Here is a 51738-nt window from a genome sequence, read left to right as displayed (position 1 = left end):
CACAGGTTTTCTCTCTCTAGTTGTGTCACGTGGGCTCCTGGGAACATGGGCTCTGTAGTTTTTGTGGCACGTGGGCTCTCTCGTTGAGGCGCAAGAGCTCAGTAGTTGTGACCCGTGGGCTTAGTTGCCCCGCAGCATGTGGGATCTTAGTTCCCTGACCAGGGATCGAACCCACATTCCCTGCATTGGCAGGTGGATTCTTTACCACTAGACCACCAGGGAAGTCCCTCTCTTCAAGTTCTTGATAGCCATGAACAATTAGAAACTCAAATAGATAATACAAATTAAAAATTTTAACATTAAAAAACATAAAAGTTAAAATATTTAAAGAGGGCTTCCCTGGTGGCACAGTGGTTGAGAGTCCGCTTGCCGATGCAGGGGACACGGGTTCGTGCCCTGGTCCGGGAGGATCCCACATGCCACGGAGCGGCTAAGCCCGTGAGCCATGGCCGCTGGGCCTGCGCATCCGGAGCCTGTGCTCCGCAACGGGAGCGGCCACAACAGTGAGAAGCCCGCGTACCGAAAAAAAAAAAAAAAATTGAAGAAATGTCCATTTTCTTTCATTAACAATGGTACAATTGAAATTTCTTGTGATAACATTAATGGGTCTTGAATCCAATCAAACTCTTTTGTGTCAAGCATTTAAAAATAATGACATGGGACTTCCCTGTTGGTGCAGTGGTTATGAGTCTGCCTGCCAATGCAGGGGACATGGGTTCGAGCCCTGGTCCGGGAAGATCCCACATGCCGCGGAGCAACTAAGCCCGGAGCAACTAACCACAACTACTGAGCCCGCGCGCCTAGAGCCCGTGCTCCGCAACAAGAGAAGCCACCGCAGTAAGAAGCCCACGCACCACAATGAAGAGTAGCCCCCGCTCGCCACAACTAGAGGAAGCCCACGCACAGCAACGAAGACCCAACACAGCCATAAATAAATAAATAACAACAACAACAACAAAAATAATGACAGCTCTCATTTAAAGCACATTCCTTCGGGGGTGATATCCACCTGGTATTCACTGTTAATGGCTAGCTGGCTTATGTTCTTTTGTTTTTTTGTTTTTTTTGGCTGCATTGGGTCTTCGTTGCTGCACACAGGCTTTCTCTAGTTGTGGTGAGTAGAGGCTACTCTTCGTTGCGGTGCGTGGGCTTCTCATTGTGGTGGCTTCTCTTGTTGCAGAGCACGGGCTCTAGGCGCGCGGGCTTTGTTGGTTGTGGCATGCAGGCTCATTAGTTGTGGCTCGTGGGCTCTAGAGCGCAGGCTCAGCAGTTGTGGTGCACGGACTTAGTTGCTCTGCGGCATGTGGCATCTTCCCGGACCAGGGCTCGAACATGTGTCCCCTGCGCTGGCAGGCAGATTCTTAACCACTGTGCCACCAGGAGAGCCCCTGGCATCTGTTCTGATTGGTCAATATCTGTTCCATCTCAGATGTTAAATATTTTTAATGTCACCCTGCCCATAAGCATTGTTAAAGCAGTCACCCTGAGGTTAGCTTGGACACCAGCCCAAAATGGACAGAAATATCTGATACTATGTGAAGACAGATTTGGGTCAGCCATCTGGGGCTGCTCTGGCCAGAGCCCTCCAACCAGTGTCCTCGCCCCTCCAGCCCTGACCAGCTGCATCTCGGGTTGCTGCTGCTCCCCCTTGGCCCCTGGAGCTCACTTCCTCTAGCAGGGCCCTGGACGCTTGTCTGTAACGTGCAGCGGTGCACTCTGCAGCTGGCCTCTGAAGTCGATGGCCAGGTGGTAACACATGGCAAGCAGCAAATGCTGCTGATCCTTCTGCCTACTTGTAGAGATCGAAAGGCAGGATGACAGACTCTGTTCTGCTTGGATCATATCTGCAGGAGCTCCCCATGGGCTGTATGCACCTAGAGGTGTTTGGTCTAGCTGGCAGCCCCAAGGGCCATGGGATCTTTATGTTGTATCCAACATGTAACCCAGTTGCAATATACCAGTGTGCTATGACCATGGTGAGGAAACTCTGCAGTAGAGGAAACAAAACATGCAATGATAACACTACTTATTATTTATCAATGGATGGTTTACAGTGCTTTCACAGTGGACCTCATTTAACCCTCATAAGAACCACCAGTAAAGATTATCATCCCATTTTACGGAGTAGGAAATAGGTTCAAAAGGGTGAGTTGCTCAGATTGACATGTTAGGTCCACACTTCCCTGGCTGGGGTGCCTTAAGGATGTACACATTGGTGGGCTAGGTTAAATGATGAGTTACTGGAGTGACAGATTTACTTGAAAGTTTTTGGGTAAGCTGTTTTTTTTTTTTTTTTGGGCTGTGCCACGCAGCTTACAGGATCTCAGTTCCCTGACTACTAAGCCACCAGGGAACTCCCTAGGGAAATTTTTTTTTTTTTTTTGCGGTACGCAGGCCTCTCGCTGCTGTGGCCTCTCCCTTTGCAGAGCACAGGCTCCGGACGCGCAGGCTCAGCGGCCATGGCTCACGGGCCCAGCTGCTCCGTGGCATGTGGGATCCTCCCGGACCAGGGCACAAACCCGTGTCCCCTGCATCGGCAGGCAGACTCTCAACCACTTGCGCCACCAGAGAAACCCCCCCTAGGGAAATTTTAACTGGTAAATTATATAGGTGTTTCTTTGTTTGTTTTTGTCTTGTTTTGTTTTGTTTTGGCTGGCGTTGCACGGGATGTGGGATCTCAGTTCCCCGACCAGGGATTGAACCCATGCCCCCTGTAGTGGAAGCTCGGAGTCCTAACCACTGGACCACCAGGGAATCCCTTAACTGGTAAATAATATAAAATATTTGGAAATTCTGCCAACAATGATTGAGATTCACTGATAGTGGACCAAAGATTTAAGTTGTTTCTTTAAAAAAAAAAAATTATTATTTATTTATTTTGGCTGCTCCACGTCTTAGTTGCCACACACGGGATCTTTGTCGCAGCATGCAGACTTCTTAGTTGCGTCGTGCATGTGGGATCGATCTCCCCGACCAGGGAACGAGCCCGGGCCTCCTGCACTGGGAGCGTGGAGTCTTACCCACTGGCCCACCAGGGAAGTCCCAAGATTTAAGTTGTTTCTGATTCCAGATCCCAATTTATCCCAGGTAGAAAAGTGTTAAGGTTTTATGAGAGTTACGGAGAGAGTCGTGTAAGCACGGGTTTCAGCTGAACATTGGACATGTGGTGATGGGAGCTAGGGAGAGAGCATTCCAGCAAAGGAAAGGAGGCAAGAAAGTGGGGCTGTGTAAGGTGAACAATGGCTGGAGAGATAAGGGCGTGAAGATGCATAACTGGAAATACGATTAGAAAGTGGATTGGCTTCAGGAAGCTTTATCTGGCAGGAAAGTCTATGTGACACTAGCTGTGGTGAGACCAATTGGAAAGCTAGAGGTGGGAAAGCTTGAACCAGAGTAGCCATGGAGAGCTTTCACATGGGAAACCATCACGACTTACCAAAGGATGGTGGGGGAGAGGGGCAGGATCAAAGAGAGGGACGTGGGAAGTTGCTGGCTGAACTTGTAGCCCACCTGAGGTGTTGTCAAAACATCCAGGTAGGGCTTCCCTGGTGGCGCAGTGGTTGCGAGTCCCCCTGCCGACGCAGGGGACACGGGTTCGTGCCCCGGTCCGGGAAGATTCCCACGTGCCTCAGAGTGGCTGGGCCCGTGGGCCATGGCCGCTGGGCCTGCGCGTCCCGAGCCTGTGCTCCGCAACGGGAGGGGCCGCGGCGGTGAGAGGCCCGCGTACCGCAAAAACAAAAAACCAAAAAAAAATCTAGGTAGGGAGTTAGCAAATGGGTGACTGGAGCCCAGGGCTGGGATATGGGTTGCGAGTTATCTGCCTCTAGGTGAAAATGGTTACCTTGATATTGGAAGAGACTGCCATCAGAGAAGGAGCCATCGGAGAGCAGGGGCACACCTGGTCAAAGAAGCCACCTGCGGAAAATTGAAAGGAAGGGCGTGTTCGGCAGTAGCGCATGATGAAGAGGGAGGTTGGAGTTGCTGTGACATAGTGCCTGGCACATAATAGGCACGCAAATACTTGTGAGAAGAATGAAAGAAAAAAAAGACAGTAAGAAAATGATACATTCAGGACAAACCATATGAAAGAAACAGTGGTAGAATCTAGGCATAAGGGTGTTAAACTAGTAAGGACCTACTGTATAACACAGAAAACTCTACTCACTCGTCTGTAATGATCTATATGGGAAAAGAGGATAAAAAAGAGTGGATCTATGTATATGTATAACTGATTCACTTTGCTGTACACCTGAAACTAACACAACGTTGTACATTAACTAGACTCCAATAAAAATTAATTAAAAACTAAAAAGGTGTTAAGGGAATAACCAAGAGATTCTTGCATTTGCTCCAGAAAATGGCAGGGACCTGCTCGGCAGCCTATGGCCACACTGAATACCTGTTATTGATCTTTAGGAGACTTTGCCTCACCCTGCAGGGTGATGTGAGTTAATGTGTGATTTTATATAAAGGGACAAATTTAATGCAAACTCGGGCCTTTCCCATTCAATCTCAAGTTCTAGAGATTAAAAAATGTATAATACCGCAAAATGGCTCCCATAACTGCATTACAGATCACTCCCCCCCCCCCCCCTTAGGGATAAAGAGGACTGCACATGTGGGCTCGCTTCCAAGTCCTTTTTAAAAAAGGTTAATTTAGAAAGACTCTGCTTCCTGAGACTCCCACCCAGATATTTCTTGGTACATTATTTTTTAAAAAATGCTCCAATTTCTCTCGCTTAGAGAAAGGTCTTTCCTCTTCAAATCTTTCAGGTTTTTGTGGGATCTTAGTTCCCCAACCAGGGATCGAACATGTGTCCCCTGCAGTGGGAGCCTAAAGTCTTAACCACTGGACTGCCAGGGAAGTTGCATTAGGTGTTACTCTGGGAGAAGAAGCTGCCAAGGGCCTGATTTCGGTGGGGAGGGACCCACCTGGGCCAGTGCGGTGGACGTCGGTAGGGAGTCCCGGGCCTGGCTCTAGTTATGAAAGGAACTGGAGGCCGAAGTCCAGGAAGGTGTGCAGCGGGAGAGCGGCCCGATCCCTGGGCCCCTCCCCCGCCCGTGATCTCCAGGCGCCCCTGCCCTTTGAGCCCGGGGCGTCTCGGGCGCTGGCACACTCGCCCCGGCCGCTGCGGGGACCAGCGGGGACCAGCGGGGCTGGCGGGATGCTGCGGCTGCTGGCGTCCGGCTGCGCCCGGGGCCCGGGGGGCGGCGGGGGCGCGCGGGGGCTGGTTCTCGGGGGTCGCGTGCGTCCTGCGGCGGGGCTCTGCGATCCCGGCAGCAGCCAGAGCTGCCAGGCCTCCGACGCCCCCCGGAACCAACCTCCCAGCTCCGAGTTCGTGGCCCGGTCGGTGGGCATCTGCTCCATGATGCGGCTGCCCGTGCAGGCCTCCCCCGAGGGGCTGGATGCCGCCTTCATCGGGGTGCCGCTGGACATTGGGACCTCCAACCGGCCCGGGGCAAGGTAAGCCCCGAAGGACTCCGGGACACGTGTTGGGACAGCCTGGCGGCCACTGCGCACACAAAACTCATGGAGAGGCGCTTTCCCTCACCCAGGGTTGAGTTGGAAGCCAGTGGCTGGCTCCAAAGTGCCCCCAATCCTTTGAGAGACAGCTGGTTTCCCTCAAGCAACCCTGAGGGCTCAGCCGTGTCATCCATTGGTAAAGAAAGGGGGTTTAAGGACTGAGCCTTCTCCCTGCCCCCTTCCCTGGCCTAGCTGGATGGTGGCTGTCGGTACCCCGGTTTACAGAAGCAGGGGACATTAAGTTTGAGAACAGAAGCTGGTTGCCCCTCCCCAAACCTCTAGATGTCACGTGACTCAAGAATTTGCTCCAAATAAGACAATTTTTTCTTCTTTTTTTGGTCGCGAAGTCTGTGGGATCTTAGTTCCCCCGCCAGGGATCACCGCATGCCCCCTGCAGTGGAGATGCGGAGTCTTAACCATTAAACCGCCAGGGAAGTCCCCAAAATAAGGCAGTTTTCCTAAGATCAAGTTAGAGGAAGTAAAATCGATTTTTCTAATTATTGAACATCAGCTATTTACGATTCCGCAGCAACAGTTTAGGAAACTGAGGCTCAGGGAGATTAAGAAATTATCTAATGCCATTTAGCAAATTGGTGATTGGTGGGCTTCTAAGTCTGTACCTTTAATCTCTTCACTATATAGGCTAGATCAGTGGTCCTCAACGTGTGTGTGACATTTTCCCCCCAGGGGACATTTGGCAGAGTCTGGAGGCATTTTTGGTTATCACAACGTGGGGGAAGGGCTGCTACTGGCATCTAGTGGGTAAAGACCAGGGTTGCTGCTAAACATCCTGCAATGTATAGGATGACCCCTACCCCCTGCAGCAAAGATTCAGCCAGCCCCAGCACGGAGCCTGGGAAGCCCTGGCCTAGGCAGAGCCTCTAAACCTTTAGGGATGGCTCACAGGCTGATGCTTTCTCCTCCAGATTTGGACCCCGACGGATCCGCGAAGAGTCGGTGCTGCTTCGGACAGCCAACCCTAGCACAGGAGCCCTCCCCTTCCAGTCCCTCATGGTTGCAGACCTAGGCGATGTGAATGTCAATCTTTACAACCTTCAGGACAGCTGCCGCCTAATTCGAGAGGCCTATCAGAACATTGTAGCAGCTGGCTGTATTCCTCTGACCTTGGGTAATGGCATCTGCAAGGGAGAGGGTAGTTCTCTGAGCTCAGGGTCTATTTATCATGAGCTGGAGTACGGTTACTTCTCCAGGGGGAGCCACTGGCAATATGGAGACAGTAGGAAAGGGAACATTTTTAGTTCATTTATTTTAACCCCTGGGGAGAGGATATTTACATTCTTGGACTGATGTGACTGACAGGGATGGACCAGGGTGAAGCAAGTGAGGCACTCACCTTGGTGCCAAATTTAAGGGGTGCCAAAAAGTCAGCAATACATATTACTGATTTCCCTTTTTGCCTCAGGTTCCAGTATGGCTCAGAACAGCACAGTTGCTGATCCTATCTTTATTTAGAGTTTATCATGGGGGACTTCCCTGGTAGCGCAGTGGTTAAGAATCCGCCTGCCAATGCAGGGGACGTGGGTTCGAGCCCTGGTCCGGGAAGATTCCACATGCTGCGGAGCAACTAAGCCCATGTGCCACAACTACTGAGCTCGCGTGCCTAGAGCCCATGCTCTGCAACAAGAGAAGCCACTGCAGTGAGAAGCCTGCGCGCCGCAAGGAAGAGTAGCCCCCGCTCACCGCAGCTAGAGAAAGCCCGTGCATAGCAATGAAGACCCAACACAGCCAAAAATAAAAATTAAAAAAAGGGACTTCCCTGGTGGCGCAGTTCCCTGGGACTACCCAACGCAGCCAAAAATAAAATAAAATGAATTTATAAAAAAGAAAAATAAATAAATAAAATAAAGTACCGTGGGCTTCTCCTTGTGGTGGCTTCTCTTGTTGTGGAGCACGGGCTCTTGGCACATGGGCTCAGTAGTTGCAGCATGCGGGCTCTGAGGCACACGGGCCTCAGTAGTTGTGGCTCTCGGGCCTAGTTGCTCTGTGGCATGTGGGATCTTCCCAGACCGGGGCTCGAACCTGTGTCCCCTGCATTGGCAGGTGGATTCTTAACCACTGCACCACCAGGGAAGTTCCTATCATGGATCCTTTTTTTTTTGCACTGATTTTGATTTTTTAAAATATTACATTAAAATAATATTTATCTTGATTACTTAGTTTTTTTTTTTTTTGGCCACACAGCTTGCAGGATCTTCGTTCGTCCCCTGGCCAGGGATGGGGCCCAGGTCCCCTGCAGTGTAAGCGCAGAGTCCCAATCGCTGGACCACCAGGGAATTCCCCAATTACTGAGTTTTTTTTTTTGGTGTCCCTTCAATTTTGCATCCGGCAAATGCCTCTATCCACCTCACCTTGTCCCAGCCCTTGATGCCAGGCCCGAGGAGGCTGCCAGCAGGGGCTTAGTTGTGACTTCTTAAGTATTCAAGGATGTTGTTTCAATGACTTTATTTGAGAGAACTGCAAGGGGGTCTTTTCCTTTCGTCAGGGTCTATGTCAATCTATAGAGCAGCTTTCCTCTTACCCTCCCCCACCCTGCCCCACTCGCACTGTAGCAGTTCTTTCTCCTCCTGTTCACCAATAGTCAAAATAGTACCTTTTTCTAAATATCCAAATTTATTTTTGCCAAATGAGAGGGCCCAGCCTGCAGAGCATAGTGGTAAGGAGTGGGGTTTCTGGCTGACGTGGTTTGAAATCTCAGCTCCACCTCTCACTAGCTCTTGATGCTTCCTTTCCTTATCTGTAATATGGGAATAAAAATACCACCACCTACCTTCTTATATTGTGTCAGGGGCATATAACAAAAGTGCATATAAAGTGCCCAACTTTGTGACTGGCATGTTTTAAGCTTCCATAAATATAGCTGTTGTTGTTATTAATAATTATCAATGGTAATACTTTTCTAGGCCTGTGCTGTCCATTATGGTAGCCCCTAGCCACATGTGGCTATTTAAATGAATTACAATTAAATAAAATAAAAAATGCAGTTCTTCAGTTGCGTGAGCCACATTTCCATAGCCAGTGGCTAGTGACCACCGTGTCGGCCAGTGCAGATACAGAACACGCGTGTCACTGCAGGAAGTTCAACTGGACAGAGCTGGTCCGAGCATTTTCCCTATAAGCCTTAATTTCCTCTTTTAAATGACAATGTAATGTCAAACATTTAGTGGCCATTTCTCCACCACTGAACAAGATCATGTTTTAGCTGGGGTTATAGTTCTTCCAGTCTAATCGAAAGGGTGGCAGAATTGGGCAGATTAAAGATCATTCTAGGCGATACGTGGTCCTCGAATCTTATCCACGTTCCAGATGTTTTCTTCTTTTTTTGTCTCCTTGAAGGTGGAGATCACACAATCACCTATCCTATATTGCAAGCGATGGCAGAAAAGTAAGTCCCAAAGGCTGGAGCTGGGGAATGAGCTGTTTTCTGCTAGATGGCGTCAGGTGACCTCTGCTGCCTCAGGTTGTTGGGGATGATGGGAAATTCCCCACTGAGTTGCTTCCATGGATCAAAATTAAGGTCAAGCTCCAGGTGTGTCTGTCAGTCACCAGATGGGAGCCAAGACAATTTATTATTAACACCCTGGCCACCCGCCCTTGCCCTAGATCTGCCCTGGTATGCACGCTCAGCATTTGCCTCTGTTTTTGGAAGATGAGCCCCTAGTGAAATACACAACCCCAGTTAACTTCAGTTTCTGTTTTGCTTCAGAGGCCAAATACAAATACTGACAGGCACAATGGTATTGCTTGCTGAGGAGAGGCCCTGTTTTTTCCTGAAAGGGCCCCTTTCCCAGAGGATGAGAAGATGGATTTTTCCAGTAGTGAAAATCTAGCAGGGATTGACTAATTTTGGTTAGTTAGTTTGAGAAATAGACAGATGGGCCAAGGTGGTGAGCTCCAGAATTCGTATAGAGGAAAGCTATGTGGGTGGCATTCTGGTTGGGGGTGGGTGGGTGGGTACAAGGCTTTTCTGGAAGCTGTGTTTGCCTGGCACTGATTTGGATTGTCTGTTTCTTTGGGGCGGCTGGCAGGGTTGATGGGGATTAGAGAGAGAGAGCGGAGTAGAAGCTGCTTCCTGGTTACCGCAGTTGGAGAAAGGGTGGTACTGGTTAGAGCCTTCAGACGAGCTCACCTGAGCCGCCACCCTTTACTTTCATCCTCCCAGCCCTCTCCATCTGTAAGTGAAGAAAATTCTGGGTGATAGGTAGGGAGTGTCAGCTAAAGCACGTGACTATCTTCTGCTTGACTTCTCTGAGCTTATTGTCCTTCTGAGAAGCTAAGTGGTTTGAAGACAGAAACCAGTTGCAAGGCTGGTAACTGATGCCACGTCCCCCCTCCACGGCTATGAATTGTCATCAAGTTTTGGCGGCCTGGAGGGTGGTGGTGTTCAGGCCCCACTGGGAGGCCTGGCTTCTGAGCCGCCCTGTTGTCATCAGGCATGGGCCTATGGGGCTGGTGCACGTGGATGCACACATGGACGTGGCGGACAAGGCCCTGGGTGAGAAGCTCTATCACGGGACGCCCTTCCGCCGTTGCGTGGACGAGGGACTCCTGGACTGTAAGCGCGTGGTACAGATCGGCATCCGGGGCTCTTCCATGACCTTGGATACCTACAGATACAGCCGGAGCCAGGTGACAGGCCGAAGGGCCCTCCCTCTGTCCCCGACCCCAAAGTGCCTTTCTCTCCATTGCCCACTCAGTGGAGGCTATGGATTCAAAGGGACTTTGCTAATCAAGCTCAAAGTGGGGACAGAAGGGTGAGTTTGCGTCATGTGGAGCAGATAGGAGCGGGGATGATAGTTCACGAGGCAGAGGAGGCCTCTCATCGCTGGGGAGGGGGACAAGCAGAAACAAACCAGGCCCTTGGATGCTGCTGGCTTGGAAAAGAGTGGAGGAGGTCCAGACCCAAGGAGATGGGTCTGATATGGGGACGATAGTTCCCTCCTCATGGGTATCGGGGGTCAACTTCGAGGTGCACATAAGCCGAACACGGGGTAGGCCTATAGGAAATGCCCAGTAAATGCTGCCAGGCCCAAGTGTCACCTTGCTGCTCTTCAATTCTTTCTCAGGGCTTCCGGGTGGTCCTGGCTGAAGACTGCTGGATGAAGTCGCTGGTTCCTCTGATGGGAAAAGTGAGGCAGCAGATGGGAGTCAGACCCATTTATATCAGCTTTGATATCGACGGCTTGGACCCTGCCTATGCCCCAGGGACAGGGACACCCGAAATTGCTGGCCTCACCCCTAGTCAGGTGAGGAGGCTCCACCAGTGACACTTCCTGTGGGTGAGGATACTTAGCTCCCCACTTTCCTGGGACCTGAACTGAGTCTTTAGAAATCAGGATGGGCTTTTAAAAGCAGAGCACCTGGGCCTTTATTGTGCTCAGGGCTGATCACAGGTTTGGATTCTCCCTTATTGATGAGTGACTGATTTTGGCAAGGGCCCTCATTTCTTATCTGGGATATAATAGTCCGTTATTTGGTCTTTCCGCCTCTGGTCCACCTGTTCATGGGGACAATATGGTAGTGCCCCCTGTTCAGACACCAAACTTACCTTTTTGGGGTTAAATTTTAAAGGTATGAACAGGGCTTCCCTGGTGGCGCAGTGGTTGGGAGTCCGCCTGCCGATGCAGGGGACACGGGTTCGTGCCCCGGTCTGGGAAGATCCCACATGCCGCGGAGCGGCTGGGCCCGTGAACCATGGCTGCTGAGCCTGCGCGTCCGGAGCCTGTGCTCCACAACGGGAGAGACCACAGCAGTGAGAGGCCCGAGTACCGCAAAAAAAAAAAAAAAAAAAAAAAAAAAAAAGGTATGCACAGTGGGATCAACACCTCCCAGGGTAGTTCAAGAGTTTTAGAAACCCCCAAAGAAAGCTCCCATGGTATGCTGAGCATAGCACGCGGAGGCAGAACTGGAGCGCGGCCCTACCTAGAAGGAAAGCTCCAGGGGCGGACCTTTGTTCTGTTCACTACTCTCCGAGCAGAGGAGAGTGTCTGACATAAGTAGGAGGTACTCACAGATACTGGAGTAAATGAATGAAGACTGCTTGAACTAATCAACTACCTTCTATCCTCTCAGAAAGGAGGATGGTCATAACAGCCTCTCTAAAGCCCTTCCCAGTTCCCGTCAGTTTTCTAGAACACACTCCTCATTCCTTGGCTTCGCATCCTTCCTGCTTTTCACCTGCAGAACGGAAGCAAAGTGACGCTCTTCCTGCCACCCCCCTCACTCATCCTATCTCCGGCCACGTCTGACTACTAGTACTTCTTCCGTCTTGGCGCCTTTGCATGTGTCTTTCCCTCTCCCTGGGCTGCCCTCTCCCTACTCCTCTGCTTGGTCAGTTCCTTGAGCTAAGTGTTTCCACCTTGGGGGAGCCTCCCCCAGCCTCTTCAGGCTGCGACAGGTGCTCAGACTATTCCTGAAGCCCTTCATGCTGGCATTGAAGCGATTGGTTTGTCTCTGTGATCCCACCAGGGTGCCTGGTGGTCAATGAATGTTTATTGAGGGAAAGCGACAGTTCCAAGTCGAAGGGCAGGCCCGTGTTGGGAGAAATCCATGGAGGCCTCTACTGGTTGCTTTCTGTTGTCAATGATTACCTCTCTGGACAACTCAAGCTTCATCTTGGACAGGCTCTGGAGATCATCCGGGGTTGTCAAGGCCTGAACGTGGTGGGTTGTGATCTTGTGGAGGTTTCACCGCCGTACGATCCTTCTGGTGAGTAAGGGAGACAAATGTGATTCGTAGGCAGCGGCTAATTTATTTTTTATTATATTTTTTATTTTTGGCTGCGTTGGGTCTTTGTTGCATGCGGGCTTTCTCTAGTTGTGTCAAGTGGGGGCTACTCTTAATTGCGGTGTGCGGGCTTCTCATTGCAGTGGCTTCTCTTGTTGCGGAGCACTGGCTCTAGGCGCGTGGGCTTCAGTACTTGCAGCACATGGGCTCAGTAGTTGTGGCTCACGGGCTCTAGAGCGCAGGCTCAGTAGTTGTGGCACACGGGCTTAGTTGCTCCGCGGCATGTGGGATCTTCCCGGACCAGGGCTTGAACCCGTGTCTCCTGCCTTGGCAGGCGGATTCTTAACCACTGCGCCACCAGGGAAGTCCCAGCGGCTAGTTTAAATTGTATTAATCTAGTTAATAAGTAGATGGATGGGTCCCTTTATATAACTCGGGAACCGGCTGAGTATGTCCTACAGTGAAGAAAATAAACCTATTACTGTACACCGTACAGATGTGAGCTAATGAACCCTAGCAAAACCCCTGGGAGGCGGCTAAGGATTGTTAGCTGGCCCACCCATCAGCAGAAGAGAGAGAAACCAGCATGCAGTTCAGCGATAGGGCTGCCCAGTGCCATCCGCCTTGGATATTTCATTGAAAAGTGAATTCTCAAGGCATAAATGGTATTTATTAATATTGATAAAGTGGGGGAGTTAGCTGGTTTAGGAGAGAGATTCAAAGCCAATGCCATCCCAATAATTTTAATCTAGAAAAACTTACAGGGTTAGGCCCGTTAGCCTTAGAGGATAGATAGTAAATACGATACACACCAATATGATAGGTTTTCCTTTGGGGGAAATCTGTTCTCAGAGTAAACAGAGAGCCTTCTGAATTTTAAAATACCTTTCCTGAATGATGCTTGATGGAGAGAACGCCGGGGAAAGCATGTCCACGGGGCGGTGGGGAACCGCAGAGGAGCGCGCAAGGCAGGACTCTGGGAAGGGAAGCACAAAGGGACAAAGGCTGAGGAGCCCGAGGGGCTCGGCCTCAGGAGGCGGTCTGTGTGGTGTTCACGTTTGGGTTTTTCACTGCTTTGTAGGAAACACAGCCCTCGTGGCGGCTAACCTGCTGTTTGAGATGCTGTGTGTTCTCCCCAAAGTGACAGTCGCCTGAATGTTGTGCTACGATGTTCAAGATAAAACAAGAGCTTGCCCGGATGACAAATTCTCCAGAAGAACTTATGTGCAAGCAATCTGAGTACTAAAGAGTTTATGCCAACAAAACGTTCTGCTAAAAGTGTCACTGGTGGCTCTACAATAGGGGTTTACAGTAGAACTCTAATCCAAACAGCTAATATTCCTAAGGTGTTTGAATTAACTTAAAAAAAATGCATTTGTGCTTTTTTTTTTTTTTTCCTTTGATGAATGGTGATGGAGGATAAAGGGGAAAGGGATGGAGAATTTAGTTTAAGATTATCTAAAATCTGGAGGAATGAAATGAAAAAACCCTATGAAATAATACTGTAGAAAAACATTCCATATTTCTATAGTATCTTCCTTTAAAATACAGCCCCTACACAGAGGAGCATCTTGGTTTTAGGACCATCGTGAACATAGAAAAAGTTTGAAAGAAAAAAGAACAGGCAGATCCTAATAAAGAAACTTCCCACTCAAAAGCCCAGGAAGGGCTTCCCTGGTGGCACAGTGGTTGAGAGTCCGCCTGCCGATGCAGGGGACACGGGTTCGTGGCCCGGTCCGGGAAGATCCCACATGCCGCGGAGCGGCTGGGCCCGTGAGCCATGGCCGCTGAGCCTGCACGTCCGGAGCCTGTGCTCCGCAACGGGAGAGGCCACAGCAGTGAGAGGCCCCCGTACCGCAAAAAAAGAAAAAAAAAAAAAGCCCAGGAAGATGCAAGAATGTCTTCAAAACCAGGTGACATCAGCTGGCTCTTAGTGGCCTTTCCTTAACCCGCTCCCTCTGAGCCTGTTTTGCATTATCTTCTCTTCAAGCTGACCCACCCTCTATGACAGCAATTCCCCAAATCTGCAGTGGAGGCGTGATGACCTTAAGCACGTGTTGAGTTACATGCGAATTCAGTTTTGTTGATAATGTGTCCATAGTCAAATCATCATCTCGTGACATAAGAGCTACCCATAATCATCACACATTAAAATAGTTTATTTCTGTTTCCAGTCTGTAATATTCTTAAAACAAAATAACATCAGCTTCAGCGCCTGTTCACAATACAAAACAAAAACAACATAAAAAAGACACCATTTGCCAAATAAGTTATTTGTTCCTAAGAGTATCAAAAGTGCAAAATATTCACCTTCTTTTCAGGTCTGTCTCGAAAGCGTCATCATCCTCCTTGACAAACTGAACAGATTCGGCAGCAGACACGCTGCGTTTGTTTCAAGGGACAATGTCAGGTATTTGGACATGACCAACGTTTCAGCCGTAAAGAATATTTTGCATCAGCTTTTCAAGAATTTTACTTGGAAAAAAATGTTTGAGTGTTTGCTCCTAATCCCTTTCCCCAAACAATGCAAATCACTTAAAACACATTCAGATCCCACTTCTTTTTATAGCAGGAAAACATTTACGTACTGAATAAGGAGGGAATCAACCTATTATTTGAAACCACAACCAAGTTTTCACGGTCGATAAGCGAAGGCAGCAAGCCTGTGGTGCCCAATGGGAGTTAGGGCAGGCCTGCTGGCTGACATGTTGCCTAGTTGGAGGTGATGAACTCGGTGTTAGATTGTGCCACCGACACCTGGGCTGATAAAAAAATTTTTAAAAAAATGGGTGCGTATATCTACAAAGGTTTGTTTCAGCCAGTTGTTGTCCTCATCTGCTAAACATGTTGCAGAGTCTGTATCAATCAGAAAAACCTACCTCTGAAAACATCAATGTTGTCAGTTTCAAGACACTCCAAGACTAGGAAGTTAACTTAGAACCAAAATTGGGTCTGTGTGATTACATATGTAAGATAAATGGTAGCATTGGCTGACCAGGGCAGTGGCTCATACATTTGACACAAAAGTAAACAAATTCATGGAAATGACATTCAGGAGGAAAGGCTTAGGTGGTCAAGGGTAAAGGTCAGTTTAAAAGCTTCCCAGTTTCCTCTTGGGGGACATAGATAGCTACCAGCCCCCAAACGGATCTGTAGATGATTTTTTTTGGATTGAAATATTTCCTAGGAACGTTTTCACTATTATCACTTTCCTTTCTTTATACAAATGACAGGTGCAGCTGTCTGAAGGTGCTTTTTATTTTAATGATACAATTTTTTAAAGTGAACGAATCTGGGGTGTTTTTGGTTTTCAGAAATTAAGGTCAGGAATCCCATTAGTACCAGAAATTAAAAAAATAAAAACCTACCACTGAACCAAAACACTACTCGTATAAGCAACTTGGCCATAAGAGATGCAGAAAATAATTTTGAGGACTTGGTGCATCACAGAGCCAAAAATGAATTCCTTGATCAGTTCTACCTAGGCCAGATGCCATGAGATACGGCAATAAGAATAAACACCCACTTTTAGAGGATCATGTGGAAAAATAAAGCCTGGCAGTGATTTATTTTTTTAAATAAAGCTACAGATTCCATGAAAACTAGGGATTTCTGGGCTCAAATAATTTGTTCCTTGCCACTGTAGCTCAATCCAAATGGCTTAGTTTAAAGCAATTACGATTAAAGAAAATATTGACCTATTTTGTCCCATCACTGATTTTGACCCTTCACTTTACAAAAAGGCAACTTGTTTTGACATTTGAACACTTTGAGGTTGTCCAAACTCCACTGGTGGCGTGCTTTAAAAAGAAAAGGTAAGCTCTCTTAACTGGCTGGTAGGGCCCCGCCTGGGGTCCATCGTTCACTGGAGCTCAGCGAGCTGGGGTGCTGATGACAGGTCTGGCCCTGTTACTGGTAAAGCAGTTGTAACTTAAGAGTGAAAACAATTAAGATGAGACATCAAAATATAGGCCAGAAGCTCAAAGTGAGCAAAACGGAAGCCTAGGACGTGTCTTGGCTCACTTGTCACCAAAGAGGACTTGAAGACACAGCACTTTTGGGGTAACAGTATTCAAAATACAATTGCTGAGAAATTTTAAGTTCCTTGATACAAAGATATGTCTGATAGTTTACTAAAGAGACATCACTGTAGGGAAGAGGTTCCTTGAGCCTGACTCACGGCAGGAATAACGTGTCGTCAGTTTTAACATCTACTGGCTTATAGCAGCTTACCTCTACGTTCAGAGAGCAAGATTACAAGTTATGGCTCCTAATATCCACACCCTGAAACTGACAGAGGCAGAAAGGCATCTGAAAACATACAGGTAAATGGCTCAAGGTCATTACAGTACTTCTTGCCACGCGGATCCCTTCCCGGCTACTCTTAGTGTTTGGGAGGGGGCTGATGGGATGCTCAAGAAGGCATTGCTCAGGCACTGCCCAGCCCTCCCTTCTCTTGTCTCCGGAAGAAAACCAAACATACGTGCAGAAACCCCCACGCAGTCCTAACCTTTTAAAACCGTGGCTGACAAGCTGTTGTAGGAGGATACCCCCCAAATATACTTTTAGCCATTTACTACCGAAAAAAACACTAATGTAAGATCGCTTGGAACTAGGCCTCTTTTGAGACACAGGGCCCAGAAGCTGCGGTGGCTTGTCCCACCGTTACAGCATGCGCCGCGGCAGAAGCACGGCCGAGGCGGGGCGGGGGACAGATGGCCCGACCGGCACACCAGGCTCGCGAGGTCCCCCCAGGCTCTGCTGCAGGGTCCAGCCCTGTGCTTGTCCCACAGCACAGAGACAGGACAGGGGAGGTGGGGGGCGAGCGCGGGGCCGGGCGACAAAGGAAGAGGGAGTGAGCAGTCTATTTTAAATAGTGTGGCATTCAAATGAGGCAAAAAGACCCAAAGGAAAGAATTCAGATGTGGGGAATTCAGCGTTTGGTGTTTTTCACTCCTAGGTTAGAACAGGACAAAGGAAAGATTCTTCTAGCCACTGTTCTGGAAGAAGAATCTAAAATCTATACTCTGTCCATTGTGATAGTTTGAGTCCTGAAAATACCGGTTCACAGGGGCCTGTTAAAAAGTCTGAAGAGTTCGAGCCTCTTTTAGAAATTCTCAGTCTAGTTCAGGCCACGACGGGATATAAAACCTCTGTAAGGAGCCTTCCAGCAGCCGTTCCATCCATAAGGACAACTTGCTCAATTTTCCTTTGATGGGCCTGGATCCAAGGCCAGAAGATTTCCCTCGAGATTCACCCAGATGGAGGGAAGAGTCAAGGTCACTGCACGACCCCATGGCTTCCTCCTCTTCGACTGTTTTTTGGGGCTTGAAGAGGCAGAAGTATTTCTTGTGGCCGTTCAGAGCCAGTACGTAGCCTGTGTAGTCGCGTTCCATGAAATGCTTGTCGTATTGGTTTGGGATCGGGGCCACATCTTGAGCAAATTCTAGTAAGTATTCCAGCCATTCTCTGTGTTTATCTAGACTCAGGAAGGAAAAGTGCAGGCAGCTGCTCCTGTAGGGAGGACAGAAGGAGGATTTAGGGTATTTCCCGACACATTTAGTCGCAGGGAACACAAGTACCTCAGTCAGATTTTAAATAATAGGAAAAGGCTTTGTGCTGGGTGGGGCCTGAATACAGAAGAAACGAAGGATTTCTGCGGGACCCTGAGGGCTCCTACAATGGCGGCAAGAGCCCCTCATCCATTCCCTGTCCCTTGCTGGGCGTCACTCACATCACTCTGTATCTGGCTTCAGGAAAAGGCACAAGAGCTAGAGAAGAGAGTTCCCCGAAAGGGCTCAGGGAGGAGCTCAAGCTCTTCTGTTCAGAACCAAGTCAAGGGGAAGAAAGGTCCCCACACGATGGCTTAGAGGTCTGGGTCGGAAAGGTCACAGCCCACATCATACTGCACGGAAAAAGCCCCTCCGCTCCTTCCTTACCCAAGTGTGCAGGCTCTCCCCCTCCTGCTTCCGCAGCCCCTGCCCTCTCTCACGTGAACACAGGAGCTCACCCAGTGAACGTGTAGACCTCCAAAGCGAATTTCTGCAGCAGGCTGGTCTTGGTGGAATTTGACAGGATGAGGACCACGTTCATGTGGCCTGGCCTCAGGCGCACCAAGTTACTGGTGTACGTTACATCTGTGAGCTCGGTCACCTCCACAAAGCCTTTTTTAGGAATCTTGCTGTGGAGAAAAACTGAGGAATTAAGATCTTGTAGGATAAGGGAATGCCACGACTTTCAAAAGGAACCAGTGGAAGAAAATGTTATGTTCTAACCAGACTAGATATGTTATTTACTAGTCTCGAGCCTGGCGCATGGGCTGGGCGGGACTGACCCCCATCTGGTTATCCCGGGACCGTAAAGAGCCTTGCCGGTGCTGCCGTGCAGTTGGTGCAGAAGCGGCTTTAGGACAGGATGAAGGCCGTCAACACAGTTATGGTGACGCACCGTTCTCTGCTTCTGGCTCATCTAGCATCTCCCTGACATGCTTCTTTGCTTGCTTCCCGCCTTCATGAGTAAATCTGGGATTGAGAAACTCGGGGTACTGAGGAGAAGATAACTAGTCCTGCGTCTGAACGCCTAGGCAGTCTCAGTCAGCGCTCGTCAGCTGCGACTCTTGCCTAAATCCACATCTCTCACAAGGGGGGCAGCCAGGGCTCTTAGCTGTACTAGACCCTCGGACGCTGCTCATCAGAGCCCGCGGCGCGCGGGGCTGCTGCTGAGGGCGAGGTGCTGGTGTTTGGTTAGGGCGACCTGCTGGGCTCCTTGGTGAAGCTTGGCTCTGTCCTCCCGGTCTTCTCGTGGGCTTCCTCTTTGTCTGGAGGGCTTGACTCTCGCTCCTCATTTGAGTCACTGAAGTAAGAAAAAGGACTTTTCCAGAAGGTTTGTACGGTCCGGGGCTCACCCTTCAGACACGGCACTGAGCAGACACGGAGGCTCTTACCTGAAAGCCTGGATGATGACGGTGCCAAAAAGGATGAAGAGGGCAGAGAAGACCAGGGACAGAAGGGGCATCATTTCCCGCCTACAATGAAGTTCACAAGCTCTGGTCAGCTCTATGTGGGCTGCTGTGACGTGCCAATGAATGGTTTTAGGTTTCTCCTCTCTGGCTTAGGAAAAAAACCCTAAACAACCCCAAACCAAAAAGCTTTCACATCAACAAACACCTTTTTTTTTTTTGGCTGCGCCGTGCAGCTTGTGGGATCTTAGTTACCCAATCAGGGATCGAACCCGTAACCCCTGCATTGGGAGTGCACAGTCTTAACCACTGGACCGCCAGCGAAGTCTGACACTTTCTAATCTCATACAAGCAGAGGTTTTTTTGGGTGGTGGTGAAAGCAGAGGTTTTTCCCTCACTGTTCTAATGCACAGATCACTTATTCAAAAAGTTTTTGTGTCTCAGGCTTGGTAAATAAATTCTGCAGAAGGAAACAATAAGACGGGTAACAAACGATTTAAGTTGTAAACATGGAGGAACATTCTAATGTCAAGGGTAGTATCAGGTGACTAAAAAGGTCTGTGGAATTATTTCCTTTATTTTGATTGATTGATTTATTTTTTTCCGGCCAGAATAATTCAGATGTGGCCCAGAGGGGAGGAGAAGGGAGGCAAAGCTGACTTCTCAAGATCTCCACTAGGTGTTCTGAAATTTTATTCACCCACAAACACCCATCAAAGGCCTGCTGTTTTTCAGGAGCTGGGTTGGGGGCCAGGAAGCATGAATATGAGTGGGACATGGTCTGTCCTCAGGAGCTCATGGTCTCATTGGCTGGGAGTGGTATAGCCCTCCCTTCTCCGATTAATTCACGGATTCATTTGTGCATCTATTCACTGGACTCCATGTGTGTCAGGCCCTGTGCTGGACACCAGAGGTGCTCTGATGAAGAGGATGGTCCCAGGCTCTGCTAGCTGGAGGGGCAGCCAGGGGTGATCCTTTCTTTCCCCACCAGTGGGAAAGGGTCAATCAGCAAATATAAAAAAAGGGAAGTCACTGAAAGAAAGAAAAAGGGGAACAGTTGTTGAAAATATGTAAACACTCTTCCACCTGCCTATGGAGTCCACACTGAAATCAAAGAAGAGTGGACTCTTCTCAGAAAAAAACAGCGGTCCTGGTAGTTAACAGAGAGAAAGAAATTCAAACTTGGCAGTACTCCTACCAGTTGCTGTGAAATATGCTGTCCCAAGAGTCTGAGATGTAGTCAGAAGCAGAATAGAGCCATCGAAGGAGAAAAATCTGTTGAGGGAGAAAATGGGTGATGGTCAGGCCTGGACCCCTGAGCCCCGGAGGGAGAAGACCCCTGCCTCCAACATGGCACTGTTGCTCTGGGGGCTCAGGAGCCCTGCCCGGTGCCCGCTCTCCTGGCTATGTGCTTACAGGGGCAAGTTCATCGGTCAAGTCGGGGAGCACAGCTTCCGAGGACAGAAGAGCTGGGTCTTTCCGCAGTTGGTCAAGATAACCCAAAAGGATGAATTTATTGCTCTCACTCCCGGTCCAGGGATCCTCCAGGGTTTTATACACCACTCTCCCTGCTGTGTTGCGCCTTTCTAAGATAGACACCTGGGAGAAAAAGAGAGCAAAAACCATGAGAATTCTCAAAAGAATGCGAAGTTACTGTTGCTTGGGTTTTTTTCAGGGAGGATGGAAAAAACGGGTCTAGCGAAGCTCAAACACAGGTATGGATGAGGATACAATATCTGCAAGAGATTTGACATTTTTCTAACAAAAGAAATTAGTTTTGTGGTGACTTTCCAGAGCTTTTGCTAAAGTTAAAGCTCCTTCTTCTCAATAGACTTTGTTCTATAACTTCTGACTTAATGTCATAAAGAAGGAAACCTTTGTTTTTTCGAGAGATTTTTTTCCATAACTACCAAGATGATGAAAAAGAGAAAAATTTCATGCTTCTGCAGAGAGCGATGACGAAGGAGGGAAAAGGAAGGTGAAATCAATTAGGATGAAGTAAAAGAGGCAGAAGCACAGAAGGGAGACGTTTGGAAAGCCTATTACTTGTAGCCTAAGGAGGATTCTACAAACTAGGCACTGTAAGACTAGACCTGCCAAGGGGAAAGACTGGTGAAAGGGGCTGATGCTCTTTAATCTTTACCCAGAGGGAAGATGCTTTCTGTGAAGGTCCAAGGCTGAAAATCTAGGAGGTGAAATCAGCATGGTTAAAGACTAGTTTAGGAGTGCTTTCAAAACAGGCTTCGGACAGCACAGCGAACTATACTCAATATCCTGTGATAAACCGTAATGGAAGAGAATATAAAAAAGAATGTATATATAACTGAATCACTCTGCTGTACAGCAGAAATTAACACAACATTGTAAATCAGCTCTACTTCAATTAAAAAAAAAAAGTCAAGTGGCTTCCAAGCACTCGGAAAACATAAGGCAAAACAAAACAGAACAAACAGGCTTCAGAGATTCCTGGACTTCCTGGAATCTACACTGAAAACGCCTGAGGAAGGAGGACACAGAATTAAGCGTCACGTGCTTGTGAAGAGCTCGAGACCAGGACAGCATCCACGACTCACCGCTGATTTTCCTTGAAACGCGTCGCTGTCTGGCAGTAAGGTGTTGGCAAACTCCTGCTGCCGATTGCTGTAGACGTGCACGAACCTCACTGTGTCCTGTGTGTTTGCCAGAGCAAAGGACAGGAAAGCCTCGAAGGGTTTACTCAGCTTGGTAGCCTCAGCGGTCAGTAAAACCACACAGTACCTGCATGTCAGCAAAAGAGAAGACTTTAATCCCTGAGGCCACGGCTAGAACCTGAATGGCAAGTGAAGGTGAAAGAGAGGAGACGCTCATTTACAAAGTGAACGAGAATGTTTTAGGAATGAAAGCTTCATGGGGGAGCCTCTAATGAGAGAAAATGTCCAAGGCATTAAGGACCTGCTTCTTTCTAGACTGGTGATGCTCTCCCCAAACCAAACTTCACGACATTTAGAGATGCCTTTGAAGGCAATGGTCACTGAACCCTTGATGCAGAAGGGCCTTGCAGAAGGCACCTGTTCTAGTTCTCCCACCGCAGGCAGGGCTGGTTGAGCCTATCTGAGGCCAGGGCCACTGGGCCTCATTCTGAAGGGCTTCCTTTGTAGTGGTGCCAAGGGAAAGTTCATCTAATCATTCATTCATGCATTCATTCTCTCAAATACTACTGAGCCCTCAACAGACGCCAGGTAAGACAGACAACGCTCTTGCCCTCATGGAGCTGATATTCCAGTGTGGAAGGCAGATAACAAATAGATAGACGGACAGATCGTGACAAGTAGGGACAAGGGTCATGAAAAAAAAAAGAAGTGAAGGGGAGAGAGTCAAGGGTGGGCTGGGAGTCACGATCCTTCAGACTGGCTGAGCAGAGGTGTGAAGGAGGTGCCATAAGAGGAAGTGGGGTCTGAGCACTCCAGGTAGAGAGCACCGCAAGTGCAAAGACCCTGAGACTGGGGCACTCGAGCCAACTCACAGTGTTAGGAGGATCGCTGGCTGACATGAACTGACTGAGGGTGGGAGAGTGGAGCGGAGGCAGAGAAGGTTAGGAGGCTAACACGGTGGCCTCGACGAGAGGTGACAGTGACCTGGCGAGGGTGGCGGTGCTAACAAAGGGGAGGAGTGCGTGGACTGGGGATACTTTCTGAAGGCGGTATAACTAACAATCCTTAAAGCCCAGGATCACCTGCCTTACGTTTAATTAAAGTCTTTCTTCTCTTAGTCTATAAAGGAAACTGAAAAGCCTGGAAACACAGGGAATTTTTCCTATTTTAAACAATATTTTAGTTGTATTTTCACAAAACGTGATCAGAATGTTTTCCTTTCATATCCAGACAGATTTCACTCACATCCAGACAGCTTTCACAGATGAAACAGCCCTAAATTTAAAGGCACGGATTCATTAATCTGAAAGAGGTATAATAAGTATTTTCCCTGTATTTCCAGACTTTAGACACTCTGTATGAGTAAGTATGCCTCAGCCTTACTATTCCCATTTAATTATTTTACCATTGCCTCAGTACTCTCACTTCTCTACTGTTTAGTCATTAACCTGGCTCCTCTCCAAGACCCCCAGAGGCTCACCCTGTGTGGAATACTCTGGTAGGAACAGTAACTCTCTCCTACTCCATGCTGCTCTACAGTGACCCAGGCTCTCCTTGACACCCGGCAAAATCTACTCATCCCTCAGGGCTCAGCTAAAGTGTTACCTCTTAAGGGGATCTTCTCTGGCATACCCAATAATTTGGTCCTAAGGTGCCCTGGACTGTTATACCCCTCACTGTCATAGTTGTTCATCAATATCTGTTACATGAAGAATAAATTCTGATTGTCTCAGGGTCGACGTTTAACTGCCTCGTAGTAAAATGCAACATGCCCCTCTGCTGCACTGATGAGCAGGGGCAAAGCCTTCAGTCCTTACTTCCTCTGTCGGTGAGACCGTTTCACAGGGCAGAGTTCATGGAACAACTTCTGGCTGGTGAGCCTGGCTGCCAACAGATACTTGTTTTGGGTGATAAAGTCATCAATGACCTGTTTCTTCATACCTCGGGCCTGGAGAAAAACCAAGAGACAGTGGGTTCTGATTAAGTTTTCTCACTGAAAATGGGCTTTACTTACAGCTTAGTAAACATGTAGCTGAGGGACTTCCCTGGCGGTCCAGTGGTGAAGACTCCGTGTTCCCAATGCAGGGGGCACAGGTTCGATCTCTGGTCAGGGAATTGAGATCCTGCATGCCGTGCAGCACAGCCAAAAAAAAAAAAAAACCAAAAAAAAGAAGTGCCTGATCCTGGCTAAAGTAATAAAACCACGTACGTCAGACTCATTTGAGCAGATAAACATGTGGTGATCTTTTTAAAAAATGCAGGGCTGGGACTTCCCTGGTGGCGCAGTGGTTAAGAATCCGTCTGCCAATGCAGGGAACCAGGTTCTAGCCCTGGTCCGGGAAGATCCCACATGCCGCAGAGCAACTAAGCCCGTGCGTCACAACTACTGAGCCTGCACTCTAGAGCCCATGAGCCACAACTACTGAGCCTGCGTGCCACAACTACTGAAGCCCACGTGCTTAGAGCCCATGCTCTGCAACAAGAGAAGCCACTGCAATGAGAAGTCCGCGCACCGCAACAAAGAGTAAGCCCCTCTCGCCACAACTACAGAAAGCCTGCAGGTGGCAACAAAGATCCAACGCAGACTAAAAAAAAAAAAAGAAAAAAAAAGCAGGGCTGAGAGCAATGACGTAGCTATTTAAGGTCAAAGGAAAAATCAAGTGCTCTTTTCACTGGACAACTTTTATATACTGTTTTATGCTAGCAGATTTAAAAAGTCAATAATTGGGAATTTTTAGGCAAATTTACTTCAAGATTTATAGGAAACTGAACAATTGAAAATAAGCTCCCTGGGACTTCCTGGCAGTCTGATGGTTAAGACTCTGTGCTTCCACTGCAGGGGGCATGGGTTCAATCCCTGGGGAACCAAGGTCCCGCATGCCTCGCTGCGTGTGGCCGAAAAAACAAAAAGAAAGAAACAAAACCCCCCACAAAACTCCAAAGTAACAATGTTACTGAGTATAAAAGGCGGACAACAAAACTGTAATATGACCACTTTGTTATTACTAACTTTCATATATTTCAAAGGACTGAAATTATATATATAGTAGCTTCTCTGACCACAATTAAACAAGAAATCAATATAAGATAGAAACCAGAAAATCCCTTTTTGTTTAGAAATTAAGAAACTCTGAATAATTTATTGACCTAAGAAGAAAGCATATCAGATATAAGAAAATATTTTGAATTTGAAGTGATTAATGAAAATACTATTTATCAAAACTTTGGGACTCAGATAAAGTATCAGTAGTACTTGGAGAGTAATGTTAAAATGAATATAACAGAAAAGAAATTAATAAACTAGACATCCATATCAAGAAGTTACAGCAAAAATACAACCGTAGTGGGCTTCCCTGGTGGCGCAGTGGTTGAGAGTCCGCCTGCCGGTGCAGGGGACATGGGTTCGTGCCCCGGTCTGGGAAGATCCCACATGCCGCGGAGCGGCTGGGCCCATGAGCCATCTCTGCTGAGGCTGCGCGTCCGGAGCCTGTGCTCCGCAACGGGAGGGGTCACGGCAGTGGGAGGCCCGCATACCGCAAAAACAAACAAACAAAAAAAAACAAACCGTAGAGAAAAGGAAATAGTAAAGATGAATATAGAAATCAATAAAACAAAATAAATATATAAGAAGAAGAATTAACCAAAACAAAATTGGTTCTTTGGAAGAGCTAATAAAATTGACAAACCTCTGGTAAAACCAATCATGAAAATAAGAGAGAAGGCACAAATAACCATTATCAAGGATGACGAGGGACTTCTCTGGTGGTCCAGTGGCTAAGGCTCTGCGCTCCCAATGCAGGGGGACCCAGTTTGATCACTGGTCAGGGAACTAGATCCCACATGCCACAACTAAGAGCTTGCATGCCGCTACTAAAGATCCTGCATGCCACAAGGAAGATCCTGCACGTGGCAACGAAGATCCCAAGTGCCGCAACTAAGACCCGGCGCAGCCAAATAAATAAATATTAAAAAAAGAAAAAAAGGGACCTGCTTGCTGGCACAGTGGATAAGACTCCATGCTCCCAATGAGGGTTCGATCCCTGGTCAGGGAACTAGATCCCACATGCGTGCCGAAACTAAGAGTTCACATGCCACAACTAAGGAGCCTGAGTGCTGCAACTAAGGAGCTGGGGAGCCACAACTAAGGAGCTCTGGAGCTGCAACTAAGGAGCCTGCTGCAACTAAGACCTGGAGCAACCAAAAAAGTAAATGTTAAGAAAAAAAAAGGATGACGAGGAGGAATCACTCCCTATGTTGTAGAAACTAAAAATATATACATATACATATATACATACACATATACATTTAAATTTGAAAATTTAGATGAAACAGAAAATTTTCTAGAAAAATAAAACAACATCTGAAAAAGAGAAGAGTTAAATAGTTCTATAACCATTAAAGAAGATGAGTCAATAGTCAAAAATCTCTCCTTAAACACAAACTCAGGCTGAGACAGCTTTACATAGGTGGTTTTGACCAAATTTTCAAGGAGGACAATCTAATCTTATACAAAGTCTTCCCGAGAAGAGAAAAAGGGAGAACACACCCCATCTCGTTTCATGATTCAAATCCTCACATGGGTATCTTGAGAAAGAGAAGTTAGACGTCAATCTCATTTCTGAACATAAATGTGAAAGTCCTAAACAAAATGTTAGCAAACTGAATACAGCAATATACTGAAAGCAAAATATAAATAATGATCCTGTTGGATTTATCTCATGAATGCAAGTTAGGTTTAACACTAGAAAATGATTAATATGATTTAGCACATTACAGAACATGAAAGAAGAAAACTCTGGATAATCATAATGGATGTGTAAAAAGTATTTGATAAAAATCAACACCATTCATATCAGAAAAATTAAATTGGTCTAGTGTTGGCAAGGATATGGAGCAATGGAACATTCACACATGATTGGTGGAAATGTACTTAGGAAAACACATTAGCTAGTAAAGTTAAAGATATATATATATATTTAATCATTAAAAAAAACAAAGCCATATATGTTAACATAAATAACTTTTTTTAAACATTAAAAAAAACCCCAATGATTTCCAAAACCAAAAAATGTTAGTGAGAAGATTAACACTGCTTTACATTTTTACAAATCTTTTTAATGTCTGGTTTCATAGAAGAGATAGGTGGATTCTCACATCTGCTTCTATATACAATTGGGGGTCATATATTGTTTTGGTTGAAAATCCAGCCTCACACAGATATATGGTTAGAAAAGGGAGGTTTATTTTAATAGCTTTTCAGATAACTATGGATATCCTTCTTTGCCACTACACCGAAACTGGAAAAATGGTAGTTTCTTAAAGGTTAGTTGCTATGTGGATTCAATGAACTTTTTTTTTTTTTTTTTTGGCTGCACTGCATGGGGGATCTTAGTTCCCCAACCAGGGATCGAACCTTTGCCCCTGCGGTGGAAGCGCAGAGTCCTAACCACTGGACCGCGGGGGAATTCCCATCAATGAACTTTTAGTACTCTGTTAAATTAAAATTCACTGATCAAAAATAAAGAAGGTAAAATTCACTGATCGCCTTGCACTTAGAATGGATCTTTTACTCATGCATGGTCATTCGAAAAATATTGGTTCACTGATCTCCCAGACGCTGACAAAAGTGGCTAGTTCAAAGCTCCTGAGTTAGGCAGCCACACAGACATCTGTCCCCAGGACACCCTCTCATCTTGACCTGCAGCAGAGCTTTCTGCACACTTCCTATTTTGTCACAGAGAACACTGAAGATACCAGAAAGACGTGGACTTGAGTGTCAATTTACCTATTAATAAAATTCATACTTCTTACTGCTTCATCAAGGCTATTCAGTGAAATGGGAGTCGATCCTCTGTGTTGTTACGGTGAGTGCTTAGGCGTGAAGAACACACGGCCACCGGCAGCCTGGTGCCCGGGTCTTGGTGTGTGCACTTGGTGGTTATGCACTGGAAAGTTTACCCACCATTGCTTTTGCACCATCGGGGCAAGTGTCAACACAGAGAAAAGACAAATTATGTCTTAGTGGTTCCTGTGAAGACAGCTTTGATCTCACAGACTCTCTTAAAGGGTCTTTTGGACCACCCCCCCCCCCGCTGCCCCCAGGGGTCTGTGAACCACATTTTTAAAACTGCCATCCTGTAGAAACTTGTGATTGGGTACACCGGGATACATGTGATGTCCACGGCATCACTGGTCCTAAAGCCCCGAAATGTCCATCAACAGAAGAATGAATAAACCCATTATCATGTGGCCATAGCCACTGTACAGCAGATGAAAACAAATCAAGTAGAGCTAAGAGAAACCACTAGTGCTACTAGTGTTTGCTAAGCCCCTTGCCACTGGGAGGACTCGGTTTATGTTAAGCATGCAGTTTTACATTCATAAAGAGCAAACTGGTAAAGCATCCATTGTACCAGCAATTTTGTTAATGTATCTGATTAACGATTTTCCCCGGGGAATAAAATAACAATTCCCAAGAGTACAAGCTATCACTAGAAAGCAATTTAGGAAATCTTACAGATTAACCTTGGATTGAGATGACCTTCTTTCCTCTCTTCCACAACTGGCATTTGTTTGCTTCCAGGCCCTCTCTTGGCTCCTTCTTAGTCGCCATCAGGCATCCCCTCTTTTTTTTTTTTTTTTTTTTTTTTTGCGGTACGCAGGCCTCTCACTGTTGTGGCCTCTCCCGCTGCGGAGCACAGGCTCCGGACGCGCAGGCTCAGCGGCCATGGCTCACGGGCCCAGCTGCCCCGCGGCATGTGGGAACCTCCCGGACCGGGGCACGAACCCGTGTCCCCTGCATCGGCAGGCGGACTCAACCACTGCGCCACCAGGGAAGCCCTCCCCTCTTTTTATTTGCTGGTGATTGTCCAGAGTTTTGTCCTTGGCTGCCTTCTCTTCTTACTTTACATACGATGCCTGCGAGATCTCCCCACACTAAAGATTTCACCCTCTAACCAGTCACTGATTAGAGATTCACAAATCTCTATTCCAGCCCCTCCGCCTTTCCTTGGATCTAGAGCCCTGCCTGATGGGCATCTCCCCTTGGGTTTCCTGAAGGCAGTTCTAATTCTTATGTCCACAACTGCACTCATTACCTTCTTCTTAAACCTGCTCTCCCTTCCTTACTATCCACTTTCCCCATCTGGTTCTGTCACACACAACACCCCTACCCTAGTCCCATAGTCTCGGGACCCCTTCTACGTCCACAGGGCACCCGGAGGAACCCTCCATCTTAGTGAGACAACTGCTACAGTGGACGGTCTTTTTCCTCTCCTGACTGTGAGTCAAAGGAGGACGAAGACTAAACTGGATGTCGGAGCTGTTCTGTATTTGGTGTTCAGCAGGCAGGCGGTGAAGGTACTGAATGAATGAAATACAGGATTTTAGAGAACTGCTCCTTCTTCTCGTTCTAGCCTCCTATAAGAGAAAGTATCAAAGGGTTCTTGACGATTTAAAAAAAAAAATAACATTAAAAATATTAAAAAATACATGTCCATTATAGGGATTTTTGAAAACCTAACTATTGAAATAATATCTAATTCCGCCATCAAAAGATAACCATTAATGTTTTGATGTATTTATTTCTAGTTTTTTCCTGTGTGTACACATGCCCACACGCCCTCACTTTACAAAACTGAGGTCAGTGAATAAACTGCATATACAATTCTGCATCCTGCTTTCTCTGTAACATCATGTTAGGAAAATTATACCCATCATTAAGTATTCTCGAGTTGCCATTTTAAATGGCTATATAATAGTCTCTGGGATGTACCCATAATTATCCTGCCGTTGGATGTTTATATTTCCCCCTCATTTTTGGTATTATGAATGATACTTAACATCTCTGTATGTACTTCTTTGCCCGAGTTCCTATTCCTTTAGGATAGAGCCCTAAAAGGTAATCTCACCTCCCTCAGGTCCTTCCTCGTGTCACCTTAATGAGGCCCTTCCTGGCTGCTCCACCTTAAAAATGTGAGCCCTCTCCCATAATACCCTCTTCCCTGTTTTATTTTTCTCCTTGGCACGTATCACTATATAAATACCACGACAGAGTATGTTATGCTGATTGTCTGTCGTCCCCACTAGAACACAGGACGGGGAATTCTGTCAATCTTGTCCAGGGCCGCGCCCTCAGCACAGAAGGCAGTGTTTGGCACACACACTGCTTTGGCAGGTACTCAGGAGTGCTCTTCTGCTAGGCAGTTGATGTTTTATCACCCAATCGCTTTTCGGAAAACTTTTGAGGCTTCTTCCAGCAAGGCAAGAGAGACAAGTCCCTGTTTCTCTGTAGTCTCAACTCTACTGAGGATTTTTCCTTCAAAAATCTTTAACAATTTGATGAGAGAAGAAAATGTTTATTTTGCTTTTCTCTGATTATTAGCGAGATTTATTTTTTTAAAGGTGTTTATTACTCACTTGAATCTCATCTCAGGATTTTGTTCATTTCGTTTTGGGGGGAAGTTTTAAAAATTTTTTTAAAAATGGAGGTAAAATTCACATAACATGAAAGTAACCATTTTAGTGTACAATTCAGTGGCATTTAGTACATTCAGTGCTGCGCAGCCCTCATCTCTATCTAGTTCCAAAACATTTTCATCACCCTAAAACTCTGTACTCATTAAGTGGCCATTCTGTACTCATTAAGTGGTCATTCTCAAGAAGTTTTGGGTTGATCTCCTTGATTAGAAGAAGCTCATTAGAAATTAAAGATAATGATCCCTTTTATGTTGGTTGTAATTACTTCCCTTAGTGTTTAATCAAAAATTCTTAAGCATTTATATAAAAATTTAAAACTTATAATCAAGTTATTAAGATTTTCCAACAAGATTTTCCCCAATGTTTTCAGCCCTTCCCTATCTTAAGATCAGATAAATATTCAGTGTATGTTCTTTAACTTAGTTTATGGGTTTTTTTCTTTTTTTCCAGTGATGTTATTTAGTTAATTAATTAATTAATTAATTAATTTTTTGGCTGCGCTGCGAGGCATGTGGGATCTTCGTTCCTGACCAGGGATCAAATCTGCACCCCTGCAGTGGAAGTGCGGAGTCTTAACCACTGGACCGCCAGGGAAGTCCCTAAAGGAAGAGATTAAAACTAGTTTCTTCTCCTCTCCTGTGTGCTCGATTTTGCTGTTTATTTATATGACACCTTGAGATAAAATGGGAGGGCCATCTTGAAACAAGGTGACACTCACATACCTGGATAACATCTGCAGGCTTGTGTATGTGTTCCTTAAAGATCAGGATGGTGGGGGTATAGACGTTGACGTTGTATTGCCTTGTCATCTCTTCCACCCCTCTCAAACCGACGTACACATATCCAAATGACAAATAATCTTTATATGCGAAAGCAGTCAACTGTTAGGGCATAACAGAGAGGAAGAAATGAAAGTGATAGCACAGCATCTAAATTAAGTGTGACTTGTTCTCATCAGTGGGTGGAGATGAACACTAGCTTATACAGCCCCACTCAGGCTGCTACACCCTCATTCCCTTGTAGGAACGCTACGGTGCTCCATGAACAAAAACTGTACCAACAAAGCTAAACAACAACTAATTCTTTTTTTCAGACAGAGCAAGATATTCATCTTACTGAGATCTGTACTGGGTGGGAGGTTTGAGGAGTTAACTGTACCCTAATTATGTAAGATGGCAGTGACCACGCCAACGGTTTAGCACTTTCCTCTCCCATCTCATGTCACAGTGATAACCAGAGGTGTGCTAGATAGAAGTATAGCATATATTCAGAGGGCAGGTTTGGAATCAGACAGGCTACAAGGGAATCGATATTCAACATGGGAGACCTTGGGCAGGTTATACAACCACTCTAAGCTTCAGTAAAAGTAGGGATAATAATCTGTATCACTGGGTTCTTCTGAAGATTAAATGCTATTATGTGTGTGGAAAGTACTAGCACAGTAATAGCATCAGTAGGTCCTCAATGTATGGTGGTTAAAGCAAATTTCTGGTCTTCAAGCATTTTTCTTGGGATGAGCTATTACTCACAAAAAGAAAATCACCAAAATAAGAGAAAACATTACCCCAGCACCTAAAGTACCTTGTAGAGCAGTGGTACAACGGGCGTTTGGTCAAACAGAAGGACATGCGGTTTATTCTCTTGCTGCCAGCCAGAGAGGAATCTGACATAATTTTTACTTGTAACCTTAAATTGAATAAAGGATGTTAGTTTCAACATTTAATTCTTAACAACTGCATTATAATCCAGTCAGGAGATAATTAAACAAAATCAAATATGTGCAAAAGATTGTTTTGTAAAAAATAAAAAATGCAGACAACTAATTTTTTGCCTTTATGTGACTAAAATTAATTAAAAGAACAGAGATATTGATTTCATATTTTCATGTGATCCAACCCTTAGAGACTGAAATCATAATCTTTTCTGAAACAATTACTGACCATACTATAAAAAAAAAATGAGCTTTCAAAGTTGGCTCTTGCTCCATTATAGACTGCACTTGTTAATCTAGCAGAAGATAATGCAACAACTGCTCTTTTAAAATGGCTTAAATAAAAATAAGTGGGCCCACCCCACCTATACATTACATAAGTTCATTCACTGCCATCTGAATTGCTACTTTTGTGTTTCCCTGCTTATGCCTTAAAATAATCCCAAGAAAACAAATTAAAAACTTGAATAAATTAAATTTCTATCGAGAAAATGTTCATAGTAGTTCAAAAAAGTTTATCTTTCCACTTTGCTTCCAGAATGATCTATATAAAACCGCGATCTCATCGTTTCACCCCACTGCTCAGCCCCTTTCAACGGCTCCATCACCTGCAGGCCAAGTCCAAGTTCCTTAAAGGAGACCCTCACAGTGAGATTCCCATTAACCCCTTTAATCCTGTCTTCTCCCACTCACTAATGACTACTTCATACAAAGCAGGCTACCTCTGTATGCCTGGAACTCATTCCCTTCTTCTCTCTCCTCACCTGGCAAACTCAGTACAGGGGTCATTTCTGCCAGGAAGCCTTTCTCAAATATCTAGGATGGGCACTCTACACATAGGATGGAAACAATCACCTACTAGACTGCGAGCTCCTTGGAAAGCGTCTTCAGCACTTATCATAATGTCTGACATACAACAGGCATTTTAAAAAGGTTTGCGGACCTGTCAGGACAACCCATCATCACTTTAGGAGGCTACAATGCTCTCTGACAATTTCAAGTTAACTCCAACAAATATTTCTTCTGTGGGTGATGATCCTGGTGGGACAGGCTGTGTAGAAATAGGATGGAAGTATCTGTATGTTCACTCTCCTTGGTATTATTAAAAGAATGAATCATTTACATTTAAAGCAACATAAGAACCTTCTTCTAGTTCCTGTGATCTCTAACCTCAGATACTGAGGGAAAAGTGCTTCTTAAATATAAAAATCATAGTTTATAGTTTGTGGGAATTTCTGTGCCTGGTTTCTAGCTCAATCTTTTGTTTGTGAAGTTTATTCACACTGTTGCATCGCTATATGCTTTGAAAGTTCCAAAAATAATACCTCATTTCATGGAATCTGGTGTCTTCAATAGATATGATCGTTAAATATATAACCAAATATAACTTAATTTGAATACTCTCATAAGAAAAGTATCTTTAAACGAACACATGCATGAGTTGGAAAGACCTCCTTCGTCCCATGTTGTGATCTAATTTTTTGTTGAGAAAAGAAGAGGTACTCTCATTCTAGGCTCAGATTCCTATGACAGTGTAAGTCCTCCCAGCGGTTTTGACAAGGATGATTCTTTCAGTCTCTCTACTTCATCTGTTTCAATTTTCAGTCTCTGGCAGACTTCATTTAGATGATTTAGTTCGAGTAATTGATTAATTAATATGTGTCTTGCCCTGCCCCAAATGAAACTCAGGTCTGAGGATGACCACAGGTAGAGTTCGGGGCAGCCAGCAGTCCCAGGAGCCTCTTAAACTACTTCTCAGCCAGGTACTTACTTTCTCCACCAAGTTCCCTGGAAGAAGACTCTCTACAAACTGTCGCAGGTTCTCACGGACAACTGCATTATGGAAGAAGGAGATTTTCCCATTTATGATTCCTAGGATAGCTGGTGTGCTGTGTGCTCCCAGGTGATGGGCGAGGCGTCTCTCGTAGCCAGCGTGGACCACGCCGATTCCTACGCCTGAAAAATACGGAAGACCTCCATGAAGACTTTTTATGCCCTCATGGCAGGTGAAGAAATGCTGCTAAGTAATCTTTTGGTGTGAAAATGAAATCCCGACTTAGTAGGAGGGGATATCTTTCCTGATAGACTGTCTAGCATTCTATCACTGCTGGAATGCTAAATTGGTTCAGTTTTTCTGCATAGCCATCTAGCAGTGTTTAAGAAGGGCCACAAATCTTTCTATCTTTCAGTCTGTTGTTTCTAATTTTGGGAGTATATCATGAAGAAATACTTCAAAAGAAAAGAATCATCTGTCCACAGTGCTCCTATTCATAAAGAACACCACCTGTAAACAATTCAAGGGTTCATCAACTCTGCAATGGTTGAAAAAACCTAGAATCTAACGATGGGCTAGAATCACAATCTTCTCACCTTTCAGAGCATGTCTCCCTTTTACATAAACTATTTTATAGAGATTTTGTACAGATTCTCAGACAGAGAAAGAGATTAGGTTAAAATTACTTGGTCGTATCCCACATAACTATTGTTAACATTTTGGTATCTATCTGTGCCTTTTCTTACGCAAATATGTGTGTGTGTGTGTGTGTGTATACACACAGGTATAAATAAAATAAAATGGGATCATCTGACACTTATTTCACTTAGTATTTGAATAACTTTTCTTGTCTTTCATTCAACCACTGTATTTGGAGGGCTAGCTCCTCTGCTAAACATTGGAGATACAGTAATTGTTAATAGGCAGTAAATATGCTTTTTCTCTTGGGTGTCTAACAGACCTCTAAGTATAAAGTTTTCAAAAACAAACTCCTGATCTCCTCCCTCAAACCTGTTCTACCCTGGCTTTCACCATTTCCATTGATGGCGGCTCCTTCCTTCCTGTTACTCAGGATGAAAGTCTTAAGAGTGATCTTTGACCCCTCTCGTCTCTCACACCCCCCCCATCCGATCCGTCAGCAAGTCCTGTTGGTCCTGTCTTCAAAATACAGCAGGAATCCGACTGTTTTTCTCCACTTCCATCGTACCCCGTCTCTTATGCATCTTCATCTCTCTCCCCTGAGTTGCTGCAATAACCTCCTCAATGGTGTCGTGTTTCTCCTTGTCCCCCTACTGTCCGTCCTCAACAGGGTAGCCAGATTGTTCCTTCTAAAACATAAACAACGGATCATGTCGCCCCTCTGCCCCAATCTGGCAAAGCCTCCCCATTTTAACTCAGAATAAAACCACAATCTTCACAAAGGCCGACAAGACCTCTGTGATTTGAGCCCTGGCCCCCTTCCTCTCCCATTCCTCAGGCTCACTTGCTCTAGCCCCCAGCATCCCTGTTCTTTAAACACACTGGCACGTTCGTTCCTGCCTTTGGGCCTCGGTGCTGGCTGGTGCACCTCCTGACATCTGTGTAGCTGGCTCCTTCACCAACTGCAGGTCCTTCTCAATGAGGACAACCCGACTCCCGTATTTAAAACTGCCCTCCCCACACTCAGGATCCCCTTCAAGTCTCTCACTTTTCCTTTTCCATAGCACTTACCATCTTCTAACACACCGCCCAAGTTCCTCATTCTGTGGATTTTTTAATTGTCTGTCTTCCCCTGTTAGAATGTAAGCCGTTTGAAGGCAGGGGTCTTTGTTTAGTTCTCTGATGTACTCCAAGCACCAGAACAGAGCCTGGCACACAGTAGGAGCTCATCACTAAACCTGGACCATCAATCTATTTAACCCATTCTTTACTGCTGCACATTGAAATGGCTTCTGGCTTTCACTATTATAAGGCATGTTTCGATAGACATCCTGGTACATCTTTGTGTACTTGTGTGATAATTTCTTAATTGAAAAATCCCCCAAATGGAATTGCTGAGTAAACGGCAGCGACTGCAAACTTAATACTTTTAAATTGCTGAGTAGGCTAAACAAATCTATCTGCTGGCCACCTGACTGTGAGTATCTCAGGGGCAGGAAAGGAGGCACCTCAGACATCACATAGTCCACTCCCCTCATTTTACAGATAAAGAGACTCGGAGAGGTGAACTGACTTATCCCAGTTTGCAGAGGTGATAAAATTGCAGAAAGAGAATTCCAACTTGATGTTCTAGAGTCAAGTCTAGTACACTATTCTATCACACTAGAGGCATTAAAAATAACCACTGAACAATGTCAGTAAATGAAAGTGCACCTAAGATTGTGTGAGCAGGAGAAAGAACGAGAACATAGCAGGCACATACCTGAGAGACCCAGTCTCATGTAAAGCGAGAAGAGACGTCACCTAGCAAGGTCAAGCGGCCACACAGCAAAGGTCCAAGGGGGGAATCAACGTGTCTTGAGCCCTTTCTAAGACAGGCAGCATGCCTACAGCTTTATATCCGTTATCACTTTTCACACCCACAAACCCCATGAGTGGTTAAGTATTGTCATCTTCATGGATGAGGAAGCGGGTGCTTGGAGAGGCTGAGCCAACCTAGCCGGCATCACAGTTAGTGTGCAGTAGGACCAAGATTTGAACCCAGGCCCAGCCGACTGCAAAGCCTGGCTCCTTCCTGTCTCCAGTACCCTCTTCCACCCTCGGCTCTGAACGCTGGAGGGATCAATTTCTTAGAGACGGACCCACCATCAATGACTACATAGGCCAGAAGCCACCGTATTTAACTGATCCTGGGGAATATGCCTTCCCAGTACCTGCATCGTTCAGCGGTGCCCTCTACCAGACTTTGGGACTAGAATCAGTAATTAGAATGGTGGCTGGTGGGCCCAGAATCAGGACAAGGGATGCAGGAGTCTTGGGAGAGCAAAGGAAACTGAAGAGATCTTTTGCGCTTGCTGTTCCCCCCTACTCTTCCCTCAGAGATTCCGGAAGCTCGTTCTCTCGCCCCCTATGGGCCACCTGCTCAGTGAGCCCTTCCTCATCTGCCTGATTTAAAACTGAAGCCTCTCACCCCGGCATTCCCTAGCACCCGGCCTTTTTTATCACACTCTACCACCATCTGGCGGGCTGTATATTTTATTTGTTTGTTTGTCTCTCTTCACTAGAATATAGAAGCTCTATGAATGTAGGGTTTTGGGCTATTTTGTTTACTGCTGTATCCTTAATATCTAGAATAGTTCCTGGCACTCAGTTTTTTAAAAACAAGTAAATGGATAAAAGTATTCAAAGTCAGATCCAGATGCAAATTCCAGCTCTGCTACCCATTAGCTGTGCAACCTTAGGCAAGTCATTTAACCTCTCTGAGTCTCAGTTTCCTTATTTGTAAAATGGAGATAAATTGTTGTGAGGACTAAATGACATAATATAAAAATGAGCCTAGCCCAGAGCCTGGAATATAGTGGGCGCCTAATTAATTACAACTCTTATGATTAAGTATTATTTCATCCAGACCGTGTGAAGTCTGAGCTAGAGACTTGTCTCTTATATAAGTGGAATTTTAACCTCCATGAGTCTCTCTCCCTTCCTTGTGTGGAGTGGGATAAACAATGTTACACTCTCACTATGCTCCCATCAATATAGCTTTTTTCTAGTTAAAACAGAATACAAGTGATTGGTTTCATTTACTTTACTTAAAATTACCATTGAGTCCTTGGAATTACCTACATCACCTTCATCAAACATAAGCATTTCTCAGTCTATAAAAGGCTATTCCTTGGATCATTTCTACAAAGGACTTCGGTTCTTAATATTATACCGATTTCTAAACTCTGAAGGAATGTTACTTCTTTCCTATAGACTGACTATCACATGAATTAGAATAGCATAAAGAATGATACATATTTGGTGTTTAAATTTGTGGTATTCTTCCTCTTGAAAAGATACTTAAGATTATAATAAGAATACCGAAATTCCTTAAAGTCCAGACCTAACTAATCCCTTCCTCTCCCTCCATCCAAGCTGGGAAGGAAGAGTCAGAAAAGTCGAAAGCACTGTTTTCTCCCTAAGATTCAGGCTGGGAAATGACCACTATGACTGGTGGTGACTTAGGGTCTCTGAGTTACAGTGGACAACACAATTTCTATCGTCTCCTCCTCTGCCTTGAAACTCTCTACACTCCAAAGTTTCGGGTTCATAAAGCGAGCTCAGCAAGTACAGTTCTCCTATTCTTATCCTGATTCAGCATAACCTGGCTGGATAACAAGGACACACCAGAATCCACATGAACTTGAGTAGCAAATTTAAAAGAAAGGCAAAGTGTGTTACCGTTTTCAGAAATATTTGATTTTTCTACGGATCAATGTTTCGGGCTAATTTGCAGATCCCGGGGAATTAAAAATACAAATATCTTTTCCTCTTTTTGAGTTTGTAAGAGGGTGTTCTTTCTGTAAAGTAGTAAAGATCTCTCTTTTGAGGTGTCAGATTATATTTGCTTTCATTATGCAATCCTAAACGTGTGTCACGTCTTTTAGGGAAATTCTTTCATTTTCCCCTCTGTCGCATACACATATTCATCTTTCTTTCAACTTTTCCATATGCCTTAAGGGATGGTACAGAGCCAACTCAAAGAACATGGCACTGTCAAATCTGGCTAAATACAAACCTGTTAATAAACAAACTACTAAGATGCAAAATGATGTGAAACAACACAAAATCAAGAACACAGAGCTTCAGGAGGAAAAAAAAAATACTTTAACCGGTATCTAGGCAGACCGTTTTCCTACACAGTATGAAGTTGTTATACACTTAGCTATTTTTAGGAATAATTCCTTGAAAGAGAGGAATTATTCTTTCTTTTAAAATAAGAAGTCATGGTGGATAAACATTACATGATCATCCAAATTGGGTTTCCCTAAAACGATATCTGATTTCACGACACGCAACCTCCTTGACGCCCTGGTAACTGTCTGCAGCTCCCAGCGTGCACTGAGTGTGCTGCGATGATTCAGCTGTGTCTCTTACTTGAGTTTCCTGGGTGCGAGGACCAGGTTTACTTATTTCTGAGCAGTGCAGCACATTGGTTACGACTGAACTCTGGAGTTAGACTTCTGGGTCCATACCCCGACACTGCTGCTTATGAACAGTGTGACCTCAGGTGTTCCTTAACCTTCCTGGGCCTCAGTTTCCTCATCTGTAAAATGGGGATAATAATAGTCTCTCCCTCGTTGGGTTACTTTGGGGATAAAGACAATCCATACAAAGCATTTAGCACAATGAAAAATAAGTAAAATGCTAAAAAAAAAAAGTTATAATGTTTACTTTAGTGTTTAATATGGTACTTGGTCCATTAAGAAAAAAGTTCTTTTTTTTACTGGCCATGCCACGCAGCTTGCGGGATATAAGTTCCCGGACCAGAGATTGAACCCAGGCCATGGGAGTGAAAGCACTGAGTCCTAACCACTGGACCGCCAGGGAACTCCCAAGAAAGAAGTTTTAAATGAGAACATGCAATGAATTCCTTATCATCTTCTACTTATTCCTGTAGTATTATACTATTCTGTACTTGCGAATGTGAGGTTGGTGTGAATTTTCCGGGTACCTATTTTCTCTTCAATTAACAGTAAGCTCCTCAAGGTCAGGGGCAGTGCTGACTATTTCTGGACCCTCCTCCACAGCATGGTTGTCTATAAATGCTGGATGCTTTTGCACACTAGTTATTACCAAACTGCATGACCGTAGACTCCATCTAAATAGCTACAACATTTCTCCTCTGGGTGGAACTGCTCCATTTCCTTCATTTACTGCAATTCAGCATTTTATGTTATTCTGAGATAATGTCCAGGCTTCCCCAGACCACCCAGCTAATCTTTAAGATTGTCCGCTTTTTCTGTCAACTCAGAATAGAAACACTTTCTGCAGTAACTGTCTTCAAGGATGCTGCTGCCTTGCTCTGACAGGGAGCGCCCACGGATACATGGAGACATGGATATCTCATCTCAATGTCATCTAACATTCCAAGTGGAACTTGACTGTCAGGAATCTTCAACAAATCCGGAGGTTCCAAAGAGGAAAACCAAACTAATTTAATAAATTTAGTCAAAACCTGCTTTCGAGGAGACTTGGGGGGTGAGGCGGGGGAACAGACTAAATTCCTATAAACGTTGCTTCTATGGATCTAAATCCATCTTCTTCCGTCCTTGTCATTTTGAGTCCTGACTTCTTAGGACTATACAGCACAACAACCCCAAAGGATGGCAAGACCTTCAATCATCACAGATTTAAGGACCCCGAAAGGCAGCAGGGCATCGTGTTCTCCACGGGGATTATAGAGCCAGACTCCCTGGGTTTGAATCCCAGCTCTGCCGAGTACCAACTGTGGGACCTTGGACAAGGTACCAATATGAGCCGAGTCTCTACAAAAGCGGGGTGACAACAGCAGCTGCCTCAAGGAGTTGTTTATGGGTTGATACTCACATTAGTGCTTGGCATACGGCAAGCTGTCAATAAATATAAGCTATTATTATTATGCTTATATTATTATTGTCATGTCATTGCACTTGGTATGTCCAAACCACAGTCATTATTTAGAATCACTTCTCCCCAATTCAACTCTCCTCTGTATTTCCTGCCCATCCAGTTGCTCAAGTCAGAATGCAGAGTCAATCTTGACTCCCTCTCTTTTCCTCATTTCTCACATTTAAATGGTCCTCAGGTGCCAGGTCCCTTCGTGATCCTACCCCTGAAATATCGGACACTTGGCCCCTCTCTGCTCCTACTGCCCAAGCTCAGGCCAATGGTTGCTGTCTTGCCAGGACTGGTAACCTCCCTGCCTCTATTCTTGCCAGGACTGGTAACCTCCCTGCCTCTATTCTCACCTTCTTTAATTTTTCCTTCACGCAGCTTGAACAGTTAGCTTTCTAAAGCACAGACCTGATTAGATCACTCTTGGCTTTACTACGTACTATACAATAAAGTCCAGCTTCCTTAGCCTGGACTTCAAGGATCCTTACCACCTGGCTCCCAGCATGCTCTTCCTGCTTCCTCCACTCTCACCTGCACTCAAGTCACACCTTGCTGCTGGCTCTTCTGAGGATGCTCTTTGTTGCCCTGCCTGCAGTGTTCCCTCTTGCCTGAATGTTACTCCTCCATTTCCTGTCCAGCCAGCTTCTAATCATCTAATCATCTTTAGCTGAAAATAAGGCAAAGGTCAGTGCTTGACAGTCTATGAGCTGAAGAAAACTAACATTTGAGAAAGATTTTTAAAAGGAATTTACAAAATAGGTGCTTTCAAAAAGTTTAGTTTGGTAAACCAGAAAACCCCGTTAACCAGAAATTCTCTAAGGTTCATTTATTAAGTACTTCATATATATCAGGCACTTAAAACACATTTTTTTCTCATTTAATATTCATAACAATCCTGTTGGTTTGACATCATAACCCCATTTTAGAGCTGAAGAAACTTAGGCTAAGTAATTTGTCCAAGGACACGAAGTAGTAAATGATACAGCTGAGATCTGAAAACTGGTCTCTATGACTCCAAGGCATGTGTTCATAACAGCTGACCACTGTGCTATGTTGCCTCACGTCATGTATGTTTGCCTGTTGGCTCTGATCTGACCTTGGTGTAAATGCATTACCGTTCTAAATTATGCACTGGGTCAATGTTTACATTCTGCTATGGGGTTGTTTTTTTTTTTTTTTTTTTTGGCGGTATGCGGGCCTCTCACTGTTGTGGCCTCTCCCGTTGCGGAGCACAGGCTCCGGACGCGCAGGCTCAGCGGCCATGGCTCACGGGCCCAGCCGCTCCGCAGCATGTGGGATCTTCCCGGACCGGGGCACGAACCCGTGTCCCCTGCATCGGCAGGCGGACTCTCAACCACTGCGCCACCAGGGAAGCCCTGCTATGGGGTTTTAATGTCAGCTCCTAGACTGAAGAGGTTAAATGATTTTCAGTACACCACCTGGCATGGCACAAAGTGCAGCTGTGCTGTGTGATGAACCCGGTGGCTTCCGCCTGACCTCGGCCTCTCATTCGTTCATCAGACGCCACAGAAAGCATCTGCTGACCGCCCGCCACACGTGAGACAATGTGCTAAACTTACTCCCTTGTCTTCCAAGAACTTGATTACATCTTAGGAAAGCATTCTGGCAAATCTGAGTACCTGAGTGCCTCTGGACAACAGGTTGAAATTTCTGCTTTAGAATAAATGAACTGATGGCTTTCAGGGGTGCACGCTCTCCAGAGAAATCCAGGCCCCTCAGCCCCTATGGTTGAGTTTGTCCCTTTTTAGTTACTCAATAGGTCTGCTAATGCCTATAAAACACATACATATACACGCACACACATTTAATTCAGTAATTCTAACTTTTAGGAGTTATTAAAATAAATATCCTTCCTGGATCAGTAAAATTTTCCTGGTGCTAAGTGGTGCCTATGAACAAAGGAAAGGCTAATCTATGATTGAGAGTGGTAACCTATAACCATTAGAATACTATGGGTTATAGGCTGAATTGTATGCCCCCAAAATGCATAGGTTGAAGCTCTAATCCCCAGTACTTCAGAGTGTGATTATATTTGGAGATAGGGCCTTTAAAGAGGTAATTAAGTTAAAATGGGGTTGTTAGGGTCACAGAAAGAGTGTGAGACACCAGACCCAGACACATACATAGAGAAGACCATGTGAACACACAGGGAGAAGGTGGCCATCTGCAAGCCAAGGAGAGAAGCTTCACAAGAAACCAAACCTGTCAACACCTTGATCTTGGACTTCTAACCTTGAGAACTATGAGAAGATAAATTTCTGCTGTTTAAGCTTCCCTGTCTGTGGTATTTTGTTATGGCTGCCCTAGCAAATTAATACACAGAGTGAAATCACAAACACCATAAGGATAACCTGCAGATCCTACCAGCATTAAAACTGGTGCTCGAGGGCTGCTTTGTTCAACCAATAATTTTTAAGTTTTTCCACTATATTAGGCCCTCAACTAGATGTTAGCAGACTACATAGATAAAGCTTCAAGTTAGTAACGCTAACTTGATGAAAGTGGCTTACACATTTCCCCTCTCTGAAAATGTGTCCCCAGGAAAACACCAGTCACCATGAATTTGTGAAGGGAACTCACATTAACTGCTCCTTCTCCCAAATATCCCATAAAATTCAAGAGATGTAAAAGTCACCTTCTCCTATACCAACATCTTCCAAGGAATAAAATGATCTTACCCAACCCTTCCAGTTCTTGAACTACTTCCTTCCAAACAGGCTCAATATGGATACAGCTAAAGCACCAATCTGAGGTGATCTTAATGAGGTAGGGTTTCTTGAAGCTATCTGGAACCACTTCGTTCACATAATGTGAAAAGTGCAACAAATATTTTTCATCAATTGAGTCTCGCCGTTCAGAATTAAAAGGGAAGTGAAAAAATGGTTCATCAAAATAAAAATTCTCATGGAAATGGCGGAAGCGATACTCTCGCTGCTGCTTCTGGTGGCCCTGGTTCTCCCCAGCATCTCCATAGTGGTCATAATGTGATCTCTTTTCTTCATTGGAAAGAATCTATAAAGAAAGGGAAAAAAAAAAAATAAGAAATCCGGGAAATGAAAGGAAAAAAAAGAGATCATCTAAAGGACTTTCCTGTAAGCAGCTTGGAAGACATAGGAAAAAAATAAATGTAAAGATACAACACAATCAGATGTTTTAAACACAATCACTCAATATACCATGAAACACTTCTCTTAATAGAAAAATTAAGTATTTCAGAAACAAAATACTTCAGTTGTGTAGCTACTCACGATCATCTTGGCTTTAAAGATTCTGAGCTATCACACTACTAAACACGTCAATAAAGCAAAGAATACTTAATATAACTTTGATCGCTAGGGCTCAACCTCGAGAACGTTGACTCAGTCATACCATCTAGGTTGGAGTCATTCAGACGAAGGTATGGAAAGCTGAGAACACCAAAAAGTAGCCACAGGATTGAATTCTGTGACTGTATGTTAGCTGACTTTGTCTTACTTAGAAGTAACTTTGACATCTAAAATTCAAGAACCTGTTTTAGGAGGAAGCATCAGTCTATAAGCCAAGCACCGCCTGTGGAAGAACATTACCCTCCACAAATCAGGAAGCCATGGACTTATCTTTCTTGCATATTCCAGACCAACTTACTTAACCTGATAGTTGGAAAACTGTTAAAAACGTTGTGTTTAAATGTATTTGTAACCTTAACTCACTTTAATAAATATAGGCAAATTGTTCTGTGATTCTTTAGTATAAGTTTCTAGTATATGTGCTGCCAAAGTAAGCATGTAATATAAGGAAATAGAGACATATGTTCAGGGTGACTCTAAAATTCCAATTAAAGCCTTTAAAATAGGCCAGTTTTCCTAAGAGCTGAGTGTTCAGGTACTAGTTTCAACATATTGGATGTGGCCAAATATGTTGTCTCTACCATCACCTAGAAATGGGGTCAAGGGCATGGGGAACATGCCCTCTCCGAGAGGACTTTACCAAACTGATCACCTCAGATATATTTTATAAGAGCTAAAAGATACATCACAAAGTTTGCCACGATACCTCGTAAGCTTTGCTAATCTGAATGAACTTGTCTTCTGCTCCAGGATCTTTGTTTTTGTCAGGATGCCTGAAACACAAAGGGGCAGGCAGTGAGGATGGATTTACTGTTCTGTACATGGTCAACTGACATCTTCGTACACACAGAGGCAAAGGGAAGGGCATTCTGTTAGGACAGTTTCTTAAAAATGGGAGGAGCAATGAGTTGCTTCACGTGACTACAGTAAATAAACTGTGAACAGGCAATTTCTTCCCAAAGCGCTTCAGCTGGGCACATGTTCAAAGCGCCCGAGAGTGCTCCACGCTGTCACTGAGGAAGGGTGGGATGTGTATCTGTCTTTACGCTGCTCCCAAACACTGCTGGAGCTCAAGGGTCAAGTCACTTATCCGTAAGAACCAACTTCTTTTCCCGGGATGGCAGCATTTCATCCCAATGTTAGAATGGTATCAATGCAGGTATTTCTTCTGACAACTCAGGTAGACAAAGCAAACAGTTTTTAGGATATTCCATGAATTTGTTTAGTAACAGCCATGTTCCAAACGGTATCTTGCTGCTGATGTTCTAATTAGAACATTTTAGTTTTCACTATTCCCCTGGTTATCCCACCTGCCTGACTGCCTACTTACAAATGGATAATAATTACAAGGCCACATGTTTTAAAATGTGAGAAAAATCTAGTTTATACAAAGTGATTTCAACTAATACTGGAACTAATATTTGCTATTATACACAGTTGGCAATTGACTGTATCCATCTTGCTGCCATATATTATTCTGTAATCTTCTTGTATTGGTACCAGTTTCAGCTTTGGGGATTCTAAAGTTTTGGAAAGCAGGGGCTGGGTTTTACTTCCTTAGAACCGCTTAAGATCTAAATCAGTGTTTTATACCAACTGATTTTTCAATGTTCATTTTATTAAGAGATTCTATTACAGAGCTTATTTTTTTGTAATCACTCCTGCTAACTTCTAGTACATTTCCTCTAGCAAAGGTTCTGGAAAGAAACAATCCACTGGGAAGCAAATGACTACTAAAAACAGCACCAAGTACATCGGAATAAAAAAAATGTACAACTTGACCAACTTATTCTAGCAGGAACATGTTTGAATGAATTATACCAATATTCTGACTTCTCTAAAAATAAAAAACCTTCAAATTATTGGCTGTTGAATTTAGACATCATTCCTTCCTTAAATATTTAATCCTGTTACGAATATTAGTAGGGAAAAAATCTCAGCTAGATGTCAATGAAAATAATGACTTAAGGAAACAAGATGGTGGTTCCAAAGTATGTTTCTGGATGACTGGAAAAAAAAAAGTGCTTTCAATGTTCAAACTTAGGCCAAAGGTTGAGAAGATAAAAATTATGCAATTGCACAAATGAAGATTTAACATACAGAACTCTGTAGGGGAAGAAGGGAAGGGTAGGAAGGAGCTTTTAAGGAGACTGAACCAAAGACAGACTACTGAGACCTGGGTTAAAACCACAGATCCTGAAACAGAGGAAACCAAGGCCCAAGAACAAGGAGGATACCATAAGACGGTTTTAGCTTATAAGGAATATTTTCCTTATTATAGGAAGATACCACAAAGTTGAAAACATTTAGAAAAGGATAAATTCAGCTCTAGGAAAGTACCATCTAATGCTATTTTCAGTGTACATGAAACATTTCAGACTACAATATTATACACACCCTTTAAATTTCAAAGTGAAGAAAATACCGTACTTGGTATCTACTGGCTGTCTAACGCTACCTTTAAGGGAAAAAAAACGAAGGTAGAAAAAGTAATATAGGAAAGTATCAGACAAATCAATTACTGTTGAGGTGAATGACTACATTATACCCATTTGCTTCAAATCAAATTTTATGATGCCTTTTTCTTGGGGTGGGAGGAGTTATTCTGCCAGTGTAGATGACAAAAGGAAAGTACCGATAATAAAACTTAATTATTGGGAGAGAAACAGTTTTTCTGAGATAAAAAGTAATTTAATATGGTTTCTGGACTACCTGCCCTTTGTTGCAAAACCTCTATATATCCTAGCTCCCCCCATCGCCTCCTCGGAGCGGTTCTCTCAGGATTACTTGAGATGCTGCCTCTCGGGCTTGAAGTCCTAAAAATTCTTGCCAAATAAAACTCTCAAAAAAAAAAAAAAAACCCACCAGAGGTTTCACCAAGCAAAGGGAAAGCTCTTGAGCAATGTAAGGAATACTATTAAGTGGTGAAACAGCAGAGGAAGGTTACAAATCCAATTCAACAGTGAACCATTCCCAACTGTGACAGCTCATTCTGAAAAGTCAAACTGGGAAACTGCTATTTTCAGTGTACAGCTGACCCTTAAACAACATGGGGCTCAACGGAACTGCACAGTTCAAACCCATGCTGTTCAAGGGCCAACTGTATATGAAACCATTATGAAATGAAACAAAGTGTTCCATTGATAAAATGCTGCCACAGCCAAAACAGCAGAAAATAATAGTACAGCGAAAATACAAAGGTGAAGTAAAATTTTAGACTTTCATTGGATCAAATTTTAGACTTTCTATGGTGACATATTATGCCTAGAGAGACTCTAATTAAGGAGGAGAAGCATATGATTTATTTAATTAATATCATAACACCTTTTTTTAGCTCTGGAAGATAGAAAAGTCAAAGCTGTACATTTTAATAGATCCCACATAACCAAGCTATCATTTCTGCTTTCAAATTGTGTCAAAGGCCACATCCTGTCCAAAAGAATATTGCTACCTTGTGAATTAATTCAAAGGCCACACTGTGTCTAAAAGAATGTTGTTACCTTATGAATTGCAGATTTATGTATTTTGCTTTAAATACAAAGAGGCAAGAGTCTGAAATGATGTAGAAAAAAAAGCAACTTTGCTGTAGAGTCCCTGGAAAGAGGCCATGCATAATCAGAGATTGTGTTTTTAGTATCCAATTCGGGGTTCCTCATGATATGAATATATGGTCTAAGATAGTTACATATTCAAAACATTCAAAAGTATATTTTAAACTATCTTTCACCTTTACTGCAACCAACTGAATACCCAGACGCATCTCTCACTGAAGAAAAATGGTGTCAGGCAGTCATGCACAGCCCGCAGTGTCATCTGCACGTGGCAGCTTTGCTCCTGCATAACTTCCTACCCACCCAGACACTAACCCACTCACTCTCGCTTCTGCTCAGATGGGTAAGTGATTAAAAAAGAAAAGAGCAGGGCTTCCCTGGTGGCTCAGTGGTTGAGAGTCCGCCTGCCGATGCAGGGGACACGGGTTCGTGCCCCGGTCTGGGAAGATCTCACATGCCGCGGAGCGGCTGGGCCCGTGAGCCATGGCCGCTGAGCCTGTGCGTCCAGAGCCTGTGCTCCGCAACGGGAGAGGCCACGACAGTGAGAGGTCCGCGTACCGCAAAAAAAAAAAAAAAAAAAAAAGAAAACAGCAATAAACTACCGGCTGGTGCAGAAGGTCAACCTATGGAACCCACAGGTAATACAGACTTACCAACCATGAGCCTAGTTCCTCCCCGGAAAAACAGGGACAGCAATATCCTCCCTCAAAGGGTAATTATAAGGTTTAAATGAGATAAACAGCATAGAACCTGGAGCCTAGCATGCAGCAGGTACTTGATGATGGCTCCCATCCCAGACTTCCTCTCCTTACTTCTGCCAGCTTTAGCCGCCTGTGTCCTCACCATCCCTTCCTCCTCCCGCTGCTCCCCTCCAGCTATATAATCTAGCGCTTCTACTGTGTCATGTCCAAGGCATCAGTGGAAGAAACCGATGTTTGTCCAAAATAAGGTTTAAATTTATTGCTATCCTGCTAAATCACAAACACTTGCTTATTCCCCAATGTCTACAGGTAAAATTAAGATTTTTCTATGTGATAATTTTTTAAAGTAATGTACTCAGTTCCTGAATATTCTTACTAAATTGAGGGCAAAGAGCTCTTACTATAAAATTTTTTTGAAAGCTTAAAAATTAATAACCTAGACAATAGGACTGGATAGTGTTCTGTTTAGCAATGGCACTCATAAAGAGTTACTTTATGGGGCTTCCCTGGTGGCGCAGTGGTTGAGAGTCCGCCTGCCGACGCAGGGGACACGGGTTCGTGCGCCGGTCCGGGAAGATCCCACATGCCGCAGAGCGGCTGGGCCCGTGAGCCATGGCCGCTGAGCCTGCGCGTGCGGAGCCTGTGCTCCGCAACGGGAGAGGCCACAACAGTGAGAGGCCCGCGTACCGGAAAAAAAACAAAAACAAAAACAAAGAGTTACTTTATGAATCACGGGAAGGGCAGCTTATCCACTCTTGACTATATATATTTTATATATATAATTTATAATATGTTAAAAATATATTTATTAAAGTTTCCTCCTACTTACTTTAACATTAAATAAGTGAACAGTATCAAGGCAATTCTTTAAGCCAAAGAATTCCTAACAGGGGGTTTCATAGTAACAGAGGCTTTGGATCTCATCACTAAAAATTCTAGAATCACACGAATACAAGTCCTTCCACATAAAATACGTTAGACAAATATATATTATATATTTAATGAACACAGAAACAGAGACAAATAAAAGCTAACCATAATTTAGGCTTCATTCTCCTGCTAAAACTGCTTAGCTTATTTTAAACTGCTATTTCTTTGTTTCACCTACCATTCCCGGGCGAGCTTCTTATAAGCCTTTTTAATATCAGCCTGACTGGCTGTTCGGCTGACCCCTAGGACTCTGTATGGGTCAAAATCCAACGCAGACAGAATTTGCAGGATCAGAACCAGAACTATCAAGAACTGCCAGGAAATGCTCAACTTTTTCACTTCCATTTCTCTTCCTTTCCAGAGCTGAAATGATTGAAGAGGCAGTAAGTTTTACTGGTAGAAATCTGGAGAGTCTTGCTTTCTAGGTAAAGGTATAAGATATACAGATGAAAAACAAAACAAAAGATATTTTGCAGGAAAAGTGCCAAGCTGTTTGACCACATCTTCTTAAATGAACAATCTTGCTACTGTTTTTGAATATCACAAATAAGAACTATTATAGATGAAGAGATGAGCAATAAGAATAGCAACTCTCCAAAATCCTTGTATCAGAAAAGCTTCAGGAATGACTGAAAACGAATGAGAAGAAGAAATAATAAGCAAACGTGGGAAAACATACACAGGGAAATCAAGGCAACTACATCTCAAATACACTATTTCACTTATTCTGACAATAATAGTTTAAACTTAAAATATGTGGTTAGAGAATACCTCACTGAGCACATGCTAAACAAATTCATGAAATCTTAAGATTTACCATGTGCAAAACTACAAAATGAGATAGTTGTGATGCTCTTGGGAGTTAAATAAGTATAAGAATGAAAGTGAAATACTCTAAAAAAAACTGCAGTTACAACTTTGTGTGCCCCAATTCTATTCTTTCTCACCATGCCCATTCAAACAAGAAAATAAGAAGCTGTTCTTTAATCACTAGCAATACTGTCATTACAAATGGAGACCTCAGATGAAAAAAAGTGGTGAGAAACATTTTAGTTTGCCACGTGAAGGGGGATTAATGGCAAAGATCGTAGACCAGGCATGATCTTCAAATGTTAAAGCTCCAGCTCTGGTGAGTGTAGTGACTGAATTCACTGTGGATTTTGGAAATAATCCCGGCTGGTAAATGAACAAGGTAGTGCTGTACTGCAGGGACATTTACACTCCAGGAGTATGATCTTTGTGATATCACACAATGATTTTTCAAGGGCCATATCTTGGTTTCTCACAAATCACTAAAATTTTAAGGATCAAGTATCTAATATGGCATCTTACTTAAGGGAGACAAAGCTGTAACACTGTGGATTTTGACAAGTGGGAGTCTAAATTCTCAAGAAATTGACTAATCTGATGGCCACTGTTTAGGACTGCAAGCATGCTGAATAAAATCCTAAAACAAACCAGTTTCTTTTCTGTAAAGGCAATCTATAACCTATTCTCTCACAAAACACATACAGCACGCTAAAAACTGAGAAGGTGATGTAGCTACTAATTAAGCACATGGACTCTGGAATGTGTCTAACATTGGGGTCTGTCCTCTACCACTTTATGACCTTGGCCAAATTACTTAAAACTTGCTAAGCCTCATGTCCTCCTTCATAAAATGGGGGTAAATAATACCACCTTGAAAGGATCAAAATGGGAGTTAAACGTATGTAAAGGATTTACTGTGCACGGGGTCAGCAGCCAATAAGCGGTATTTACTGCCATTATTTTTTCTACCATGCAGTGCAACCAGTGCCTTATTCAACTGTGTCAGTCGCCTCCACTTAGAGGGCCCAAGTGCCGGGGGGCTGTGTTCTTTTGCTGACAGCTCGACGGTGCCGGCCTCAAGGCAGGAAACAACCTGCCCAACAGGTAGGCTAACGCCCTCGGGCAGTATACCCCGGACCAGGCAGCCGGTCCCAGAGACATGGTTAGCTCTGAGCCCCGCCTCGAGCTCCCGCCGAAGGTCGCAACCCTCCAGGAGACAGCCGCATCCCTCGCCGTCCCCAAGAACCCTGGGCCAGGCCCTATCGGCTCCGGGTTCCCCCCGGGCCCAGCGGGGACCGGGAACGAGGAGGAACTGACGGGAGATCCCTGAGCCCGCCCGGCCCCGCCGCGTCTGCGGCTCCGCGCGTCACGCCGGGAAGTAGTTACCTGGAAAGGGCACCGTCCTAACCGGCTGCAACGTCCGTGTTCCAGTTACTTCCCGGGGCCGAGAGCCTCCGGTCCACCAGCGCTCGCCGGGGCCTGGGGAGGGGAAAGAGGAGGGACAAGCCGGAGGGCAGTCACGTGATACTTAAAGGCCCGGCGCACCAAAGGCGCGGACTGAACCGTTCTAGGGCTTCAACTTTGAAAATCTGTTTTGACCCTTGCCACCCGCCGTCTGCGCGTGGTCCTGGCGCGGTTGTCATAGGAACGAGGCTCGCGCTCCGGCTGGATCCAAAAGGATGGTGGCGACCAAAGAGGCTAAAACGTCCCTCCTAGCGAGGCGAAGTCGCGCTGCATGATGGGATGCCAAAACACCTCCCCTATCCAGGGAGGAGTTTCCACTTCTACCAGGAGATGGCCCTTGTCTAACAACAGTTGCTGGGGTGGGGAAGCAGTCGCTGGTCCCTATATTCTCTTTAAGCCTATTCATAGAATCCTAGAGCGTCAGAGTTGGAAGGGACCTTAGGGATCGTTTCTAGTCCAACTCCACCGTATCCTGATGGGGGAGATTGAGACCCAGAGACGGGCAGGGACTTGCCCAAGGCTTAGAATCCAGGACTCCTAATCCTATATACCCAAAAG

The 51738-nt window shown here is 44.9% G+C and overlaps 2 protein-coding genes across 3 annotated transcripts; one reads left to right on the top strand and one right to left on the bottom strand.

The window, feature by feature from the left end:
* Positions 1-5117: 5117 nt before the first annotated feature.
* AGMAT (agmatinase) lies at positions 5118-13783 on the top strand. The gene is made up of 7 exons (XM_032621469.1): positions 5118-5464; positions 6451-6653; positions 8879-8927; positions 9976-10171; positions 10609-10788; positions 12166-12250; positions 13350-13783. The coding sequence occupies exons 1-7, from the start codon at positions 5166-5168 to the stop codon at positions 13421-13423; spliced, it is 1086 nt and encodes a 361-aa protein (XP_032477360.1). The 5' UTR covers positions 5118-5165; the 3' UTR covers positions 13424-13783.
* Positions 13784-14247: 464 nt separating this feature from the next.
* Positions 14248-51475, bottom strand: DNAJC16 (DnaJ heat shock protein family (Hsp40) member C16). Of its 2 annotated transcripts, XM_032621400.1 has the most exons (15): positions 51103-51475; positions 49085-49269; positions 44431-44497; positions 43077-43410; positions 33817-34001; positions 31916-32020; positions 31057-31215; positions 23674-23804; positions 21800-21983; positions 20643-20825; positions 20425-20501; positions 19212-19292; positions 19022-19120; positions 18279-18449; positions 14248-17782 (listed from the first exon to the last, which is right to left on the bottom strand). In XM_032621400.1, the coding sequence occupies exons 2-15, from the start codon at positions 49249-49251 to the stop codon at positions 17386-17388; spliced, it is 2340 nt and encodes a 779-aa protein (XP_032477291.1). In that variant the 5' UTR covers positions 49252-49269; positions 51103-51475; the 3' UTR covers positions 14248-17385. The 2 variants fall into 2 exon arrangements, with proteins under 2 accessions (XP_032477291.1, XP_032477301.1); XM_032621410.1 differs by lacking the exon at positions 49085-49269 and having other exon boundaries at positions 51103-51377.
* Between the last annotated feature and the right edge of the window lie 263 nt (positions 51476-51738).

The sequence above is a fragment of the Phocoena sinus genome, chromosome 1 (genome assembly GCF_008692025.1).
Source record: "Phocoena sinus isolate mPhoSin1 chromosome 1, mPhoSin1.pri, whole genome shotgun sequence".
Lineage (NCBI taxonomy): Eukaryota > Metazoa > Chordata > Mammalia > Artiodactyla > Phocoenidae > Phocoena > Phocoena sinus.
Note: the sequence above shows the minus strand (reverse complement) of the source record. Positions and strands in the feature narration are given on the sequence as shown.

Coding starts and splice junctions, on each gene's coding strand:
- AGMAT (XM_032621469.1), top strand. CDS start 5,166: ATGCTGCGGCTGCTGGCGTCCGGCTGCGCCCGGGGCCCGGGGGGCGGC. Junction 5,465..6,450: donor TCCAACCGGCCCGGGGCAAG/GTAAGCCCCGAA, acceptor TTTCTCCTCCAG/ATTTGGACCCCGACGGATCC. Junction 12,251..13,349: donor ACCGCCGTACGATCCTTCTG/GTGAGTAAGGGA, acceptor ACTGCTTTGTAG/GAAACACAGCCCTCGTGGCG.
- DNAJC16 (XM_032621400.1), bottom strand. CDS start 49,251: ATGGAAGTGAAAAAGTTGAGCATTTCCTGGCAGTTCTTGATAGTTCTG. Junction 32,021..33,816: donor CAGGGAACTTGGTGGAGAAA/GTAAGTACCTGG, acceptor ATTCAATTTAAG/GTTACAAGTAAAAATTATGT. Junction 20,502..20,642: donor TGACCGATGAACTTGCCCCT/GTAAGCACATAG, acceptor CTCCCTCAACAG/ATTTTTCTCCTTCGATGGCT.